General features: G+C 37.9%; 4 protein-coding genes across 5 annotated transcripts; 3 read left to right on the top strand and 1 right to left on the bottom strand.

The window, feature by feature from the left end:
* Positions 1-448: 448 nt before the first annotated feature.
* On the bottom strand, positions 449-2,609 carry LOC126627855 (acyl carrier protein 1, mitochondrial-like). Its single transcript, XM_050297440.1, has 2 exons — positions 2,314-2,609; positions 449-908 (listed from the first exon to the last, which is right to left on the bottom strand). Exons 1-2 carry the CDS (start codon positions 2,512-2,514, stop codon positions 732-734), a joined length of 378 nt encoding a protein of 125 aa, XP_050153397.1. The 5' UTR covers positions 2,515-2,609; the 3' UTR covers positions 449-731.
* Positions 2,610-28,428: 25,819 nt separating this feature from the next.
* LOC126627844 (ras-related protein RABH1b) lies at positions 28,429-37,342 on the top strand. Its single transcript, XM_050297419.1, has 6 exons — positions 28,429-28,690; positions 35,379-35,449; positions 35,909-35,997; positions 36,177-36,288; positions 36,694-36,784; positions 36,908-37,342. Exons 1-6 carry the CDS (start codon positions 28,574-28,576, stop codon positions 37,052-37,054), a joined length of 627 nt encoding a protein of 208 aa, XP_050153376.1. The 5' UTR covers positions 28,429-28,573; the 3' UTR covers positions 37,055-37,342.
* Positions 37,343-37,704: 362 nt separating this feature from the next.
* Positions 37,705-40,835, top strand: LOC126627828 (probable purine permease 11). Of its 2 annotated transcripts, none has more exons than XM_050297393.1 (2): positions 37,705-38,078; positions 39,581-40,835. In XM_050297393.1, the coding sequence occupies exons 1-2, from the start codon at positions 38,042-38,044 to the stop codon at positions 40,654-40,656; spliced, it is 1,113 nt and encodes a 370-aa protein (XP_050153350.1). In that variant the 5' UTR covers positions 37,705-38,041; the 3' UTR covers positions 40,657-40,835. The 2 variants fall into 2 exon arrangements, with proteins under 2 accessions (XP_050153350.1, XP_050153351.1); XM_050297394.1 differs by lacking the exon at positions 37,705-38,078 and adding an exon at positions 38,140-38,407.
* Positions 40,836-50,058: 9,223 nt separating this feature from the next.
* On the top strand, positions 50,059-51,169 carry LOC126630068 (uncharacterized). The gene is made up of 2 exons (XM_050300233.1): positions 50,059-50,773; positions 51,063-51,169. The coding sequence occupies exons 1-2, from the start codon at positions 50,059-50,061 to the stop codon at positions 51,167-51,169; spliced, it is 822 nt and encodes a 273-aa protein (XP_050156190.1).
* The last annotated feature ends 20,920 nt before the right edge of the window (positions 51,170-72,089 follow it).

The following is a 72,089-nucleotide window of genomic DNA, read 5'->3' as shown; positions in this document are numbered from 1 at the left end:
TCACAATCCCGAAAGTCTCGTATGAATCTTACATTAGTCTTTCATACGAACAAAGAATTTCCACTCGAGCAAGGTATCAAAATTAATGTTTGAGAATTCTTTCTACGGTGACATGTGTGTTGTTTCCAGATTATTCAAAACGCTTCTGAAATATTCGGATGAAATCAAGAAAAATAAGTTTGGATTTGGAAAGGGTTTCTTAGAGACAGACCAAATGACAAAAAGTGTTCCTAAGAGAACAGGTGCATTTATGGGGAACAAAAGTGCACGTCTTAGACACGGACAATAATACTTCAGTAGAAGCGTGCCCTCCACTGTTACAATGTCTGCCCAACAGAACCATGATGCTTGAACAATGATTCACGAATCTAAAGTAATCGGAAAACCATGTAATGAATGATACACAGTATACAAGTAATACAGTTTCAACTCAGAGACACGTTATCCATACAAATCAGAACGTGAAACCATGTAATAAAAAATGAATTTAAAGTTATTGAGAAGGAACACAACCAATCAGACTGATTGGATAGAAGTTGACGGTGTTTACAGTTGAAGCATTGCAAAGACATTGATAGGTTTTAGTTCCAGGAGAACAACTCTTTTTTTGAGAAAGATGCAAATTATTTTCAACCAACATGGTGATCAAATTTCTTCGAGCGTCATTTAGGCAGAAACAAAATTACGTTCAAACAGTTCATGCAAAGAGAAAACGCTGCTGCTAAAGAGAGTTACGCAGCCATTGGATGGTTATAGACGTACTCAATTGCCAGATTAGTGGAGTCGATCCTAACAGCTTCCAAATCTGGAATCTCTAGCTTGAACTCTTCTTCTAGAGCAATCACAATCTCCACATTATCCAAGCTATCCAAGCCCAAATCCTTCTGAAAATGTACATCAGGACTCACCTGCCAATAATTGACGGAAAATCGGTACTCCCAGTAAATTTCAGCTAAAAAAAATTGATACTTGATAATGGAAAAAGAAAAACATTCTGAAAGGGAGAAACAAAGTTATACTTATTGAATGAGGAAAACATCAAAACAAAAGGAAGATGAGCAATCATGCCACTGCACTTGGTTTCTAAACATATAATATAAGCACTAAAACATACCCCACAGGCACGGTTTTACATTCTTAACCGCTACAACCTACATTTTGTTCATGATTATAACATAAAAATATCAAAGCAGTCACTCTGCACATGCTCAATCTAGATTATGTAAAGCGTCTCATTCATAACCAACTTTTCCCTGTAAAACCCAAAACGTTTCAGATCTTGGCTAATAGTTACAAAGGACCAAAGCATATCATCATCTTAAGCCTAATCATGCCTTATCTCTTTAATTAATCAAGAGAATTTGCCTCACCAACCGTCCTATGCGGTTCAAATAGTCCAATCAGCGCCAGAACTGTGAGCTGACAACATGTCAAAAGGTCATAGTTACAAGTTACAACCATGCGACCTTTACTCGGAAGATTTGCAAAAACATCTCACCAACCCGTGCAAGCCCAAGGAAGAAATAGTACAACATCAGCATTTGATACCAAGAAAATGTGCATTACCTCCCCAAAAAAAAAAATCAGTATAAAAAGTTGTTTTCTTTCTCTTGCTTTCTCATATCAGCTAAATATAGGACTAGCAGTGGGTATAGCCTATGGGAACTCTTTCCGCAGCCTGACCCTGCAGGCCTATTCTGCAGGGTCAAGTTCTACCCATGATGTCTCATCAAAGTTCCAAATTACCATCAAACACACACCAAAAAACCAAAAAACAAAAAACGATACGGCACGGCTAGAGGTACGTAATACTAAGCCTATTGCCATTTAAAGATTGATGAAAACAAAGAAAACAATGAATTCAAGAGAAAAATTACACCAACATTTCTACATTGTATTGATGCCTGGACACTGAGATCCACAAAAATCAAGATAATTTAAATGCCCAAAAAGGGCGAAAGCTTAAGCGAACCAACAAACAAAAAATGGATCCAAAATCTCTTTTTTTTTCTTTTCTTCTGGTATTATTCTGTAAATTGGAACCCCAAATCGACCCTGAATTATTTCGAAAATTCATGGGGGAAATTGAGCTGAAATAATAAACTGACTGATAAAACACTAACTACAATTTAAAAACGAATAAATTGAAATCGAAGCAATCTAGCAATCAATAGCTCTAATTACGCTTTTGGTTTCCGAGAAAACCGAAGGAAAATAAAAACAAAAATTGGGATTTCGGATTTCGGATTTGTGATATAATGTTTACATTTTCCAGGGAAACAAACAGAAAGTAGAGATGGAAAGAAGGCTGACCGTGGAAGGATCGACTTTCGGGAAGCTCTTGACAACGGAGAGGACTCTGTCGGTGACCTCGCTTTTCGTCAGATGATCGTCGCCGTGCGATGACATCCATCGGAGAGAGGGTGGGGCCCATTTGCCTCCAGTTAGGGTTAGGACCGGGTTTAGGGTTACCGGAACTCGCAAGTGCCGCAGTACGGCTGCTCTCAGCGCCATCTCTCTCTCCTCCCTCTGGTCCAGCGGTAAACTCTTTATCAGTCTATTTGGTTGCTGTAGGGAAATGGCGTATCGAACAAAAGCTTAGTAGTTCACGTGTTTGTGGCGTGATTTATCATTTTCTTGACCTTTTTCTTTCCCTTTTTCTTTCTTTTGTGTTTTTTTTAATTGTTTTTTTTTTTTTAAATATAGGAGTTTTCACATCCTATGTTGATGATAGACTAATTCTCCTCCTATCAACACCGCAATGACATGAGACGACAATACTCTTCTGATCCACCCAATCAAATGGTGCGTCAAAACAAAAACGGTGGCCCAAACAATACATTTATGGGAGGTCGAACTAGGGTTGGCGGTTCCAAACATCTTTTGTTTTGTGTTTTTAAGAAAATGTGGATTGAAGTATGAAGCGACTTGCCTTTACATTATGACGCGTCTAATAACCCATCGTGTCACTCGTTTAGCTCTCCACTCAAGAGATGATTGTACTTAGTTCGACGAACCTCCTACCATAATATTTAAAGATTTGGTATCTCCATATCTTATACTAAGTAGCTTTTTTCTAATTTTTGAATGAATTATGACGTTATTCTTCAAAACAAAGAAATTTAAAAATAGAGAAATTGAATTGAGGAGTTGGAATTAGACAAAATCAAAATTGGATTCATATTGAAGTTGTTTATTAATTTTTTTATTTTATTTTAAATCAAAGTAAAAATTATATCAATTCTATGTAAGATGCCTAGTAATACATATAAGATCCAAATTATATATTTTATTTGTAGCTCAACTAAACGAACCAAAAAACATATAATATCAATGAATTGTAACCTATGAAAGCATCAACATCCTTTTTTGTTAATGTGTACTTTCGTCTATAAATTGTCTAATACTAAGTTTACTAAAACTTTTTTGTTTGTGTGTGATGTATATCATTGACAATATTGTAATTATTGCTCAGTAACAATTATAACTCAGTTACAAACTTAATCATTAATAAAGTGCTTATAATTATTATTTTCATATACATGTGTTACTTCGTATATGTCTATTTGGCAAAAGTGTTTACATATATATAAGTGATGATAAAACAAAAATGAAGGCATACAACGCTTTATCGCAGTGTTATAAAGAAATCAGGTTTATGCACACTGATGCAGGTTTGATTCTTATCCATTTCTTTCTACCCTAACAACTAACTATTAAACTCATTAATGCTAACGCTTTACTAAAAAGGAGGTAAAATACAAATAAAGGAATGTGGAAACATAAAATAGCTCCACATGACAACACTTTTTATGCTTAATTTATCTGGTTAATGGGTTTTGATTTTTGTATTTGCAATTGAGATAAAATACTAATCATGGTAGCCACTTAGTACTACGATTTAGTAGTATTACTTTTCACTTAAAAGTGAGAAGTTTAGGTTTAAATTGTAACATCCCACATCGTCCAGGGGTGTGGATCATGTAATCCTTATATGTATATTCTCATCTCTACCTAGCACGAGGCATTTTAGGAGCTCACTGGCTTCGGGTTCCATCGGAACTTCGAAGTTAAGCGAGTTCACGCGAGAGCAATCTTAGGATGGGTGATCCACTAGGAAGTTCTCATGTGAGTTCTTAGAAACAAAACCGTGAGGGCGTGGTCGGAACCCAAAACGGACAATATCGTATTACGGTGGAGTTGAGCCTGAGATGTGGTGGGGGCCCGAGCCGGGATGTGATAATTTGGTATCAGAGTCAATCCTTGGCCGGGAGTGTGCCGACGAGGACATCGGGCCCCTAAGAGGGGTAGATTGTAACATCCCACATCGTCCAGGGATGTGGATTATGTAAGCCTTATATGTATATTCTCATCTCTACCTAACATGAGGCCTTTTGGGAGCTCATTGACTTCAGGTTCCATCGGAACTCCGAAGTTAAGTGAGTTCGCGTGAGAGCAATCCTAGGATTGGTGACCCACTAGGAAGTTCTCGTGTGAGTTCCCAGAAACAAAACCGTGAGGGCGTGATCGGGATCCAAAGCGGACAATATCGTGTTATGATGAAGTCGAGCCCGGAATATGATGGGGTCCGGGCTGGGATGTGATATAAATCGTTTGAATGAAGATTTTGATCCTAATTTTTTCTGCACCCCTTAATGTAAATATATCATTGTATAAAACATTACACTAGCAATGGCATGCTCTTCTCTTTTTTTTCTTCTCCTTTTTTTAAATTAATCAAATGAAATTCTATTTAAATACTTTTTTGGTTTAGTCAAAGCTATTTCTGCTCTGCATTAAATACTTTCACTTAATTGTCAAATGTAAACCTGACATTCGTGTTGTGTTTCTCGTGTTTGTGTTGTTTTCGTGTCATAGCCGATAGCTTAACATGTCGTGTCGTTTAATACCTGTTAAAGTAAACGGGTAATATAACCTGACCCGAAATCAACTCGTTAATATTATCAGGTAATATGGCTCGACCTGTTACCTATTAAGAAAAATATATTTTAAATCAATAAAAATGGAAATGAAAAACATAATTTGACCCCAATAAATGTAAAACATAATACTAAATTAGTATATACATACTAAATTTCGGAGTTGAACCCTTCATAAAAGTTGTAAAGATTTTCATTACGAGTTATTACATTATTCACACTTCTACAATAATGATTATTAATTTTATTAATTTTGCACTCAAATAAAAAACAATGTTCATGAGATTTGAAGGGTTTTAAAAATCTAAACGACCATGTAATCATCGTTTAAGTGTTGATGATGCAATTATGAACATTTATTATGCTTTCACATCTTTCAGACTTATACATTAATGATTATGAATTTTGTTTATTTTGAACCCCCTTAAAAATACTATTCATGAGAGTTTGTATGGTTTTAAAAATTCAAACGATCATATACCCATCCTCAAAGCGTAGATGATGCAATTACGAGTGTTTGCATATTTTTCGCACATGTAAATTAATTATTATAATTTTTTAATATGTTTGGTATTTTAAAATTACTAGATATTTTTATTTTTAATGTGTTTTATGATTTTTAATCTCAATCTTTGCCTATAATATACTATAAAAAAATAAATAAAACTTAAATTTTAAAATTTATATAGAATAATAATTAATAAACAATATATACATATTCATTATATCTATTGTATTTTATAATAAGTTTTTTTAGTAGTTTAAAAATTTTAAATCATCAAAATAACTTTTTTCTTATCGTGTCGAAACAGGTTACCCGCGTGTCACTCTCATGTAAAACTAATAAGGACCCGTTATTAACGGGTTATTATCATGTGACCCGATAATGACCCAATTAGTTATCGTGTTGACCTAAAACCTGTTATTTTCGTGTCGTTTATGTGTCATGTTAACAGATGGTGTAAGAAATTACCAGATCTAGTTAAATGCACTACTATACCAAGTTTTCAGTATAGAATATTCCAAGGTATTTAACCTTTACTGTGCAATGTATATCGGACCCAATTAATACATAGATAAAATATGTCAAAAAATAAAATATAATAATAATACCTAGATAAAATGCTAGACAAAATCAAACTCGTGGCCGCTACAGGGGAGGGGGAATAACAAATCTTTGTTCTCCTTTTTTCCCCTTCCTATTTATTTTTTGGAGTTTTAACGAAAAGTCCGCAGTACTGTTCATTTTAACGAAAAACCACATTTTACACTAAAAAATCAATCATGGTACTATTCATTTTACCCTTTATTTTGTCCTTATCGTTAAAACTCAAAGTTTTCAAGCCATTTTCATTAGTTTTCCTTTTATTTTTTATTTTTTTTATCTTTGTCCTAACAGATATCAAGTCCCTTGCGGCGACTTGATTTGAAGTTATGCTCAAATTTCAATATCCTTCGTTCAAATTCTTCCATCAAAGCTCGATTTGAAGGACATCGATGCTATTTGTTCATAGGCATCTCGTCAAATGAGAACTCATAGCAGCTATCTATTATGTGCAGTTGAATTGCCGGAGGAGATTAATACTCATCAGGTTCACCAATTGGTCCACATGTTCTTCTTGGTTAGATGCGGTGGCTTCACTGGCGGCACGGTTACGATTCATTTTGGTAGTCATGATTTAGGTTTATTATTTAATTTAGGTTTTTTGTTGTTTTGGAGTGCATGAGCTTGACTACGATTATATTAGGTGTTGCGTGTTTTTTATTGTGGTATCAGTGTTATCCGTTTTTGTTTAGCCTATTTGAACTATTGCTTTTGCAATAATATTGAAATTCGTTTCTTGTACATAATGTTAATTTATGTAACAAATACATCTATTTTATAAATTAAAAAAAATTAAACCTTTGCCATTAAAAAGTTGCACTTGAGGTACATTTGTAGATATCGAAATTTCGGTGAAATAAATGTTGACCAATAGTTACAATTTCAACGCTCACGTGTCACATAAATTTTACACGTAGCGTGTGACTAAACGAAAAATCAAAATAAATCGGAAAAGTCATCAAATAGGACACATGTCAACACCTGACAGAAACGATTTATTTCATCTGTATATTATATTCAAAATTAGGCCTTGGAAAATTCTATAAATAGAAGCCATTTCATTCATTTTGGAGAAAATTGAGAACAAATTCATAACCAATTCACATTACACCAAAACCCTGAAGTTCTGAAACTCTAAAGCTCCCAAGCAAATCCCAAAGGATCAAGAAAGCTCTCTTCGTTATTCGTCAACTCAACCTTCAAGATCAAGCCCCAACGGCCATTCGAAGGAACTTACACCAATTCAAGATCAAGCCCCGACAACCTTTGAAGAAAGCGTTAATCGTTTATCATCCGTTCATCCTAAGATCAAGCCCCAACGGCCCTTTGGATCAACAACATCAACAAATCCACACATCCAACCGTTCTTCAAGATAAAGCCCAAAAGCCCTTGAAGATCCATTCATCAATTGTTCATCAAGATCAAGCCCCAAATGCCCCTTGAAGATCCGTTCATCAATAGTTCTTCAAGATCAAGCCCAAAAGCCCCTTGAAAGATCCGTTCATCCATCAAACCTTCAAGATCAAGCCCAAAAGGCCCATTTGATGAAACTTCCAACCATTCATCCGAGATCAAGCCTTGACGGCCCTTGGATCAGCATCACAATCCACAAATCAACACTTTACGGAGATCGAATCAGATGATCAAATTTGAGAGAGATTGTAACCCAAAATCATCAAATACAAATATTATTTTGTACACGTTGTTCTTGTCTCGTTTGTTTCAGGAAAATTTCGTGTTTACAGCATTATTAGACAACTGAATTAAAATTGCTATCATACGAGAAAAAGAATAGGTCAATGGTTGGATCCCCTTATGTTATAAGAAAGAACAATACAATAAGTTCAACTTTTTTTTGCCCTCCCCCATCAAATTTCATTGACAAAATAAATCAACATGAAGTATAGCATTTCCATTCGATTAGAGCAAAAACCATTACTAAAATATCTAACACAACCCCTAAAACAAAGAAACATAGATTTGAAAAAAAAGAACACACTTTTGTTTTGGTGTACAAAACACTCTTGTTTTTGGTGAACAAAACATTCTTATTTTTCAACTCCTTCAAAATCCTAACATGATTGGCATCCTCTCTGTGAGCCGAGAGTTAACCTAAACTCAGACTGCATCCTTTCTTGGCGCCGTCTGCTCTGCTCAGCAGCTTGAACAGGAACTTTCCGGGCATTAATCCGTTACTTCTATCCCAAGCTAACCCAATTTCATCACCAACCTTGATACGCCTGTTACTGATCACATTCACACACGCAAGAACATAGTACTCATCCATATGCCCCTTCTGGAAATATATTCCATGATCCTTTCCATACACCATAGGAGGGCGGAGATTATAATCAGTAACATCCCAAACTGTAACAGGGAACTTGTTGCAACCATTCACTACAATGTTTGCCTCTTCCATCGACCAGTAACGGAACACATGCTCGAATGCTTCTTTGAAAGGCAAGAAAAGCACGCCCATCTTGACTTCACTTGCAGATATAGCCCTTACTATGTGCCGCGGATCGCTGATTATGAGCGGAGGTGGTGGCTGATAATGAATGTCAGCGATTTCTACCAAAACTCGGGGTACATCTCCGCTGCTACCGCCTTTTACAGCTTCCTCCAGTTCTTCTTCCTTTGTTGGGTAAAAGTTGTAGTAGAAGGTTTTCTTCATGAGATCAGCCATGAGAAACGAAACCCTTGGTTTCTTTTTTCTTTTGGCCAGAGGTCAAAGAAAACCAAGGTTTGATTGTGAAAAAATTAGGGTTGTGGCTATTGGTTTTATAGTGAGTCATGGAATGCATGTTTTGGAAGGAGGTTTATGGAGATTTTGGCAACCTATTTGTTGGCTGAATATGTTCCATATTTATACCAATTTTCGTATACATATAAGAAATTATTTTGTGTAAGAAATAATGAAACTTCTCTAAATGCAACCCCCCCATAAAACATAAAAGGAAAGAAACCAAATATATATAGGAAATTGTGTACAATAGGAAATATAAAAACCTTTCAATTAACCAAATATATCCATTTTGTACATTTGGTCCTCGTCAACTTACCATGTAGGGTGCAAAATAAAATCTTGCGATGTCAAGGTTATCAAATTGGTTCTCAATTAATGTAGTTAGAAGAAAATAAATGAATTGGGATTATGCAAAAGAAGAAAAGAAAAGAAAAAGGTTGTTTTGTTGAAAACGAGCAAAGGTGTGAAACACCCAACCGGAGATCGAACTCCCATAGTTTTATAGGAAAACTAATAAAAAGGGCTTGAAAACTTTGAGTTTTAATGATAAGAACAAAATAAAGGGTAAAGTGAATAGTACCAAGATTGACTTTTTAGTGTAAAAATGTGGTTTTTCGTTAAAGTGAACAGTACCAGGTGCTTTTCGTTAAAATTCCCTAGTTTTATTTGTTGGGCTATTAGTTCTACCTTGTCGTACCGTTTGACTTGTGGCAAAAAGTACATGTTTCCCTCTTTTAGGCCTGACCATGGGGTCCATAAGCAATTTTGGTCATTCTTTGGTTTAGATGCGCGAGTGTGCCACCACGTGGCCTAGATTAATAGACGCAGAAAATATATGCGAGTGTATTTGCGTTTACCTCTCGAATTTAACTTTTAATCAAACGATTGTGTTGTCAAGAATGGAACCTCTTCTTAGCCTGGGTTCTTTTTTCAAACTCGGACTCAAGGCTTTGAGCGAACAACCAAATGATGAAATGCATGGGTTGAGGTGAAGATGAGAGTATATGAAAGTAAAAGAAATCGTAAATAAAAGAGGGTAAAATTAATTTAATTGTGGGAAAAGTAAATTAAATAAGAACAAATGCATGATATAAAAGAGCTTTGAAAGTAATTAGAATTGATAAGACGATATGAAAAGTAAAATGCGTAAAATAAAGGATTGTAAGCCAAGTGCTTGAATTAAATTGCATTGAGTAAATTAGATTGATAAAAGTAGTGGAAATTAACTAAGACTTGTATTTAATTGTAATTGAAAGGCAAGAACAAAAAAAGGTAAATTAGAATAGTACGATGTATGTAAAATAAATTAAAGCAAAAAGTAAAAACTATTGTAACCTATTTTATTTGAAGGGAAAAGGGACGATGGCAAAGAGAGAGAGTGGAGAGAGATGTGTTTACAAAATTGCGTAGAGGGATGTGTGTGTTATTTCTCCCTACATAGTGCCTTTATTTATAGTGATAAAAAGGAGAAGAAATCATTCATCCCCAAGGAGTACAAGTCCGTGCAGAAAAGAATAACCAGAATCAAATCTAATCTAGAATTTACACAATCACACTTAAACTAGGAAAGTTTATAACACTCCCCCTTAAGTGTGTAAATACTCAAGGTAGATTCGGCATCAAGTAGAAGTTGAGGAAGTCGACTCGTCGGCATTGATTATGGGAAAAACGCTATTCTCAATAAGGTAGGAACTTTCATAAAGAAGTAAGTCTCACTGAAAAACCCTAAGGCTACGGCAAAAATCCGAATAAGGACAAAATCCATAGTCTAAGGAAAAATGCATGAGAAATGCAAAGTCAAATGAAACATCTACAGGACATCATCAGGGATATGATCAACCCAAGGTGGGTGTCTTGTTAAAACCTAGTTAGGTAGCAAAACCCAATAGGAAAAATACTCCTAATCGTAGGAAAAAAAAGTACATTAACAGCCATCTTTGCAGGCGCATTCACAGTTGGAATATGTGATCTTGTCACTCGCGCTAGATCAGTGAAAGCATTTGGTATGCTCTGAAGATCTAATATGCGATGTACTTCAATTTTAGACTGAGCGGTGTAGGGATCTAAATAAGACAAAGTGGGAATCATCCACGATAATTTTCATCGTTCTTCAGGAACGTTGACGTTCTTATCTCTCCCTAACGACGGGAAGACTGTCTCATAAAAGTGACAATCCGCGAAACGAGTAGTAGACAGATCACCTGTCAAAGGTTCTAAGTAACGAATGATTGAAAGAGAATCATATCCGACATAGATTCCCATCATTCATTGAGGCTCCATTTTTGTATGTAGGGTGGCGAAATCGGCACATAGATCGCACAACCAAAAACTCATAAATGCGATATGTCAGGTTCATATCTGGTAACCAACTGAAGGGCGCTATATGGTTGGGTCACAACAGGCCTCAAGCTGACCAATATAGCTGCGTGCAATATTGCATGACCCTAAGTAATGATTGGGATCTTGGTACGTATGACCAGTGGCGAAGCTACATGAAGGTAAGAAGTGGCGGCCGCCACTCCCCTCGCCGGAAAACACGCCTATGAGAGCTGGTTCAGCCCCTCCGCTATCTTGGTCGAATTTGCAGCGGAAGGGCAATAATTTAGTTGGATTTGTAGAGGAATGACGAAGACAGAGGAGAGAGGTTAGGGCGGGGGCGGGGGAGAAAATGGAGGAAAGAAGATAAGTTGAAGAAGAAACCATAGCCATGGCATGAAGATTAGCAGACATTGGAAAACAAGAGTCTTGTTTGGTATTGGGTTTAAAGGGGTTGATTTGTGTTTAGTTACGAAGATAGCAAAAGTTGAAATTGTTTTAAATTTGGTATTGGGTTTAAAGGGGTTGGTTTGCATATGGCTTTACCTTTTTTTTTCTTTTTTTTTCTTTTGTGGGTTATTAACCCATTTCTTTCATTTATTATTATTATTATTATTATTATTATTATTATTTATTCTTGTATGTATTTTTATTTTCTCTTTTAAGACTCCCATCGTATTTATCTTACACTTACTTCTTAAAAACAATGTAACTATTGTTTAATGCTTATTTTACGATAATTTAAATCCATCAAAGCTCCTGCCTAAATCTCGCCTAGGCACCTAGCTACTAGGTTCCAGTCCGTTGTTTGACTAGCGCCTAATATTTTAAGAAGATCAAGTCCTAGCCAATTTAAGCTTCTTACATTGGCTTTGATATTATTACTTACAACCGCTTTGATGGAGAGACTATTTTCTACTATGAATATTGACTTAAAATTTTGCACTCTCCAATGCGAAAGCAACCGCTTTGATTAAACTTTTGCACTCTTTTAAATTTCACCCCTCCCCTCGGCAAATCCTGGCTTGGCCACTACGTATGACCAATAATCGGCAATCATTTGTAAGCGCTTAATGAATGCCTCTGCCAGGCCGTTCTAGGTGTGAACATGGGGTACAAGATGTTCAACTTCAACCCCAACCGACATGCAATAGTCATCAAAGGTTTAGATATGAATTCTCTAGCATTATCCAATCAAGTAGATTTGATCGAATAATCATGGTGGTGAGCCCTGAGCTTGATAACCTGAGCCAACAGTTTGGAGATTGCAGCGTTCTATATGGACAACAAGCACACGTGTGACCAACATGTGGAGGCGTTAACCAAAACCATAAAATAGCTAAATGGTCTGCATTGAGGGTGAAACGGTCCACAAATGTCCCCCTGAATCATTTGTAGAAAAATAGGAGGATTCGAATGAATCTTATCATAAGAAGGCTTAGTAATAAGTTTTCCCATAGAACATGTTTGACATGTGATTCCTCGAATCGAACCTAAACTTCGGGTTAGTGGATGCCCGTTGATGATTTGAGGACACGACCCATTGCTATTTGTCCAGGGTGTCCCAAATGATCATGCCAAAGTGTAATTTCATGCGCAATCCTAGAGGTAGGGTCGGCCACATAGTGGTTATCTATGGGGTGTATGGTCGTAGTATACATACCACTCGAGATATGCTCCATCTTCTCTAGAATAGGCTTTTTGCCATATTCGTAAGAAGTTATGCACAAAAATTCAACTCCATTTTTAACATAGGTTTTAGTGTGGTAATTATTTTCTCTAATGTCCTTAAAACTCAACAATGTTCTCCCAGAACGCGGAGAATAAAATGCCTCATCAATGGTCAAAATTGTACCATTAGACAACATTATACATGCCTACTTCCCCATTAGTCATACCTAGAATGAAAAATTAATTTGAATGGATCACATGCATAAAAGTTCTTAAAAACAAATATCCATTCAATTACAACCCTTTGGGGAGCTCGACAAACATGGGACCAATGATCATTTGAACCACAGCGATAACACATATCTACATCCATGGTTTTAGGTGCTTTGCTCTTATTCTTGAAGTTTGGGGTCTTGGGAGTAAGTGATGCGATAAAAGTTAAACACTCAAATTAAACCCTCTTGTTGTCAAACTGTAGTATAAATGCAAGTAGGGATCGTTCTAAACCGGGGATTATAAGGGCTTGCTAAAACCTCTAAACTTACTCAAAAACATAAAAACAAAGTTAAAAACGTTTGAATAGACTCAAGGGATTCAAAACAGATTCTAAAGACTCAAAACTGCCTAAAAAAACACAAACTGGGCAGATTTGACTCTAATACAATTTTGGACGAATTTAGTGTTTTGGTTTGAATCAAAACACTCAAAAACACAAACAAAACCGAAATTTAATACTGTGAAACAAGAAAGTAAAATGGGGATTTTGGTTTTGCTGAATTTGAAACAAACAAACAAGTTATAAAACTAGGCAGATTGTAAGACAAATTTGAGGAATACAATGATGGATGGATTAGTTAGAGGTCCATTCTTCACACATGACACACTTGTACATGAATCGATTTCCAATTGCTTTTCAATAAACTATTATGCTCAACACCCCAGATTAACCGTGATGCACAAATTAACCCTCAGATTTTCCTTTACTCATTGAATTGGATGAATGCATGCGACAACCCAAATCATTCTCTAAAAGTCCCCTATATGAATGCATAATAGAGATACAATCAGAGATCATTACATTCAATGAAAATCATAAGTGTTGACGAGGCAATTATAACTATGAATGCATGATACAATTGCCAAGAATTCAATTAACGCGATTGTGATAAACAACATTCACTACTCATGAATATAAACTTGTAACGATTAGGTGAAACTCATTTATATTCTAGCATCTAATTTATGCATGAAAATTAAGTATGCATCCTTAATAAACATACAAGAATCAATTATGAATAAAATAGATAATTGAATTGCAATCACAACTTATCAAATCACAATTGAAAGAAATCAATTCATATCTCAAGCATGTTCATGGCTTCAAACTTCCCCCTAACTAAATGGGGGGTTTAGCCACTCATAATTGCAACAAAATCAGAAAATGAATAACATGCTTTGAATATGTATTATGCAAATCAATAGCATGCTTTGAATGAAATAGGCATGAGTTATAGCATTTGGAACTAAATGATGAAACGCCTTCTAAGTAGCAACCAAGCAAAGAATAATGAGATCATGCAACGACTTTAGAAAACAATGATGCACAAATTATTAACTCTCCAAATAAACGTTTAGGCTCAAGTCTCACAAGGTTGTAGTGTACATTTGAGTTCCTTCTTTCAAGCATGTTACAAAATTACTTTTTTTCCTTTATGATTGCATGTGAATTCATAAATTATAACCACAACCAAGCATACACCAAAGAGTAAATCAAATTTTCATCCATGTTTATAACTCTCTTTAACAGTCATGTAATTAAAAACCAAATCCTCATCATTGTGTTGGAAGGTACCCTAAGACACAAATAAACATACAAAACAACTCTTTTTGGGTTTTTCAAAACAATTTTTTCAAATTTTTATGAGATTTTCGGATTTTTATGTCAAAACACACTGAAACACTCCAAAACAGCTTAAAAACACTTAAAACAGCAAGGAACAACACCAGAAGTAATGGGTGATAAACTCCTACGAATTTCATGCAAAACAATGGTTACACCCCCCCTCACACTTAAATCAAACATTGTCCTCAATGTTTCAAGCATAAACTCACACAAAAACAAGCAAATAAACAAACAATAAATAAACATGACAAGTATAGCAAAGTAAAAAAAAAAAACAAACAGAGTAGAGTTTAAGAACGCAAATATGGTTTTGGAGATAGATGATCTTGTTAATTTTCTACAGCTTTGATCTTGAACTGGTTTGGAATCCTAAGCGAGGAATATCAGAGTTCCTTGGTTTCAAATCAGACTCATTCTGCTGGGTTGATTTGATTGTGCACTCTGCATTCTTCTCTGCTTGTTTCTTCTGCACGGCAGGCAGACACGAGGTAGAGGTGTTGGTCTGTTTCTTTCTTCAATCTTTCCAAGTGCCCACCTCATGCTTTCTTTCTCCTTGTCCCTAGCTGAGGATGAATTGGCAATTTGTCTCCATATGCTTCGAGGTATCATTTTCACTTCCCTTATCTGTTCCCCAGGCAGATGTGGTAGACGAAGAGGAAGCATAAAATGATGAAGATGAGTACTCGAGAGCAAGGCTAGGTAAGCAATCAGGAAGGGGTTCCAGGCAGTCGGTTCCAGATCGAAAGATTGATACCAAGTGCTGGTTGATTGCTCTCTTTCTCCTTGTCCCAAAACAACGACAAGGAGAAGGACAAGGAGAAAGCATGATATGAAATACTCTTGCTTTCAACCTTCATGATATGAAATACTTTTGCTTTGGATGAGTTGTTTGCAGAGGTACCCCAATGAATAAGGAACATTGAGTGACTTGAGAGGGTTTGTTGGAAAGGCATTCTCAAGGAAGAAGAAGGGTTATGTATGTCTGCCTTGCAATAGAGGGTGAAGGGTGACATTTATAGGAATTAATAACCGGTACTATTCTTTCACTATTGTCAGCAACCGTTGGATGATTTAATAGTGAACTTCACGTGCTTTCTACTTCACAAGAGATCTTCGACAGATTGGCCGTAATTTCTGCAAGGCTGAGTGTGCATGTGACAGGCGCTGACACGTCTGGAAAAGCAAGTGCCTCTTCGATATCTGGAATCGGCGCTTCGACAAATTGCCCATGATTTTCGTAAGGCTGAGTGTGCATGTGACAGGCGCTGACACGTTTGGAAAAACAAGTGCCTCTTCGATATCTAGAATCGGCACTTCGACAAACTGCCCGTGATTTCCGCAAAGCTGACTTTGCATGTGACAGATGCTGACACGTCTGGAAAAGCAGATGCCTCTTCAATTTCTGAACTTGCCTCTTCGATCTCTGAAATCCCGTTGAGTGCAGAGGTTGCATGTGACAAGTGCAAACAAATCTGGAAAAGAAGATTGGTCGTGGTTTCTGAGCAAGCCCAGCTTTTGAGAAAGTTAGCGCCTCTTTGATTTTTGAGTTGGCCTCTTCGATTTCTGAGCTCGCCTCTTCGATCTCTAAAATCCCATCGAGTGCTGATTTTTATAGAGGTACGCAAGACGTTCAAAGCACACTTGAATTTCTGCCTGTAGAAACTCCCTTCTTGCACTTCTACGATCTTGACTTATCCGACCTCTTCTTTCTTTAACACCTCTGAAAATGTCTGGCCTCTCCGACCGTCGTTTTAACTTGAACCTTGGTGAAGAGGCAGTTCCGCCTTCTCCAGACAACATATGGCGCCCATCCTTCATATCCCCTACTGGTCCACTTACCGTTGGGGATTTGGTGATGAAAAATGATATGACCGCTGCGGTGGTGGCCCGGAACCTTGTCACTTCCAAAGATAACAGACTTCTTTCCAAACGATATGATGAGTTGGCTGTTAAGGATTCTCTGGCTCTCAGTGCAGTGTGCAGGTTCTGTGTCCAATATGGCCCAACGTCTATTTGCTCGAACCCGTCAAGTTGAATTATTGGCGGTTGAAGTGATAAGTCTCAAAAAAGAGATTAGAGGGCTTAAGCATGAGAATAAACAATTGCACAGGCTTGTACATAACGATGCTACAAACATGAAGAAGATTGACCAGATGCAGGAATTTGATAGTCAGATTTTACTTGATCATCAGAGGTTTGTGGGTTTGTTCCAACAGCATTTGCCTTCATCTTCTGGGGCTGTACCGCGTAATGAAGCTCCAAATGATCAACCTCCGATGCCTCTTCCTTCTGGGGCTCCGCCGACTATTGAGACTTCTCCTAAGCAGCCTTTGTGAAGGTTCCCTCTTGTATTTATCTGCTTAATGTTCCTTTCTTTTTTTTTATGAATGTAAAAATACCTTGCATAACTGTCAGTGTTTCAAAAATAAACCCACACAAAAAAAAATTAAACAAGCAACAAATAAAAATGACAATCATGGCAAAATAAAATGCAGAAAATGAAAGGCTTTTAGGAACGCAAAACATGGGTTGCCTCCCAAGAAGCGCTTACTTTAACGTCTTCCAGCTAGACGATACCTCCAGTTAAGCTTGAATAGGACCCACGACATGGAATTGATCCTTGAATGGAAGGTGATACTTGACGTGATCCGGCAATGGTTTAAATTCTAATGTAGGTGTCTGAATCATCAAAATCAGCAAGTTAGTAGAAAATAAAATCGAAGTTGGAGAAGATGGCTTACTTGCTTGCTCCGACACAAACTCAATTACGAACACCACATTTTTGAAGGTTGCAAGGATATTGGACTTGGCCAGATTTGGTGTTTTGAGAGTTATGACTTGTCCCATGTCATAAAATCCAACTTCTTTGGGATTTTTCGTCTCAAGTGTATCTTCTTTGATGAATTCTAGACATTCCCCATCCACTTCTTGCTCTTGATTATTTGGAAAGGTTTCGAAGATGCCTTTCTCACCCTCTTCTTCCTTGGATTGCTTGATCCTACAAGGAATAAGGACATTTGGTGAAACGGGGTCAAGACGAATTGAATTTAGGCTTACCTTGGTTGTAGTGGACGGCATAGAGGGCATATGGAGCTGCGGCAAGGGTGGTTCTTCCCTTACCGTGGCCTTGTTATTCTCCTCTTCTTCGAGCATCAGCTGTTCATCCATGTTTTGGCTTGGTTTGGATGTCTTGGGTTCACCTCCAACCTCCATAGCACTTCCCAAAGTGATAGCATCATGGATTTCAAAATCTTCCTTCAAATTTTCAATAGTTGAGTTGGAGAGTTCACTTTGCTCTTGAATTTGTGTCGTGAACTCCATAATCTCTCCAAGTTGATTTTTCAATTCGCTCATCTCCTTAGCTTGATTGAGCATAGTTTCATTTTGATTTTGCTGCCCCTGCACCAAAGAGGTTAGTAATTTAAAATTTTGATCACTATCCGTGGACATACTTGAATTTGATTGGAATTGTTGTAGGGGAAGCTGTGGTGGCTGCATAAGTGTTAAATAAAACTCATCAAATTGCTGCCAATATCCATCTTGTTGAGCCTCCTTGGTTTGATTTTGTGAGCCCTGCACCAAAGAATTTATTTCATCAAAAATTTGATCATAATCTATTGACGAACCTGAGTTTGATTGAGCATATTGTATATGAGGTTGTGATGGCTACGTAGGTCTTGAATGGAACTCATTTTCTTGTTGCCAATATCCATCTTGTTGGAATTGTTGAGGTTCTATGTAATCTGAATAATCTCTCCAATCCGAATTGTAAGCGTTGGAAAACATGTTGTCCCATGATTGGCTATGGCCTTGATAACCCCAAGTATCTTCATTCGCAGCGAATTGAGAATATTGTTGAATTGGATATCCTTGCCCATAGGACACACCACATGTAGGGACACTTTGCATTGTGGTCCTTTTGGCATATTGTGACAATTGAGAAGTAAGTTCCGTCAATTGAGCTTGAATGGTAGCAAAATCCATGTCTTACTTCTCTAGTATCTGAAATCAAGGAAACAAAACTAAATCAAATATCAAAAGTAAAACAAACAAAAAATTAAATAAATAAAAACACAAAAAGAAACAAAGTCAGTAACTAAAAAACAAAAGACACGAAAATAAATGAAAAGAAATAACAAGGGATTAGCAAAGTTGTTAATCCCCGGCAACGGCGCCAAAATTTGATGGGATGAAAGTTAAGCACTCAAATTAAACCCTCTTGTTATCAAATTGTAGTATAAATGCAAGTATGGATCGTTTTAAACCGGAGATTAGGAGGGCTTGCTAAAACCTCTAAACTTACTCAAAAACATAAAAACAAAGTTAAAAACGTTTGAATAGACTCAAGGGATTCAAAACAGATTCTAAAGACTCAAAATTGCCTAAAAAAACACAAACTGGGCAAATTTGACTCTAACACAATTATGGACGAATTTAGTGTTTTGGTTTGAATCAAAACACTCAAAAACACAAACAAAACAGAAATTTAACACTTTGAAACAAGAAAGTAAAATGGGGATTTTGGTTTTGATGAATTTGAAACAAACAAACAAGTTATAAAACTAGGCAGATTGTAAGACAAATTTGAGGAATACGATGATGGATGGATTAGTTAGAGGTCCATTCTTCACACATGACACACTTGTACATGAATCGATTTCCAATTGCTTTTCAATAAACTATTATACTTAACACTCTAGATTAACCGTGATGCACAAATTAACCCTCAGATTTTCCTTTACTCATTGAATTGGATGAATGCATGCGACAACCCAAATCATTCTCTAAAAGTCCCCTATATGAATGCATAATAGAGATACAATCAGAGATCATTACGTTCAATGAAAATCATAAGTGTTGACGAGGCAATTATAACTATGAATGCATGATACAATTGCCAAGAATTCAATTAACGCAATTGTGATAAACAACCTTCACTACTCATGAATATAAACTTGTAACAATTAGGTGAAACTCATTTATATTCTAGCATCTAATTCATGCATGAAAATTAAGTATGCATCCTTAATAAACATACAAGAATCAGTTATGAATAAAATAGATAATTGGATTGCAATAACAACTTATCAAATCACAACTGGAGGAAATCAATTCATATCTCAAGCATGTTCATGGCTTCAAACTTCCCCCTAACTAAATGGGGGGTTTAGCCACTCATAATTGCAACAAAATCAGAAAATGAATTTAACATTGGAAACAAAAGAAAGAAAACACCTAAACGCTCCAACGATCCAAGTTGACAGCACACACGTCCAAGCACTTTCCTTTCCTTCCTTGGTTACGGCACAACGTGTTGGTGAGTGTTTGAAGATTTGTTTGTATGGAGGAATGGATGTGAAGATGAATGGATGTGTTTGAATGAAGGTTGTATTGAAATGGGAGTGAATGATCTAAAAAAATATATGAACTCCATTTATGTTACACACACTTCCTTTTATAGAGGAAGTGCAAGGCAAAGCATGGGTAAAATGGAGTGGTGTTGAAATGATTCAAAGGTGAAAGTAGAGTAATGATGCAAAGCATGGGTAAAATGGGTAAAATGGAGTGGTGTTGAAATGATTCAAAGGTGAAAGTGAAGTAATGATGCAAAGCATGGGTAAAATGGTAAAATGGAGTGGTGTTGAAATGATTCAAAGGTGAAAGTGAAGTAATGATGCAAAGCATGGGTAAAATGGGTAAAATGGAGTGGTGTTGAAATGATTCAAAGGTGAAAGTGAAGTAATGATGCAAAGCATGGGTAAAATGGTAAAATGGAGTGGTGTTGAAATGATTCAAAGGTGAAAGTGAAGTAATGATGCAAAACATGGGTAAAATGGAGTGGTGATGAAATGATTCGAATGTGAAAGTGAAGTAATGATGCAAAGCATGGGTAAAATAGAGTGGTGTTGAAATGATTCAAAGTAATGATGCATGAAATCTGAAATGATGGAGGGAACAAGGAATGGTGTAGCAATTAAGTGCAAGGAGGGAACATGGATGATGATAAGGTAATCTTGACTCATGTTTCTTCTTTGGTTGCTGAGCTCTTTGTCATTTTTACATTAATTCTTCTTTCTTTTTAACACATTACAAGCCTCTTTAGTCTTCAATTTCGTCCATCCACCTTTCTCCATGCATGTGCTATCCATTCCAAGCCCAAAATTGCTCCAAAATGCACCTTATTGCTTTATAAGGCCTATGGACCTACAAACACACGAAAATAGCTTAAAATACATAATTAAGTAAGAAATAACAACATAAATGCATGAAAACAAGCTAACTCAATCGCATAAATATGCTCCTATCAGTAAGGTTAGGACACTTTTGGGCTTTGTTTCCTCCCTTAGATGGGCATTGGCTCTATTGACCTTGACGCGGGGAGGGGGGCTTCTGGCCACCCCTACCACGCCTTTTTTGGAGTTTTGGGCGTTGGTTCGTGCTATAGTGTGTTTCAGGCACAACAGTCATCCTAGTAGGTCTAGCTTGATGATTCTTCATCAACAACTGATTCTGCTTTTCAGCGAGAAATAAAACAAAGATCAAATCTGAAAACTTAGTAAACTTCTGAGCTTTATATTGTTGTTGCATGACAATATTAGTAGCATAGAAGGTTTAATAGGTCTTCTCCAAAAAATGCACTTCGGTCAAAGTCTCATTACAAAACTTGAGAAGTGATCGGATTCGACAAATTTCATAATTATATTCATTCACAAACTTAAAGTCTTGGAAGCGCAAATGCTGCCAGTCAAAGCGATCGGCCAAAGAGACCCATAGTTCTTGTGGATCCTCCTCAGCAAGGTACTCGATTTGCAGGGTGTCATGAATATGTCTTCAAATGAAGATCATAGCAATGGCTTTCTTAGCTTCGCCAACCAAGTTGTTCGTCTTATCTTCAATGGCAGGATGCAAATTCTTTGCAGTGAGGTGGAGCTTCACATCTTGGACCCACTTGAGGTAGTTCCTTCCAGAGACTTCCAAAGCGGTGAAGTCGAGTTTGTTCAAATTTGACATGTTCCTATCACAAAATAAAAGGTAAGATGTGATTAGTGTATTGGAGAAAAATATCAATCTATTCACATAGGAGTAGAACATTCAGGTTCTAATAGACATGTATTGGTTAAAATTCCCATGAACAAACTTCGGGTTCTCATGGGTGATGTTTTTTAAGGAAAACTTCAGGTTTTCAAATATGGCATGTTTTTAGAAACTTCAGGTTTCAAAAATAATTATGAACTTCAGGTTCATATGTTCCTGTAGACAAACGTAAATATGTATACAGAAATATGCAACAAGGAAAATATGCAAATAGAACTTTAGGTCTATAATTATAATTGAATTAATTATTTGGACTTCGGGCCGAATTTAAAGTGTGGGTGAAAAAAATATAAAATCCAAATTGTCTAAAAAAATAAACAATTTAAGCTCGGGGTCCAAAAACATGGGTCAAAGGTCATGGGTGGGCTGAGCAAATTTGAGCCGTGAGATCCAAACCCAAAGTTGGGCTGGAATGGTTTTGGCTGGGCTACAAGCCCACGATAAACAAGAAATGGGCCAGATCCAAGGGAAGGCCCATGAAAGGGCACATATCCGGTGCTTCCGGGACACCAAGAACCTGGGTTGGTGTCAATGTTTGGGCCGGGCCGCTTTAGGCAAGCCCAGTTTTTTTAAAAAATCCTTTTTTTTTCATACGGGCCGAACTAATAGTTTGGACAGCTGTAGGCGAGCCCAAAGAAGGAAAAAATGCAGGCCTAGAAATCAAAGCCCAAATTGGGCTCAGGTTGGGACAAAGACACCCCTGCCATAGCTAGGTGCGCTCGTCGGGAAGAAGACCGACGCCGCTGCTTCAGGTGGCAGTGTCGTGGTGCAAAAAGTCATTGCAAAGGCCGTGGATTCAACGGCAACCCATAATTTGAATGGAGAGTGAAAGACTCTCAATGTAGGAAAAACCCTAGAATTTTCTATTTTAATTTCAAAAGAAAAAAAATCGAATTACAGGCAAGAATTCGTTGGGGACAACTTTAGGTTGTTGGGAGAGTAGCTAGATGTGGCTGGGCATGGCTGCAAGCCATACTACTCGACAGTGTCAAGGTGGGCGACGCCTTTTAGGCGTTGGGTTTGGGTTTTAGGCTTGGAGCCGTAGCTCCATGGTGGATTCTCGACTTGAGGGTGGATTCTCGACTTGGGGGTGGCCCATCGGCATGGGTGGGTTTCAAAAAAACCCTAAACGAAATCTTTTATAATTTTTTTCAATTTCATATTTTAATTCAATGCATATTTATATAATTTAATGCATAAGCAGTTATTTGATGCAATTCATGGCAATATCAAATTCACATAATTCAACAATTATGGATATAATGCATACACAATTTATGTAGAATCTAAAATTCGAAAAGCGTAAAGTTGGATCATGCATTATGGTTAATGTTCATGCTATCAGGGTTACAAAAATCGTTGTTTTGGAAGAACCTGATTGCTTGATGATATGGATGAAATAGTTGGATGCATGAAGCTTCAACGTCAGATTCCTAAGCACAACGGTATTAGCGTGTTGATAATGTGTTATATTCTATTTTATCTGACAAGGGGAAGGGGACCGGCGACAAAGAAAGAGAGTGGAGAGAGATGTGTTTGTAAAATTGCTTAGAGGGATTATGTGTTATTCCTCCTTATGTAGTAACTATATTTATAGTAATAAGAGGGAGAAGAAATCCTTCATCCCGAAGGAATACAAGTCCATATAGGAAAGAATAACTAAAATAAAATATAATCTAGGATTTACACAATCACACTTAAATCAGGAAAATTTATAACAAAAACTAGACTATGAATTATATTACACGATATGTATTGAAGAGAATGGTAAGGGTCATGGGCTTTTATGCCACTAAAGGACCATGAGTCATGGGCCTTTATGCCACTAAAGGACAATGGGCTTTGCGCACCGTTCATGGTACTGGTCATGGGCTATCTGGGTTGCTCATGATATATATTATAAGCTCTATAAACTGCCCATAATATTTTCTGTCATCAAGCCATACTAGGTTCAATGTGACAAAGCATAGAGATTATAGATTCTCTCATTGGGTGTTCAGCGCATATGCACTCTTAACAACAGGGACCTTCATAACTACTTGCTGGAAAGATTTGGGAGATTGACATGCATCACCAAGAATTATCTAGTATGCTCTGCAGCTTCTTTTCCTAACTGTCTGTTAAGGTTTTTCCCTATAAATAGTCAGGTCAAATAGAGGAAACGGTAATTGCCACTTACTACTTAGAACTACCTCAAGTTCTCTTTTCTCTCTTTACTATTATGGCTTAGGCATTGGAGGCCCTTGGCGAACATCATCCTTCCTTTTTCAGGATGTTCGTCAACTAGGCTGACAGTGTTCATTCTTTTGCATGTGAAATTTCGTCAAATTAGTCGTGTACAAAATTTGCATCTTCATATAGAGCAATATTAGCCTTGGGTCGACCATTTGTCTGGCTCGTGAGTTTTAACCATTCGAAAAACATTCCTTCCGTAACCGCTCTAATCTTGGGATATGATGTTTGCAAAATCAACTCATTTTAGAACGTTCATCCCTTTTTGGATTAACTAACTTCGATCCTTATCTTTGTGAATTTCTCCACGCACTAATCTTCTCTAGATCTCTTTAGAATGTCTGCGGACCTTCTTCTTTGGTGAAGCATGGACCTTGATTACATCATGTTGGACGTCAATTACTCTTCCGACCTTGATCCTTGCTAATTAGAGATTTTACATGCAAGGATCTTCTCAAGGTCTCTTCGTTTCTGGACCACGGACTTTGACAAACATTTAATTTAAAGTCTTAAGCATGACTTGATTTCTGAGACTAATCATGTACCACACCAAAGTAGTGACTTTGGGATTTGAATAAGTTATTTCTACACTTGAATAGATTGGTGCGACTACACTATTGTAATGACATCGACTCATTTTGGTCAGTGTTCTAAAAATCGTCCTAGGTGCTCGATAGTGGGGTTTTGTGGCAATTTTAGGCAAAACGGTAACTAGAATCGGGGAGGGACTGGTGGTTCCAAGTTTTTATTTATTATTATTATAATTAACTATTTAAGTTAATATGGGTAACGCATAACCAACCTAAAGGAATTTGTTAAATTAATTCAATTGTGAAAACCTTTTTTATTTTTATTTATTTTTTTGTAATTTGTTAATTTGCTTACTGAGCTAATTGACTTTTATTGCATTTTATCTTATTTTATTCATAGAAGTATATTTTTTTTAAGGTTAAATAGATACTTATTTATACGATATAATAATAAATTTACTTAAATCTATCTAAGCGCTAGGCCTCAACCTGCCGTCCGCTTAGCACTTAACATCTTTTAGAACTTTGATCCAAACCATATTTCAATGTAGATTAGGGCTCGTTCAAGGATCTCGGCGTAAACGCTATGTAAGATGTACATGGGAGTATTAGGCCAATTGGACCACTAATTGACGCCAATAACTAGTTAGATTGAATGGTGTGAATCTGGGAACAAACGGTACACTACCACCTCATGTAGTACTCGAATCCATAAAGAAGGGTATAAGTCTGTCATCAATGTTTGGTGGATGCTTCCTATATATAAGTAGGAACATACATTTTGAAGAAAAAAAAATAGTTTTACATATTTTTGAACATTTAGATTTTATATGGGGAAGTTTCATATAAGTCCAATTTTTTTAACCAATATTAGGAATAGTCATGTTTCTTAAAATAATTCCATCCCTTAAATTTAAGATTATTTTATTATCAATAAGTATTATTTATTGATAAGATTTATTATAAAAATTAATTTCTTTTTAATTATCTCTTTAATTATTAATTTTTATTATTTTTTGTTCTTCTGTTCCAAACCCCATTTATAAATTTTCTTTTATAATCAACCTATATCACAGGTTGATTGCATTTATCTACCTGTATAAAATATTTGTATTTATAATTAACATGTATCACTACTCAATGCATCTTACTTGCAGATATTATGTTTTTGTATTTTGTAATTAGGTTTCACTTTCATACCTCGTTTATAAGTAGAATATTCATTTAATTGTCTATCTACCTATGCCAAAGCTTTTTGGTCATAGTCTACCTATAACCCAGATTAATCGTATTACACTTGTATATATATATATATATATATATATATATATATCTTTATCACAAAAGTTAATGAATTTAAAAAAAATTCATCTAAAAAAATGAATAATTGATACAACAATATGTAATTAGATAACTGGTTCTAGTCCCAAAAACAACCTACACTTTTGGACCTAGATCTAAAAGCCCCATTTTATAGTAACGCAGTGTCCTAAATAAAAGTGATGTGGAAGCATTTTAATTAATAAATGGCGTGGAAGATGAGGTGGATTTTAACTTATAAAATACAATGTCTAAGGGAGCATTTTTGCTCACCACCATAAAATATGATGTATGCTCACCATACACCTAATCAATTAACACTTGTCATTTCACTTAATCTTGGTTAATTTTTTTTCAAAATTGAAAATGTAACATTTAATGTGAAAGTTAACTAAAGTTAGGTGAAATGACACGTATCAATTGATTAGGTTTATGGTGAGCATACACCATAATTATTATGGTGAGCAAAAATGCTCCCTCTGTCTAATGAAGATAAAGTTGGTAACCCGTAACCTACCTAAAGGAATTTGTTAAATTAATTCAATTGTGAAAACCATTTTTATATTTGTAATTTGTTAATTTGCTTACTGATATTATTGGCTTTTGGCTTTTAAATTGTATATTTGCTTACTCAGCTTATTGACTTTTATTGCATTTTACCCTTATTTTGTTCACAATACAAGTATAGTTTTTTTTTTTTTTTTTTTTTAAGGTTAAATAAACATTTATTTATATGATATAATAATAAATTTACTTAAATCTGTATAGGCGCTAGGCCCCAGATTGCCGCTTGATTAGCACTTACCATCTTTTAGAACTTTGACCCAAATCATATTTCAATGTAGACTAGGGTTCAGTCTAGAATCTCGGCGTAAACCCTATGTAAGCCATACATTCCCGTATTAGGCTAATTGGACCACTAATTTAAAGCCCATAACTAGTTAGATTGGATGGTGTAAATTTGGGGAAAAAAATGCGCTACCATCTCATCTGGTACTGGGGTCCATGAAGAAGGGGATAAGTTTGTCATCAATGTTTGGTGGATACTTCCTATTTTAAATAGGAACATACATTTTGGAAAATATTTAGATTTTATAATGACCAAGTGTCTGAAATAAGAGTGATGTGGAAGCATTTTAATTACTAAAGTGGAAGCATTTTAATTACTAAATGACGTGGAAGATGAGGTGAATTTTAACATACAAAATAAAATAAGCCTAATGAAGATAATGACAAAAAGATCGTGAAAGTCATGACTCAGGAGGGAGGAATTGTTGAAGAACTTGAGAGGGAGGCAAAGACTTTATTTATTTATTTATTTTATTTAACTATTATTAAGGGGGAGGGTTCGACACTATTACAATAATTTTAAGGAAGGGGGAAGTTCTAACCCGGGACGTATGGGTAGCAATCTCATTACCCTATCCACTAAGATATTAAATCACATGCAAGGGCAAAAAGACTTGATGCTTTGAATATCTTGCGTCTTCACTACATGTCGCTTTGATTCGATTAGTACTATAATTCTGATGAACATAAAAACAAAGCAATTAATCTAATCATACACTCAGTCTCTTGAATTTTTGTTAGGTTAAGTATATTAAACCTAACCCTAATTCTTCATTCTTCTTATCTTGGTGTGATAAATTAGGTTGTACAAATATCTACCTCATAGTGACATTCTAGGGTTAGGGTTTAATAGTTCGCAACTAACAAAAAATTGAAGAGGCTGATAGTGTAGAGAATGAACCGTGTAAAATGGCAATGGAACCGATACATATCAGAAAACAAAAAACCGATGAGAATTGTATTGCATGTGATTTGAAAGACATTTTTTTTGAACTAATGATTGCCACCAATCTTCGTGGATGAAGGCTCCTATGCGTGTAGGAGTTGTGCTTGTTCACGAGAATGCATTCCTCGTCAGGTTAGTTTGGAGGGTACGGACACACTCGTAATTTGGGTAAAGACTACAAGGGAGAAATCAAATGTAAACTGTATCCGGAGATGGAAGGACGTTAACCCAAATTCAAATTTACATCTCGCTACTAATGCATAAATTATAATTATAACATTTATAAAACAAATATAAATACTAGGTAAATAGGGTCCCGGTAGATAAAACCTTTATATAAATTTGTTAGATTTTTATATGTAAGAACTAATCGCTAATTATCCAAACCACTTAGGAGTTAAGTAAGATTTAAATATATGTTTTACATCTCAACTTACATGAGATAAAATAATTTTTTTTGTTTTACTTTTGGCAAAAAGAAGAACTTTAATTTTTTTTTTTTCATAAAAAGATTGAGGGGAGGAAGGAGTTTGGTTAAGTCACACTATGAACAATTTAATTTGGTATCGAATTCTTCATTTATAAGATTTAAACCTATAATAAAAATATCAAAAGACTGTAATACTATTAGCGAAAAGAAGAATATTTTAACATAAATAATTTTTCCATTTCTTGGAAAAACCTCCCCTCAAGCCAATTTCACGCGCAAAATGCACTCTCTCCGTCTCTGTTTCCCCTCTCTCTCTCTCTCTGCCAATCACCGATATATAAATACGCACCCAACCGAAATCAAAGGAAAAATAAAATACAAAAAAATAGAGAATTTCGAACGAGGCTCCGAGATCTCGATTTGTCCGTTAAATCTCTGGCGAGATCTCGACCTTGAACCCGATCCGATCCCCATAGATCCGAAATCACCATGGCTCCCGTTTCGGCTCTCGCCAAGTACAAGCTCGTCTTCCTGGGGGACCAGTCCGTCGGTAAAACCAGCATCATCACTCGCTTCATGTACGACAAGTTCGACAACACCTATCAGGTAATTGGATTACACCCCTTTCCTATTCTTCTGCAATTTCTGTGTGATCTTCCGATTCTTCAATCCTTTTCTGTTTCATTTCTGTCAACATTTGCTACGAACTGCAGCAATGTCTTGTAATTGATTGATGGTAGGTTTCTAGGTGGCGATTGCTTTCGGTTACGGTATTAGTGTTGAAACGAACTAGTGTGGGCTGTGATTGCCGTCGAATTTCAAGTTCTTTCGGGTGTTGAAAATTGCGTTATGTATGTGTCAAATTTGTGAATAATGCTGGTTTGGTTTGTGGGGATCCAAAGACTGGTTGCTGTACTGTAGTGGCGGAAATCTGACTTGTAGTTTTCGAAAATTCGTTCTGGGACTGATGTGGCGGCTTATGTGATTGGGGCGGTACTGTGTCTGCCAACTGGTTCAGTACATTAGGGCATTCTTCTCTCTTTTTCTTGAAATGTGCTAATTGGATTACTACATGTGAAAATAAATAAGTAAAAGAGAAGGGTTGATTGGGAGATGGACGCTAATCAACTGGATTTGTAGCGGTTGTAATGGGTAGCACTAGTGTAAAATTGTAGATGGTTATGATCATTTAGTTCACTTTGGAGTGGGGAAGAAGAATTAAACAAAGATCTTACTACTTTGTTCGCATATTGCAACAGTAAATTCTAAACATCTATTGACCGGTATGGGTGGGGCTGAGATTCGAAAAAAGCTTGAGGCAGGCATTGACAGGGATGTGGGGAAATGGGTGTCACCCTTCCCGCAATTGGATCCTTAAATAAGGAACTATTTCTTAAATGTTAATGTATAAAGCCTGAAAATAGATCCTTTGAAAATACTTCTTTGTTTCGTTACCTAGGATCTATCTTGCAAAAGAACGGAGAATTAGATGGAGATCTCAACCATAGAATACAAGCTGGATAGATGAAGTGGAAGAGTGCATCCGGCGTGTTATGTGACCGCCGTATGCCACTGAAGCTCAAGGGAAAATTTTATAGGACGGCAATAAGGCCGGCGATGCTGTATGGCACAGAATGTTGGGCGGTGAAACATCAACACGTACACAAAATGGGTGTAGCGGAGATGAGGATGCTTCGTTGGATGTGTGGGCACACAAGAAAGGATAAGATTAGGAATGAGGATATCCGGGGTAAAGTAGGAGTAGCCGAAATTGAAGGAAAGATGAGAGAAAATCGGTTACGGTGGTTTGGACATGTGCAAAGAAGGCCTACTGACGCTCCGATTAGAAGATGCGACGATGGGACAGAGGTTCAGGGCCGAAGGGGTAGAGGAAGACCTAGGAAAACTTTGGAAGAGACTCTAAGAAAAGACTTAGAGTACTTGGATCTAACGAAGGACATGACACAGGATCGAGCACAATGGCGTTCTAAGATTCATATAGCCGATCCCACTCAGTGACTTGGATTTTCCAAGTCTCCAACCGAGAAGTTTTCCTCACTCGGAAAATTAAGGGAACACTACCCCAACCTACATGCTCCACTCAGAAAGCTTCAACATACAAGCTTCAACAAAAGAAAATTCAAAGAACTTAGCGAAGAAGGCTTTGGTGTATTTAACACAATACGTTGAAATGAAGGAAAGCTTATTTATTGATATCCCCGATAAGCTACAAATATGTACATATACATGAGTCAAAATAAACACACAAGAGGGAGCCTTCACAAAGGTTGCTTAGAAGAAGTCTCAGCAGTCGGTAGAGCCCCAGAAAGAGAAGGCACCGAAGGGGGATCATTTGGAGCCTCAGTACTGGACAGAACCCTAGAAGGAGGAGGCATCAGAGGTTGATCATTTGGAGCTTCATTACGCGGTACAGCCCTAGAAGACGAAGGCAATAAATGCCTTTGGAACAAACCTACAAATCTCTGATGATCAAGTAAAACCTGACCATCAGTTTCCTTCATCTGGTCAAGCTTCCTCTTCATGTTTGTAGCATAGTCATGTGCGAGCCGGTGCAACTGTTTATTCTCATGCTTGAGCCCTCTAATCTCCTGTTTGAGACTCATCACTTCAGCCGCCAATGATTCAACTTGGCGGGTTCGAGCAAATAGGCGTTGGGCCATATTAGACACAGAACCTGCACACTGAACACTGAGAGCCAGCGAATCCTTAACAGCTAACTCATCAGACCGTTTGGAAAGTAGTCTGTTATCTTTGGGAGTGAGAAGGTTCCTGGCCACCACCGCAGCGGTCATATCATTCTTCATCACGGAATCCCCAACGGTAAGAGGACCAGTAGGGGAGACGAAGGATGGGCGCCATATGTTGTCTGGAGAAGGCGGGGCTGCCTCTTCAACAAGGTTCAAGTCAAAACGACGGTCGGAGGGGCCAGACATTTTCAAAGGTGTTGAAGAGAGAAGAGGTCGGACAAATCAAGATCTTAGAAGTGCAAGAATGAAGCTTCTACTGGTGGAGATTCAAGTGTGCTTTGGAACTTAATGCCAGCCCTTATAAAAATCTGCACTCGACGGAGCTTCAGAAATCGAAGAGGCGCCTGCTCAGAAATCGAAGAGGCGTTTGCTTTCTCAAAAGCTGGGCTGCTTAGAGATCACGAGGGTTGATCTCAGAAATCTAAGAGGCGTTTGCTTTCTCAAAAGTTGGGCTGCTCAAAGACCACGAAGGCTGGTCTCAGAAATTGAAGAGGCGCTCGCTTTCTCAAAAGCTGGGCTCCCCAGAGACCACGAGGGCCGATCTCAGAAATCGAAGAGGCACCTACTTTTCCAGCCTTGTCAGCACCTGTCACACGCACACTCAGCTTTGCGGAAATTATGGGCATTCTGTCGAAGACTTCTGGGGAAGTAGAAAACACATGAATCTTACTGTTCAATCACCCACTTCCCACACGCAACAATAGCTCATGGGTACCACAGAAAACTTTGCCAAAGTTCCCTGCCAAAGTTGAGCACGTGAAGCTTGCAGCTCCCACTACATCGCTCTGACCAAGAAGGGTAAAAGAATAGCAAAGAAACAGCACTAACAAAGTTTAGACCCATAAATTTTGAAGGTCTAGCTACCATATTATTACCCACAAGGGTAAAGGAACAGTACCACTGCTGGATAATTGGACAGTCCCTGTGTGTCAACCTCTGTGCTTCGTGGCAAGGTAGACTAGCAAACATGCCCAACCTTTACTCACATTCGAGAAAACACTCCCAATAAGATTGCTTGCTCCAAAATCGAAGAGGCACCGTCCTCCGAATCTCGAGAGCCAGACTCCCAACATGACTACTTTCTTAAAAATCGAAGAGAGGGTAAAGGAACAGTACCATTGCTGGATAATTGGAAAGTCCCTGTGTGTCAACCTCTGTGCTTCGTGGCAAGGTAGACTAGCAAACATGCCCAACCTTTACTCACATTCGAGAAAACACTCCCAACAAGATTGCTTGCTCCAAAATCGAAGAGGCACCGCCCTCCGAATCTCGAGAGCCAGACTCCCAACATGATTACTTTCTAAAAAATCGAAGAGACACTGCTCCCCGAATCTTCGAGAGCCAGACCCCCAGCGTGACTGCTTTCTCAAAAATCGATGAGGCATCGTTCTTCGAATCAATCGAAGAGGCGCTCGCTTTCTCAAAAGCTGGGCTGCTCAGAGACCACGAGGGCCGATCTCAGAAATCGAAGAGGCACCTACTTTTCTAGCCTTGTCAGCACCTGTCACACGCACACTCAGCTTTGCAGAAATTATGGGCATTCTGTCGAAGACTTCTGGTGAAGTAGAAAGCACATGAATCTTACTGTTCAATCACCCACTTCCCACACGCAACAATAGCTCATGGGTACCACAGATAACTTTGCCAAAGTTCTCTGCCAAAGTTGAGCACGTGAAGCTTGCAGCTCCCACTACATCGCTCTGACCAAGAAAGGTAAAAGAATAGCAAAGAAACAACACTAACAAAGTTTAGACACATAAATTTTGAAGGTCTAGCTACCATATTATTACCCACAAGGGTAAAGGAACAGTACCACTGCTGGATAATTGGAAACTCCCTGTGTGTTAACCTCTGTGCTTCGTGGCAAGGTAGACTAGCAAACATGCCCAACCTTTACTCACATTCGAGAAAACACTCCCAACAAGATTGCTTGCTCCAAAATCGAAGAGGCACCGTCCTCCGAATCTCGAGAGCCAGACTCCCAACATGACTACTTTCTCAAAATCGAAGAGAGGGTAAAGGAACAGTACCATTGCTGGATAATTGGAAAGTCCCTGTGTATCAACCTTTGTGCTTCGTGGCAAGGTAGACTAGCAAACATGCCCAACCTTTACTCACATTCGAGACAACACTCCCAACAAGATTGCTTGCTCCAAAATCGAAGAGGCACCGCCCTCCGAATCTCGAGAGCCAGACTCCCAACATGATTACTTCCTCAAAAATCGAAGAGACACTGCTCTCCGAATCTCGAGAGCCAGACCCCCAGCATGATTGCTTTCTCAAAAATCGAAGAGGCATCGTTCTCCGAATCTCGAGAGCCAGATACCACAGACCACTTTTTCAAAGTGCTCTGACAGAGTTAAAACATGTGAAACTGACAGCTCCCACTACCGTGCTATGACCAAGCAGGGTAAAGGAATAGCATTACTACTTGTTAGGGAGACTCCTATATATGTCAATCTCCATCCCCAACGGACAGGCAGACCTGCAAAAATGCTCAACCCTTCATCATATCTGAGAGGGCACTCCCAACGAAGCCTTTCGAAATATTCAGCTTTCTTTCCCCCCGATAATACCTTTGCAAACAAGCTATACTAGAGCAAGAATATCTCATATCATCAGGGTTAAAAGCAAGAGTATCCCATATCATGCTTTTTCCCTGTCTTTTCCTTTGGCCTTGTTTTTACCTGCAAGACAAGGAGAAAGAGAGCAATCAGTCAGCACTTGGAATCAAGCTTCCAGCCAAGAACTGACTGCCTGGAACCCCTTACCTGATTACTTACCTGGCATTGCTCTCGAGTACTCATCTTCAACATCTTATGTTTCCAGGGAAGATTCTGCATCTGCTTGAGGAACAGATAGGGCAAGTGCGAAGGATACAAGGAAGCATGTGGAGACAAGCGTAACAGCACACGTGCCGATACATCCATTACTCTGTCAAAAGCAAAAGTATCCCATATCAGCAGGGTGGAACGTACTCTAGATTTGATGGACTTGTTTTGACCCTCAAATTCTTCAGTCGGCCTTATACTCTGGAGGAAACCAGAAAACCCTCCAGCTCAGTTCAAGAATAAGCCTGTGGAAAGTTACTTCTTCAAAAGCAAAAGTATCTCATATCATCTCTTCTCATTTTTCTTCTCTTTATCCTTCATGCTGCTGCAAGATGGGGAGAAGGTGAACAATCAGTCGGAGCTCTGATTGCTTACCTTGTCTGTCACCTCTTTCAGCAGACCCCCTAGCTCGGCGACTTGGGGGACTCCTACTACATGGTTTGTATCGCGCTTGACCAAGCCTGAAACTACAAGTAAGCTTCAAGTGAAATTGATACATTACCTTGTGCATCTCCACCAGTTAAAGATACCACCCCTGGATGGAGGAAGAGTACTTCCAGAGAAGATGCCACATCTACCTATGAGACAGATAAGGCAAGTCAAGACGACTCCACACTCCGATACTTAGAAGTTTCGTGATTACGAGATCATTCTCCCACAATATTTCTTAATGTCATTTGTACTAAATCATTCACTTGTACTCACTAAAGGAGAGCTTGAACCTATGTACTTGTGTAAACCCTTCACAATTAATGAGAACTCTTCTATTCCGTGGACGTAGCCAATATGGGTGAACCACGTACATCTTGTGTTTGCTTTCCTATCTCTATCCATTTATATACTTATCCACACTAATGACCGGAGCAATCTAGCGAAGATCACAAAAAGCGACCGTTTTCGCTACCTAGGATCTATCTTGCAAGAGAACGGAGAATTAGATGGAGATCTCAACCATAGAATACGAGCTGGATGGATGAAGTGTTAGAATGCATCCGGCGTGTTGTGTGACCGTCGTAGGCCACTGAAGCTCAAGGGAAAATTTTATAGGACGGCAATAAGGCCAGCGATGTTGTATGGCACAGAATGTTGGGCGGTGAAGCATCAACACGTACACAAAATGGGTGTAGCGGAGATGAGGATGCTTCGTGGGATGTGTGGGCACACGAGAAAGGATAAGATTGGGAATGAGGATATCCGAGGTAAAGTAGGAGTAGCCGAAATTGTAGGAAAGATGAGAGAAAATCGGCTCCGGTGATTTGGACATGTGCAAAGAAGGCCGAATGACGCTCCGGTTCGAAGATGTGACTACGGGACAGAGGTTCAGGGCCGAAGGGGTAGAGGAAGACCTAGGAAAACTTTGGAAGAGACTCTAAGAAAAGACTTAGAGTACTTGGATCTAACGGAGGACATGACACAAAACCGAGCGCAATGGCGTTCTAGGATTCATATAGCCGACCCCACTTAGTGGGAAAAGGCTTTGTTGTTGTTGTTGCTTATCTCTTTTAGTAACTGGTCAGATATATTTATTACCTTTTTTTTTTGTTGGGATTGTGTAAATTTTTTTGTTTGTAAAATGTCATTCATTTTTCTTACATTTCTGTACTGATATCTATTCTCAATACTCAACCTACATGTTGTTAATTATTTGTTCAAGTTTTCTCTTTCTTAGCTTGTATGTTTATTTGTTACAACCAGGCTACCATCGGCATTGATTTTCTGTCAAAGACAATGTATCTTGAAGATCGAACTGTTCGGTTGCAGCTCTGGTTAGTCTTTATCCCTTTATTTAGTTTTTGGTCCTGTAGATGTTATCTTTTTCTTCCTAATTTTTGTGACCAATTGATGGAGTATAACTCCCGTTTTCATGTATAAGGTTAAGTTTTCATTTTGACATGATCTTGCTCGGCATTCTCATTCCATGATGTTATGTTTTTTTTTTTTGAAAAGAATTCCATGATGTTATGTTAGTTTACTGTTGACTTAAATGAATGGTTATTAGGCTTCTTTTATACAAGATATTGACCCTTGGCACTCAGTAGTACTCATTCTAAGCACTCGAGCCACATTTCACATTTCATTTTTAAACATTTGCTCTGAAGTTGTGGGGTTGTTTTATAGTTCTCTCAGTGATTAGCAGGGTTTACTTAAGTCATCCTAGAACAAGATTGGCATTGTGGGAATATTTTTTATCCCGTGATACATAAACTCTTAGAAATTTTGAACAGGGATACTGCTGGGCAGGAAAGGTTCAGGAGTCTCATTCCTAGCTACATCAGGGATTCCTCTGTGGCTGTCATTGTATATGATGTTGCAAGTATGATCTCTCTTTCTTTCTCTCTCTCTCTCTCTCTCTCTCAAAAGTAACTTTATTGGAGTTGAAGTTTGTATCTTTCTGATTTATTGGACTTGAAGTTTGTATCTTTCTGATTAAATGACTGGGATTTCATGTTTGATGAATTTCACTAACCATTTTTGGCTCATTCTTATGTGTAGGCAGACAATCATTCTTAAACACTTCCAAGTGGATTGAAGAGGTTCGCACTGAGCGGGGAAGTGATGTTATCATTGTACTTGTTGGAAACAAAACAGATCTTGTAGACAAAAGGTAGTGATTTGTTTTCTTCTTTGCAGTAAGTTATAAAGAATGTTGATTCTCGTGTTTCCTACTTCAATTTCACTTTTTAGTTTGATAGTCTTGTACATGTGGACGTGGTCTGCATGGCAACGATGACATGTTCATTTAGTGCAACTTTTTTCCTATTATTTCATTTGCATACTTGACCAATCTGAGCACTTTAAGATGTTTTTTTATCAAGCTGTGTGGATGTTCATTCGTAAAACATGTATGGTGAATACGTGTTTGGTACTGTAGATGGGAACGAGGAGGGTGGTACAAGTTTTCCCCTCAGGTCGTATCTCATTGTCAGTTAGGCTAGCTAGCTTCTTGCATTTGATTTTTCTTGCCACTTCTGGTGCTCATATTTGGGGTGTATTGTGGATTGATGGACAGGCAAGTTTCCATAGAGGAAGGAGAAGCCAAAGCTCGTGACCTCAATGTTATGTTTATCGAGACCAGTGCCAAGGCTGGCTTCAATATCAAGGTAAGCTGCATTTCTGCTCAGCGAGTTGTATCATACTCTACTCCCTTAATGCTGGTGATTGTGCTACTGTTCAGTACTTGCTATATACGTAGATTTAAATTAAATCTGTTATTCTCACAACAGGCACTGTTTCGGAAGATTGCCGCAGCTTTACCAGGAATGGAAACACTTTCTTCAACGAAGCAAGAGGACATGGTTGATGTGAACCTGAAGTCTTCGAACGCAAATTCATCACAGTCGCAGGCACAGTCAGGCGGATGCGCTTGTTAATTTTTACATGGGTATTAAACTGAATTTTTATTTTTATTTTTATTTTTTATTTTTTGCCCCGTTCCTTGTATGCCGCTTTGATCCTACTATCTGTAAAGTTAGTTGCTGTCTGAGTTCCACCATTTTGTAGCATTTGGGGTTTTGTGTTTGGTTAATTGTTAGCAAGTGTACACTGTTTGGGTAAGTTTAGAATATCAGACTTTCAGACTCGGTTAAAAGTAATTAAAAGAAACATTTACATTTCTTTTCTGCAAACTAATTTTAATAAATTCGGATGGTTGTATTGTATGGGTATGTTCGGAAAGTTTCGCACTATTTTAGTTATTGGCATGCGCTCGAGCTGATTACTGTCGAATCAGAAAAATAAATTGGTATTGAACTTATTATTCATAGAATCGAACCAGGCTTTTGGTTTATAAGTGAAGAGGAACATCTTTAAAACCGACTTCTATTTGGATTTCCTTCCGCTTTCAATTACTGAAATCCAAATGCTGATCATTTTTACACATGTATGGTTTGTTTGGAATTGCATTTAAAATGGTTCAAAGCGTTTTTGGATCAAGCCTTAGTAAAAATGCAAATGAATTTTGAAAAAGCGTTTTGAAGTGATTCTTACAAGAAACTTTTTTGCAGGAAGTACTTCAAGTGCTTTGAGAAATAAAAAATATTGTACTTTAATAATTCAAAAACATTTTTTTTATAAGCGTTTTCAGTCATTTTAAATGCACTTCCAAACTATTCTTTAATTGGGATAACACAAAGCCAGCAAGAAGCATCCAAACCAAAACAAATCCAGAACGTGACCAAATCTCTGCTCTCAAATCATTAGTCACAGTTGGTAATGTGGTGGCCACATATCAAATACCAATAATACCCCCGCGGCCCAATCAGAGGTTGGTGTTGGATTCACAGGTCTCTTCTTTCCCTCTGGCTCCTCGGTTCTCAAAAGAGTCTCTTCTGCTTTTCTCTGTGCCGCGCAGATATCTGATGGGTTCACACGCGGCAGAATCGGATTGGTGGAGAGGTATGTAAAGTACAGTATTTGTTTGGCTTTTTAAGTTGTATATTCCTACGACTCTGTTTTTCTCTGAAAACTCGCCACTGTTTTCGAAACAAAGTCTAAAATTCTGATTCTGGAAGAACACCAAAACAGTAAATAAAAAGTATAAAATAAAATTGCGAAAATTTTGTGTGATTAAGATTAAGTTAATAACCTCTTAATTCCAATCTTAACTATGATAATAACACTGCCCGCCGATTACTGCCGCTCTACCTCCACCACTTCAAAAAGCCTTTCATTCAGTCACGCCAACGCCAACCCTAACCCTAACTAAGCAAACATGGCCATGCCAGGTCTCTCTCTCTCGTTTTTTTATTTATTATTTTATGTATAATTTTATGTTTTTGTGTTGAGTTGTGAAGATTACTGGAGAAATTAGATATGGGTTTTGTTTATTTTGATTAACATGTTATTGGGTTTCATTAGAATAATCAGAATCTGAGGCTTCATTTGGTTCGCTGGCCGACTGTACGTATGCGAACAAGAACAGAATAGGATGCAAAGCTTAAATTTTGGTCACTTAAATAAAAGTTTTTTTTTTTTAATTTTTTTTTTCCAGTTACAATCAATCACTCACATGAAACTTCCAATTGGGTTTCCGATTTTCGGCTTCTTTTTTGTTTCCACAAACTGGTTCTTTTAATTCATTTATTAACTTTTCTATGCTTCTGGTGATTACTGTATGCTTTTAGCTGGCTAGTTTTGGATTTGAATCTGTTATGCTTTTAGCTGGTTATTGTTAAGTATGTATTTGTTACGCAATTGACTTCTTGAATGTTTAATTGATTGAAAGATATCCTATACGAAGGTCTGGATCTTTTCAATGTTTCATTTGATTACTGTTTGGCCTGCGCCTCGTTTACATTTGCACTTGCAGGCAATGTTGTTGAAATTGCAGAATGCTAAATGAATTTTACAAACACATTTATGTTAGTGCTTATGAATGAATCCCTTCATCAAAATGTTCCCGGGCATTTGATGAATGGAAAGAAGTGATGACCATAAAAAGGCCTTTATTTTATGTTTGAATCTTAGAGTCACCGTCATTTGAAAAGGAACGTGTTCAATGTTGCGGCTTGTGATTTGTTTGCCAACCTGATAGAAGCTAACTTGCATATGCTTTTGTATTTGCAAGAAACATGATGCAACAAAAGTTTAAATCATCAGTTGTGTAAGTCATATTAATTTCAAAGATTATGGAAGGACTATATTGACTACACATATGAGGAAATAAGAGCGTTGTTACTTGCATCTTGACCAATAATTTCTATATAAATTCTAGCTCTGATATTTACCAGATCTGTACCAAACCTTGAAATGTAGATAAAAATCTCTGTATAGATGCCATGTTTTCTGATTACATGTTTCATGATTCTCCTCTTTTTAATGCTTTAGTTTCTGGTTGTAACCATTCGATGAACTGTAACCTTAATAATTTGTTTACATGTGTGTGTATGTAAATACAGATAGCCAGGAATCGATTTTACCCAGAGATGGAACTGTGATTGAGCAAACACTATTTGTTAAACTTGGTCGTTGGCAGTGGTGGTTTTTGGTGGTACTCAACGTCGTCTTCCTCCTTGTGGGGCAGTCTGCTGCAGTTTTACTGGGAAGATTCTATTATGACCAGGGTGGCAATAGTAAGTGGTTGGCTACTCTTGTCCAAACTGCAGCCTTCCCAGTCCTTTTCATCCCGCTTTATTTTCTTCCTTCATCCAAAGATCAAGCAACTTCTTCAAACCCGCCTTCCATTAAAGTTCTTGCCTTGGTTTACTTCTCTATTGGAGTGCTCTTAGCTGGTGACAACATGTTGTATTCTGTCGGACTCTTGTACCTATCTGCCTCCACTTATTCCCTCATATGCGCAACTCAATTAGCTTTTAATGCAGTTTTCTCGTACTTCCTCAACTCTCAGAAGTTCACAATGCTAATTCTTAATTCAGTGATTATCGTGTCATTCTCAGCAGCTCTTATTGCCGTCGATGATGATTCTGGAGGACCAACAGGAGTCTCAAAGGGGAAATATATCCTTGGCTTCATCTGTACCATTGGAGCCTCTGCACTGTACTCTCTTTTGCTTTCCCTCATGCAGCTTTCTTTCCAAAAGGTTTTAAAAAAGGAAACGTTTTCTGTGGTTCTGGAGATGCAAATCTATACGGCCCTGGTCGCTACTTGTGCTGCAATTGTAGGTCTTTTTGCAAGTGGGGAATGGAGGAGTTTGAATGGGGAGATGGAAAACTATGGCAAGGGACGAGTTTCTTACGTGATGACCCTAGTTTGGACAGCTGTGGCTTGGCAAATTTGTTCTGTTGGTGTCGTGGGCTTAATTTTCGTGGTTTCTTCTCTCTTCTCCAATGTAATCAGTACTCTCTCTTTGGCTGTTACTCCTATAGCCGCTGTGATAATCTTCCATGACAAGATGAACGGTGCCAAGGTAATTGCTATGCTTCTGGCTCTTTGGGGTTTCGCCTCTTATATTTATCAGAACTATCTCGATGACTCTAAGGCAAGAAGAAGACTAACTGATGCTAGGGAACCATAAAATGATTCCTCGATTTAATGGAAATGATAAAACTACACAGGAATTGAATTGTTTATATCTCACTAAATTCTATAGAAATGTATTCATTTAGTATTCGATCAATGGCTCACATTTAAGCATATTGTTTATCGTTACTTTGGTTGGAGAATTATTTTATGTCATTACGATAACATTAGTTCTTTCGTTGTTCAGTAAGATTGATGATTCACGGTTGTCTAACATGATACAAGTTATCAAAATAGATAAAACTATGACAGAAACTATCACGGGATGCAGTTATTCTTGTGTCGTAGGTAATGTTGATTTCGATCCCTAAACCATACTGTCTAAATGTCTTATAGGGAGCCTTACATGATCTGGTTATGAATAATCTGCGGTAGTACTAACAACGATGATTTGTGTGAATGACCTGCATTAGAATCCCACACAAGTTTATGAGTATTATGATATGCAGCCTATTCTCGTACGGATTAGGCGAAATTGTCTTATTCATTTGAGCTGCATTAGGATTTGTCAAAGAAAATACCAAGATAGAAGCAAGCACAGCCAGCAATATACAGCCAAGCATAAGAAGAGCTCAAATGGAACTCCTCTTGTCTTTCTTGCTCTTTAGAAAGCTTGGCTGGATGTTGCTGGCTGTGCTTTTGGCAATGCAGAATTAAAGATTACAGGAATGTGGAAGAGAAGTAGGTAGGATAAGAGTGGATTCAAAGGGGTGCTCTCGCAGGGTTGCACCTCACCATCCTCCATCCGCTCTTCTTATGTCTCCTTTCTCCTATGTATTACCACTCTAACTCTTCAACGATAAAAGTGAAATTTAAGAACAAAATAATTATCGAATAAGCCGTAGTTAATTTGTTCTGACAATAATAAACTCGTTAGAGTGCTTAGGCAAAATTTACAGATGAGATTGATTTTCACACACATTTTTTAACTTTCACACACTGGCCGGTCCTGAGATTTTTGAGGTTCGGGGCAACACCAAAAAATGTGCCCTAACTTCATATAAAAAATTATTTGTTTTTACACGTAAGACTTCGATAAAATTATACTTAGAAAAGTACTTCAAACACAATAATATAGAAACACGGAAAAACTAATTTATTTTGTATCAAGAGAATGGAACCAAAAAAATCCTGGGCTTACAAGTAGATAGATGATGAGTTTTGTTTTCTTTCTATCTGAACTTCAAAAGTATTTTTATATAAATCACGATGTATTTTTTATATATGCTAACCTTTTCAATAAAGGCTAAAAATTAATGATGTTTTCTAGTCTTTAATTGATATGTATAAGCAATGAATGAGTACTAAATTATACCTATTGGTGACACGTCATATGATTTGTAAATTTGGTCTAAAATTTTGTCCACTTTGTTGAAGGTTAGACTTGATTTGGAACGAATGTTCAAAAACTGCAACCCACATAGCTACTAGCTTGTAACTAAACAGAAATTAACAACTAAACAGAAATTCGTAAAAATGAAAAGAATAAACATGCACATAGTATTTCGAACTCAGAATCTCTCGTTAATTTTGAACAACAAAAACCATTACTTCTTATTAAACCTCTTGATTGTTTAGACAAATTTTATAAATTTAAACTCTTATGAAAATAAATTCATAAAAGTTGGAAAGTAACAAAAGACGCATAGTGTTTCAAACCCAAGACCTCATTGATAATTTTAAACAACGTAAACCACCACTTACTGTCAAGTCAAACATTTTGATCATTTGGCCAATTTTTATAAATTTATATTCTTATTAAAAGAAATTAGTAGAATTGAAAAGTAAATAAACAGACATGGTGTTTTGAATCCAAAACATCCTCATTAATTTAAAACAACAAAAGCGACCAGCTCTGCTTAAATTTCTTTTGTTATTCAACCAACTTTTAAAAATTTATACTCTTATAAAAATATATATGAATATACCTTCCTAATAATTTGGTGCCCTCAATTTTTTTGGGCCCCGAATGATCGCCCAGCCCGCACTGGGCTTGGGCCGGCTTTGCACACTCCTTTTTATTGTGTGTGTTTATTAATTTCCTTCGCAAATTTATAAACTAAAATACTTAAATTGATACAGTGATCCCTATGCCTATGTGTAAACATCTGGAACAAAAAAAAAAAGTTCTTGTGTACTAGCTTGCTAACCTGGAATTCTTCATTTTGTTTTGAATTTCTTTTTATAGTTAGTAAGTTTGCGTACGGTACATTTATTATACACATACGTACATATTTTTTGAAATACTTCTGTTTTACATACATGTCTTAATGATTTGTTAAAGTGCACGTTTTTTAAAACTTCAATATATGATACACATAACATATATGTACTTACTTTCTTTTAACATTTAATACATGTTATTTAGATATATTTTTTAACGGTACTTTGGATGCGGTCCTTAATCCTTAACATTCTTTAACTAAAACTTTAATGGTATTCAAAGTTTGATCAAAGTCCCTTGACTTTGTACACTTCATTATATCACAATTAATATTTATATTTTTATAGTTTTGACATTAATTGTTTGATATTTTATGAGATTTATAATCCTATAAATTTAAAATCTCTCATTATAATACTATTAGAAACGGTTACAATAAAAAAATTCAAACATTTTGATTGAATAAATGGATAAAAACTATGTAAAAATAAGAAATATTAAATGGCAAAAGAATGTATCCATAGTGTTAAAAAATTGGTACATTTCGCATACAACAAAGTGGTACATTTATAAAGAAGAATGTGTACATTATAAATAAATTAGGGTACAGATAAAAGATTAAAAAATTATGAGTACAAATGAATTTTAAAAAAATATAGGCGCTAAAAGAAATTAATATGTTGGTACAAAATAAAATTAAAAAGAAAATACTACAAATTTAAAAAAATGTTGCAAATTAAAAGTGGGTACAAACTAAAAATATAAATATATGATACAAAGTTTAGGCATAAAACATAAATATACCATATGAAAATTTTCTATCATTGATTAAATATACCATGTCACGTGACGGTATACACATGGGTACAAAGACAAATAAAATTTTAAAAAATATGGGCATAAAAAGAAACTAATATATGGGTACAAATTAAAAATGAAAAAAAAAATTGGTACAAATTAAAAATAGGTACAAACTAAAAATAAAAATATATGATAAAAATTTAGCCATAAATATAAATATACTAATTGTAACATTTTTGACACTAAAGGGACATATTTAAAAATAAAAATATTTTATTATTCAAATAATTAATGATGTTATTAATACCTAAGGACCTTGATCAAAAATTGAAAATGAATAGAATTTTAATCAATGGAGTAGCAAAAAGAGAGATGTGAACCTAATTTCTCCATTTTTTAATTATACATATAAAATTCATGTATTCAATATGTATATTTAACTTACAATTGAAAACAAAAATAAATAACTATTTTAAATAAATCAATCTAAATTTAAAAAAAAAAGGACGGAATTTTCAAAGTAATTTTTTTAGCAAAGTTGCTGAATAATCACATACTATACGTATTCCGTATTTTACTAACTATATTTTATTTGTATCTTTTTTCTATAAGATTTGAAAGTCTACTTATTTCACGGTCAACTCATCCTCCTTCCTAGGTGTTACTATTCAATGCAAGAACTTTGGGTGGTGAATATAATGTCAAGCACTAGGTGTCAATTTCTAGGGCAAGAATGTTTTATATCCAACGTCAAAACAAAAATATTTTATTTTAATGAAAAGAAATTTAAAAAAATACATAAACAATTATGTGAAGATTAATTTAAGCCTAATATACATTAGTTTGATCCCTCCTTGTTTATACAGGTCCAAGAAAAGTGGACCGAGATCAATCCACAGAAACCAAGGCCGCCGGCAATAAAGAACATAAAAATTAACAAATATAAACCCAATTATTTGGAATCGGGCTTCTTTTTTTTTTTTTTTTAAATAATAATAATTATTGTTTAGATTCGGTATTGGCTTTAAAAATTACAATGTTTATTTGGCGCACAAGTCAAACAAGTATCTAATTACATCTTTCTTGTAAATGCGGGCATACTAACTCGTAACCGAGCTCGATCAGGCGAGTAGAATAAATGTGTATGGTGGGTCGAATGCGTTGTTGACTTCTGCCCTTGAGCAATTACGGCCGAGGAAGAAACACGTATCAGTCATGGGTTCTAGAATCTGAAGACAAGGTTACTAAATCACTATGAAGTTAATTAATTGGTTCGACTTTCAATTTACCTAACACACGATGTAACCTAGTAACAACTCATTGTGAAGTTATTTTTTTCTTAACCCACAATAAATGTTCCTAACCTAGGACATGTATACAATATCAAATAATACTTGCATCCTCCCATGAAAGGAATCACATTTTACAAATAACATTTTAATTGTATAAATTTTCTAATCAGAACAGTAATTTGTTAATTTTCATTTGAGTTTATAATTGTTTGTATCGGTGCAAAAAAAATAAGTCGATCGAAGATATATATGCATTTAAATGTATAGAATAAACCGACAATGTGAATACCAAGTAATATATTCTCATATTCAATTGACTTTTTGCTAAGATGATTTTTAAATAATTATTAACAAATTAACAAACTAAACATAAGCATTAGAAAATAAGCATTTTCGTTGAGACGGAAATAAAGCGATGTAAGGGAAAACTGGTCATATCTGTCTTCCCTTTTGAAAACAAAGCCCACCTAACACATGTCCCCTATTTTAATTTAATTTGCTTGCAAAGTACCATGCAAGAGTAACATGCATGGAAGAATACAAGAGTAACATACAAATCTCGTGTATATATAAATATAATATAACTGAGTACAAACAACCACCATATTCCATATATATAGATACATGAAATATGATAAATGATTTTATAACGATTTTACCTCAAGAAAATTCTTTTTCCTACGTTCTCTTCGGTCCCAATTCGAATCTACCAATTCATGGTTTTGTTTTTGGGTTGCTGACCAATTTATGGATGGTGAGCTTATTCTATTTCTGCTCGATACTTAGGAGTTTACGGTTGTTTATTCTTTTGTGGCCGTTCTTGCACTCCATTTACAGTGATGTGAAAATTTAGTTTCAACATTGCTTGGCTCTTTATACCTTAATGTTCATTTCTATGTAACTGTAAATCACAATCTAGCACATACAAAATTAACTCATTAAAAGTATGAAAATAACATTTTATGCACTTTTAAATTGTTGTTTGTTTGTAAGAAGAAATGGGTACTTTACCCCTGCATAATACAATACAAGATTCCCACATCTAAATATTGATAAAATTCAAATATATTAAGTGGTTCTACTTTTAATTCACCGAAACATTTCATGATAAAATTCTCACACATTCCTTGTTGTAAGTTTGATGAAATGCAAGCATGGTTAGTGTTGGACTGATAACTCTTCTATCTGAAATGAATCTTTCGACATTTAAGATCTAAAAACGTATAATCACCAAATTTTATAAATTGGGGGTGGTACAAGATTGACCTAAGACTAAAAGAGGACAATAAAGGCAAACACGTCTATCTGAAATTAATCTTTCAACATTTAAGATCTAAAAACGTATAATCACCAAATTTTATAAATTGGGGGTGCTCCAAGATTGAACTAAGACTGAAAAAGGACGATAGAGTCAACACGTCTATTTGAAATTAATCTTTCGACATTTAAGATCTAAAAATATATAATCACCAAATTTTATAAATTGGAGGTGCTCCAAGATTGACCTAAGACTAAAAGAGGACAATAGAGTCAACACGAATAAATTGGCGGGAATTTACAAAGAAATGAATGTCTTGGATGCTAAACATGCACGCAATATACAGTGATCAATGTGGCTCACATTTATCGATCCCGTTCGCACTAAGTAATGTCAGCCTCATCAATATTCTTCATTTTCTTTATTAGAAATGGGTAATGATATGAAGATTAAATTTGCAGACGTAATTTGCATATTAAATTATGTGTCAACCACTGACGGATCCATATAGGAACCCGGGAGGTCCCTGGATCCTTCAGAAGCCCGAAGAAACACTTGTGATCAACCTTCGGGACCCCCAATAATTTGGGCAGGTGCAGTGAAGAGGCTTGTTGCCTTCATGGATGTGCAAACAGTAGTGCTTATAACAAAGAAGAAGAAGAGGTTTTTAATTTTTGTTTAAAAGACCTAGCCAAAACGACAACAATTTTTAGCCAGGTCATTATAAAAAATTTAAAAATTAAAATATTTTTGTCTTCTCTACAGAGCCCGAGAATCCCGGTCTTTCCAGTATCCCCAAATTATAATTAAGAACTCCAAGCCCCAATTGTCGCAACCTTCCAACTTTAAACCCAAGTTACCTTATCCCCCACCACCATTTGCCGTTCCACCGCCTTTAGCTACCTAATTTTATTTCTTCCAAATTCATACAAGTTTGTTAATCCTAGACTCTGTCACAGCCCGTCCCGAGATTTATATATCGGGAGCGTGAAATGACGATACTACCCTTGACGTTACTAAGGTATGTGTGTGATATGTTTTGAATTTTTCATGGTTCCTAAGCTTTTGGAGAAAATAATTTAAGTTGGATTTATTTGGAATGTATTTTTGTGTGGTTAGGGATTAAAATTAGTGTGTATGTTTGGTTGGACCACACACAGTCAACGCTCCCTGCTCTCTTTCTTCCCCGTACCTTCCCTCTCTCTCCTCCCTCACGACCCTCTCTCACTCTCTCTCCCCCATAAACGTACGGCAACAACTAAAACCCTCCAAAACTTCGTGGATCGAAGCAAATAAGGTATGCATCTTCACCCTCTTGATGTTCTGAGTTGATTGGTACTAGTTTTAGGAAGTGAAACCCTCAGGATCGTCGGGAAACCCTAACCCCGAAATTGTGCACTGTTCATGCACACGTAAAATCTTACGTTTCAGGGAATTTCAAGCTCACAGTGAGCTTAAGGACATCTTCACGAGCCTCGGAGTACTTCGTTGGTGATAATTGGACGTCGGAGGACCGAGAACGAAGTCCTTAAAGTTTCCCGAACTATCGTGCTTCCCCAGGTAAAATATAGTTAATTTTAGACCCTAAAACTAGTCCATCGTGTTTCTACATGGTTGGGGCTTCATTTTGATATAAAATTCGAAGAAAATGGTTGAGAAATGAAGGAGAACAAGAAGTTACAAGTTTGGCCGGAAACCGGCCGCTGGAAAAACCAGTCCGGCGACTGGCTGAGGAAGATGGTGCGGGTGGGGGCGCATGTCCCCGTGCCTGTCCCGGCGCGTGGGGGCGCGTGGGCCTCCAAAAAATATCCCGACGTCCGTGACGTCGAGTAGGTCGATGTGGTATATTCATATACCCTAATTGAGCATCGTATGAGAAGTTATTTCGAATTGTTGGTTATGTGTTTAAATTAACGTTTTTATAGTTGTTTCGCATATAGGTGACACCTATCCCGAGGACGAGCGCATCCAGGGACGTCACGGGGGTTACGACCCATCGACTTACCAGTGAGTGGGCAGTTTTGTTTTCGTATTACCTATATACTACTGTTTTTCCCAGAAAATGCGTTTATATGAAAATATGAATTTAAATTGCCATGCATGAAATTGTTGAGATATTTGAATTGATAATTGATGCATATATATGTGGATTGATGTGGTGGATGCACAGGTGAGTTTTTACATTATTCATACGATTTATTTTATGAGAATTACATTGAAGCTCATAACCTGCACCCTAGGTGTTAGTGTTTATATTGTTATTCACCACACCGCACGCTCGTCTTGGATCCAAGTAGGTGGATGTCGTACAGACCATGTGAGGGTTCCGACATGCTAGTCGTATAGATCACTAGATGTGATTCCGACTAGTGGGTGACCTTAGTTATGCGCGCCGATGATTGATGAGAGAAGCACTAGAGCGTATTTATACACCTTTCATCGTACATACTACCATATGTAGTTCCGAGTGACGTGCAAAGTTGGGCCGTATAGGTCACCGTGGTGACTCCGGCTGAGTGAGATGTTGAGCTATAGAATCAGCCGAACAGGACCATTGTAGGGTCTTCGATTGATTTATTATTTCACCTGATTTATATTGATGCATTCTTATTATATTTTGGCATGACATGGCATATTCTTGCTGAGATGTTATATTGATAGATGACGGGCTGAGTTTTGATGATACGAGTATATATATATATATATATATATATATATATATATATGTTTATATACTATTTTCTGGGAAAGTATACAGGTTTTACGGTGAGGGGTTAGAAGTGTTTTAAATGAAATGTTTTTGGAAAATCTTTGGTTTTACTGACCCACTCACCTTTGTTTTGCGCCCCTCCAGGTTCTAGTTAGCGGTTGGTGGCTCACGAGGTCTTTTTCGGCATTCTGACAGACGCTCTACATGTAGGACTCACCTGCGGGTGTTGTACCTTATTTATGGTCCTACTTGACTGCACTTAGACCTACGCTCTGAACTTGTGTGTTTTACTTTATAACTCTCATCCTTTTATATTAGTAGGTTATTTCTGCTAGTGGTTGGTTTAATTTCCTTCATACTTAGGTTATATCTTGCTTCCGTGTCACACTTTTGGCTACGTCACGCTCACGTGACGGCCAGCACGCCTTGATTCTAGGATCGGGGTGTGTCAGTTTGGTATCAAAGCCTAGGTTGCAGTCCTGTATAATTGTTAATGCTCTAATGATCTTTTGATGTTTTCTGTCAGAATTATGCCGCCTCGTAGGGAACGTAGGGAATCCCGCAGTACTTCTGAACCTAACTTCCCTGATATTACTCAGTTAGGAGAAGCAATGGCCCAGGCTTTACAGAATGTTATTCGTCCTCCTCCCCCTCTTCAGAGGACACCCCTGGAGACTATGTACAATTTGAAATTGAATCGTTTTATGGGTAACGAGGGTCACGAGGGGGCAGAGAAATGGCTAGACCATATTGAAAAGACATTTCAGGTGATGCAAAGTCAGGGGAACTTTCCTGCTAATAGGTGGGTGGAGACCACCACTTGGTTTTTGGGCCGAGAGCCGGCAGCATGGTGGGAAAATCAAACTAGATTTATGTCGCCTGAGACTGCAGTGGATTGGAAAATGTTTAAAGAGAATTTTATGAAGAGGTTTATCCCTCCAGAGTACATCGATCGCAAGAAGCAGGAGTTTACTCGATTGAAACAGAGGAATATGTCAGCACAGGAGTACTATAGAAAGTTTATTGATTTGTCTCGTTATGACCCTGATACAGCTGGTAATTCGGTAGAGATGCTTTGACGTTTCAAGTTGGGAACTAAGAGAAAGTGGCGGACTTTTGCCAGTGCACTTCCCTGCGCCGATTATCATGAGTTTTTCGAGATTTTGGTTAGGATGGAGGACTCCGACAACCTTCCTAGTGACAGTGAGGATGATGAGGACAAGAATGATGGTCAGAAGAAAGATGATAAGGGTAAGGGTGTCTCTATTCCGAGACCTTGCAAGACTCAGAATTTTAAGAAGAGTGGGGCGAGTTCGAGTTCTTCTAGTGGTGGATATAGTATTACTGGCCCCAGGAGAAGTGGTGGAAGATTTTCTGGTGGGCCCAGATTTCAAAGGCAGAGGGATTCTGGTGGTGCTGGTGGTTCTGGCGCTCCGTGGTGCCGTCGTTGTAATTTTCGTCATCATAGTGAGTGCAGGAGAGGTGGTGGTGCTTGTTATACGTGTGGGCAAATGGGACATCAGGCTTCTCAGTGTTCCCAGGGTCAGCAGAGACCTCAGCAGACCGCTATGCCACCTCCAGCATCGATTCAGCAGAGCTTTGGACCAGGTAGTTATGGCCAGTCGGGTCGTGGTGGTGCCTACCACTACCAGGGGGATGCTGCTCCGTATGCTTCCGGACCTTATCAGTATCCCAGGAGCCTTATCTTCAGACAGGGTATTCTCAGGACTTTGGGGGTTATTCTTCTTATTCATTCATCCATGCCAACTGGTGGATCTCAGTGGCATCAGGGAGGTCAGCCCCGTCAGGGGGAAGTTGCTACTGGTGGTGCAGGATCATCTAGGCAGCCTAGTCAGTCAGGCCAGGGACGTACTTCTCAGGGGCGAGGTAATCAAGGCAGCAGAGGTCGTGGTGGACGACAGCAAGCTCAGGGGGCGCGTTAATCATATCTCGCTACAAGATGCTCAGAACCATCCAGACTTGATCATGGGTACGTTAAATGTTCTTGGTCATTTTGCTAGAGTTTTGATTGATTGTGGTGCTACGCATTATGTGATTTCTCATACGTTTGCTCAAATGACTCAACCTCACCCTTCACCTCTAGGATTTGATTTAGAGTTTGCCATGCCTAAAGGAGATAAGTGTTATGTTGATAGTGTATATCTTGGGTGTCCAGTGTTAGTAGAGGGCGTAGTCATGTCAGCTGATCTTATTCCATTAGATATTGTGGATTTTGATGTGATTCTCGGAGCAGATTGGTTTGTGAACACGGAAAATTCCTGAAACGAAAGGGACAAGAACAACGTGCACAAACAAATATTTGTATTTGATGATTTTGGGTTACAATCTCTCTCTATTTTGATCCTCTGATTCGATCTCCGTAAGGTGTTGATTTGCGGATGTTTCGTTGATCCAAGGGCCGTCGAGGCTTGATCTTGGATGAACTATTGGAAGTTTCTTCAAGGGGCCGTGGGCTTGATCTTTGAAGGTGGATTTGAGCGGATCTTTAAGGAGCCGTTGGGGCTTAATCTTGAGGATGAGTGTTTCTTCAAGGGCCGTTAAGGCTTAATCTTGAATAACGGTGATGAACGGATCTTCAAGGGGTTTTGGGCTTGATCTTGAAGAACGGTTGGATGTGTGGATTTGTCGACGTTGTTGATCCAAGGGCCATCGGGGCTTGATCTTGGAAGAACGATGAACGAAGAACGAAGAACGCTTTCTTCAAGGGCCGTCGGGGCTTGATCTTGAAGGTGGATGATTGTCGATCCAAGGGCCGTCGGGGCTTGATCTTGAAGGTGGATGATTGTTGATCCAAGGGCCGTCGGGGCTTAATCTTGGAAGAACGATGAGCGAAGAACGAAGAACACTTTCTTCAAGGGCCGTCGGGGCTTGATCTTGAAGGTGGATGATTGTTGATCCAAGGGCCGTCGGGGCTTAATCTTGGAAGAACGATGAGCGAAGAACGAAGAACACTTTCTTCAAGGGCCGTCGGGGCTTGATCTTGAAGGTGGATGATTGTTGATCCAAGGGCCGTCGAGGCTTGATCTTGGAAGAACGATGAACGAAGAACGAAGAACGCTTTCTTGATTCTTCGGGAACTTAGATGCTTGAGAGCTTCGGAGTTTCAGAGCTTCAAAGCTTCAGAATTTTGCCTAATGATTTTGGTTCTTTCCCCAAATGAATGAATTAGCCTTCTATTTATAGAAATTTCCAAGGCCTAATTTTGAATATAATATTCTAGATGAAATAAGTCGTTTCTGCCAGGTGTTGACACTTGTCCTGTTTGATGACTTTTCCAACTTATTTCGATTTTTCGTTTAGACATACGCTACGTGTAAAATTTATGTAATACATGAGCGTTGAAACTTTGAGTTATCGGTCAACATTTATTTACCGAAATTTTGATGTCTACAAATGCCCCCACTTCAAGTCGCGTCGTGTACATGTGCTTGTCGCGTGTAGGAGATGCGTTTTGAAGTCCCTTACTGTAGATGTCGATCCAAGGGCCGTCGAGGCTTGATCTTGAATTGGGCTGGAGATTTCTTCAAGGGCCGTTAAGGCTTGATCTTGAATTGGGCTTGAGATTTCTTCAAGAGCCGTTGAGGCTTGTTCTTGAATTTTTTGTTTGAAATTTCTTTAAGGGCCATCGAGGCTTGATCTTGAAGGTTGAAATTGGACCACAAGGAGCTTCATGTGGTAGATGATCCTTGGCTTTGGTAGTGGATGAATCAGCACGTATTTGTTTTTGCGCTTTGTTGACTTTCCACAGCTTTGATCTTGAACTGGGTTGGAGGATTTTCTGGATTCCTCCAATTGTTGATTTTCCACAGCTTATTCTTGAACTAGGTTTTGATTCAAGAGTGGTAGACAATTGATCTTGAATCGGACTTGTGATTTCTTCCAGGGCCGTCGATGCTTGATTTTGAATTTGGCTGGAAGCTTCTTCAAGGGCCGTTGAGGCTTGATTCTTGAAGGTTGACTCGAACATATTGCAAGCAGGCACGAGGTGAAGGTGACAACTTGTTGCTTTGTTCAATCTTTCTAATTCACACCTGAGCAGTTTGGTCAGCGGTATGATCTTCAAGATTGATGGGCTATTCTTCCAGTTGTTGACTTGATCTTTAAGGATTTGATTCAAGGGTGGTGAAACGGCACATGCAGCCCACAACGCCTAGCAAGCCGACCCAAGAATTTGAGGGTCAAAACGAATTCACCGTCCAGAATGATTGCAACCCTGATGATATGAGATACTTTTGATTTTGAAGAAGTAGCGGATGACTCAGCACGTGCTTTGTTGCACTTGTCTCCACATGCTTCAAGGTATCATTTTCATTTCCTTTATCTGTTCTTCTGGCAGAATGTAGCATCTTCTCGAGTTCTTCAGCTCAGACTCCTTCTGCTGAGTTGACTGTGCAGGCTGCATTCTTCTCTGCTTGTTTCTTCAGGCAGATGTGGTAGCTTCTTGAGTTCCTCAGCTCGGACTCCTTCTGCTGAGCTGACTGTGAAGACTGCATTCTTCTCTGCTTGTTTCTTCTGCACGTTGTCTCCACATGTTGCAAGGTATCATTTTCACTTGCCTTATCTGTTGGAAATGTGCCCTAAAACCAATCATATGATGATACTTTACGGACATTTCAAATGTTAAACTAATCTAGTTTAACATATAAAGGGCAAAGATTATTGTTTGAGTCGTCTCATATAAATGTTATATGCTTAAACGATAAAGTCCAAGGAATATGTGATTGGGAGAATGCAATCTAATGAAGTTAGATTAATGAGACCATTCTTTCGTAGACACTTCCTAAATGTTCCTGATCATAGGATTACCAATTGGGCATTGACAGTCCGTTAAGATCAGTACGTACTGTGTCTTCTCTCAGGGAGAGTGACTAGTCTCGAGTCATTGGTGTGTGTGACATCAAGACAAGTACGTAGGTGCTCAATAAGAGAATGAGTTCACTGAACGTGATCAACGAAGAGTTCTTATATTCCATGTCACATGAGAACTCATGGTTGGGATAATGCAAAGTAGTCCTTTTACCTGAGGCATCACAGTTGTCTTGTGGTTAAGTCCTTAATCTTTGATTATGTCTAATTCACCCCCTCGGGGTGTCACGGCATCGTTGGGGTTAAGCCACTTAGCTATGGAGACAAGTGAATGCGCAACAAGGGATCTCTAACCTTCAAACAGTTGAGGGAGAATACTCTATGATATGATTTGGAATCTCTGGCCAGAGTATGAATGAGATTGGGGAATGCGTTCCAAATCACATTCAAGGAAATCATATAAGCAAACGATTCACATTGGATAGTAGACATGAGTAAATAAACTATCATACCAAACAATGTGGTCAAGAGTATTAGATTAGAGAAGGACCGTATTGCATTTGTAATCCCGAACTGAATAGGTTCTCCACCTCTTCTGATTAGCTTGGGTAACCATGATATGCTGCTAGGTGTCACTCATGGTTTGTGGAAGCCCTAAACGTGTGTAATCACTAAAGGGAGAATTGAAAATAGTTTCAATTCACAATCGATGTAAAATGGTTTTAATCGCCCACTACCTCGCTAAAAGGAACCTAATGGATCGCACACCGTAAAAGGTAGAGATTGGAGATTAAACGGAAATGAGTAAGAATGATTAAATGGTTTAATCATTTAATTATGGCAAGGATTAATTAATATGTTAATTAATCAAACGAATAAGTTCGTTAAAGACTTCGGGATAGTTTTGGACCTTAAGGCCCAATGGGCTTCGAACGTCAAGCCCATTAACTTAAATTGTATGACAATTTAATGAATAAAGATTCATTAAAGCCCAAAAGCCCAAACATCCCTAAATGGCCGGCCATATTAGATGAATTAGGGTTTTGGTTGTTTAGGTTACTTAAAGAAGTGACTATATAAATGACTTTATAGCCAAAATTCATTAAGGAAAAATTAAGGGTTTATTTTGGGGGAAAATTGGTGAGAATTGTCTCTCCATTTTCTCTCTAAAGAGGCCAACACCTTGGAGGGTACATCTAGCAATCCTACTACTCCAAGGTCACTCATTTCTTCTACAATCTAACCTTGGTGAAGAGACTTAGAGGTTCTCAATTTTGGGAACTTGGAGAACCTATTCTTCCATCCAAATCCATGGATCTAAGAAGCAAGGAATGAAGGCCCTATCTCTTTGGGTGATTAGCCTTTGCTTATGCAAAGAGGAATCTACAAAGGTAATAATTTCAACTCACTTTGTTTTGAGTTGATTATTGGTTCACCAATCTACTAGGCTTTGAATTTCATGGTAATGTTTTGTTTTTGAGTGCATGCAAGCATGATTCCGCCTTTAATTGTTAATTGCATGCTATATGATGTTGCTCAAATGAACATGTTTTCCAAAATAATTCCTTCAAGTGGTATCAGAGCCTAGGTCTAGTAGTTGGTGAATCCTTTTGGGTTTTGTAGTTCATAAGTTTATGATTTAAAAGTTGTAATTGTTACAAGCTTTATTCTTGCTTCTTTGAATGTAAATTTTGTTTGAAAATTTGCCATCTCAAATGTTGTAGATGTAGTTCATATGAGCATGAATATTGGAGCTAAAATTTGGTGCCATGATTTTGGGGATTTTCGGCCAAATCCAAAGGGTGATTTTTTGGGTTCATGTTTGTCTTGTTAAAATGGTTTTAAGGTGACTTTTGGAACCCCTAAGTACCCTAGGATGTTAGCCTCATTTTGAATGATAAAAATTTGAGTTTTATTGCATGAAAACATTCATGGAGCTCTTATGGGTTTTCATGGATGTTCTTCATATGTTCTTGATGTTCTTGCCAAGAACACAAAGGTTTGTGTTTTGATTCAAAGTTTTGATTTATTTCATAAAGTTTATGATATATGTTTTTCAAATGATTTATCATGTATTTAAAGTGTTAAATATTTGTATAAATGATGATGGAAACATCAATCATCAAAACATATATTATTTTTATGAAAGTATTTAAAGTGTTAAATATTTGTATAAATGATGAAAGAAATATCAATCATCAAAACATATATTATTTTTATGAAAGGTGAAAGCACTACTTGATTGTTTTTGACAAAACTAATAAATCAAAACACCCACCACTCCTTTTTATCCCTAAAAACCGGCCACCCTAATAAAATAGGGTATTTTTGGGGCTTTTATGCAATTACATAAAGTTTTGATACTTTTGTGTATTTGTACTTTGACCCGAAAGTTTACGTTTTGACGTTAAGGCCTAAAAACGCTAAAGGACAAATTGTTTTGCTCCTTTAATGAAGTTTTGAATTTATTTAAATTTTGGGTTCTAGTTGTATTTACATGAAGTAGTGACTTTTGTGTTTTTACAAAGTGACCCCAAAAGTTTAATGTTTTCGCAATATGGCCCAAAAAGTTGTGGTTATTGCATGATGGCCCAAATAGGATGAGAACAAAATTGTTTTGTCTCTTTAAATGAGAATTGGATTTTCATTTTGTTTAGCTCCACTTAAATCAATTTTATGGATACAAAAACCAAATGAAAATGTTGCATTCAATTAATTAGTTAAAGCGTTAATTAATTAAAGGATGATTATGAACCTAAGCCTAATATAATTGAGCTATGTGAAAGGCGTTTCAAATTTGTTTGAACCATGAGAATGTGTAGATTAGATTTTGGTTGTAATTTGATTTAATCAAATGTTGTAAAAGGGCATAAGTCCTTCTTTACTTTAAGGTAATTTGTTTTATGCAAATGTTGTAATGAGCATAAGCTCATCCTTTACTTTGAAGTATTTCTTTCTTGCTTTATATGATATGCATGAAAATGAAGTAATTGGGTCCAACGCCCCTAAGACAACACGCCTTAATGTGATTAAACGCGTAACTAAAATCAATCTCCATCCCTAGACCGAGATTCAACACAAGGCTCGTGTTGAATCTAAACAAAGGTTCATAGTCATCCTAAGGCCCTAAGGCAACTATATAGTCCATCAAATGAATGCAAACCTTATGTTAGTAGTAACATATACTCTTGCTTTAAAAACCGTTTTAAAAGCATAGTGGGAGTATTATGTACAACTAAAACAATCATATGGACCAATAGTTGTAATAGGACCAAAATTGTTTTAATAGAGATTGTGTACAACTTAATATTGATATGTGATGAGACCTAAAACCCTCAACCAAACCAATATTAAGTTGATAAGCGGAGAGTGCTTAGAACACTCTTTCGTGGCCTTCTACCGTGGTAGGCTCCGATCGTTTGTGACTCGTACACCGGCTTCACCCTATAATGGGGGAGTACAAAGTGCGTGCTTACACTCAGGAGGAGTTCTATATACATACATGATGAAGTGAGGTAGGCAACGAGTTTAGCCAACATGATATAATTCTGAGGCTATGCTTGAACACCTACACGAACTAGGCATGGTGGGAATGACTTAACTAAGTACAATGACGCCAACATGATATAATTCTGAGGCATCATTTTCTAGAGGCCAAACTAGATGGGTACTTGCAAGAGGTTGTTGCAAATGAGTAAGCGTACTCTCTCATTATTATTAACGCTAGCCAACATGATATAATTCTGAGGTGGGCTTGGTAATAGTGAGCCTCCCATAACCTACTAAGAGTTTCATCCAAAACTCTCGAATTCCAATGAGGGATATGGAATTTGCCAAAAATAGTGGGTGATGCTATTTGATTTAAAGACCCGAATCAAATGGCTTAAAATCAATCAATTTATATTCGTTATGTATTTGTTTACCAATATATTTGCATACGCTATCCAACACTTGACAAATAAAACCGAATGTTTTAGTTTCCGGACTTGGTACCACAATCCCAAAGAATGTCTTAAAAAGGATTGCATATGTACCTAAGTAGTCTCATCCTCACAATCTTCCTATTGATAATGTATCATTAGAAGAATATGTTAGAAAAGGTCTATCATAAAGAGGACAACACTTTTAATGTCATAATTCTTCAATTACAAATTGTTGTATGAAGAAATAGGAGTTGCTTTGAACAACTCTTAGTCAATGCAAACACTTAGTGCTTGTTTCTTTGTTAAATGAACAAAGAACTTGAGAAGAAAGCACAAAGGCATGAATACATTATGTGCCATGATTCTTCACTTACAAATTGTTGTATGAAGAAATGAGAGTTGCCTTGTACAACTCTTAAAGGTTTGTAATTATGTTTAGAACATAATGGTTGGTTGACAAAAATAGTCCATTAACATGGACTTATGATGATTTTGAATCATAAAATGTTGAAGTGATAAACCACTTAACGAGACGGAAACTAGGCAAGGACTTCACCTTTGTTTCCCTATTCTAATGGTTCACTAAGTTTATGGTAAACTATGTAGTGAACAATAACCACATACTCTCCAAATTGTTTGATGTGTATAACACAATTGAAAAAGGTTTCAAGAGAGATAGTGGGAGTTTAGGGACCATGACTAATGTAGTCAAAGGTGAAAGTCAAATAAAGAAGATAAATAACTCCAAGGGAACAAACTTTCTTTATGAAAGGATGGACATTGGAAGGGGTATTTGCAAGAAATGTCTTGCAAGTGTCAAGAACACACCTTTCGAAGGTGTTGTAAATTGTTCTTGAATAGTTCAAAACAGTTGGTTCTTCTACTTGAATGTATGATTCCGTATTAGTAACTATGTTTTACAAATCGTTGTAAAAGTGTGACTAATAAGAAGTAGAAGATATATGAGAGAAGAAAATGTGCTTCACATACGGAACGTGAATAAGATATAGATCTCTGCGAAAGCAGATAGTACTTACTTCCTCATATGAACTACCAAAGAAATTGGATTATAGTAATCTAATTGATTGTCTCTATAGTAGAGATGATATGGTAGTGTTAACTGTTTAGAATATAATGATGCTTAAAACCCAAAAGGTTGCAAGGTAGTGACTAATCCCAACTAAATTGTGATACCTCTAAAACATAAGTTACGAGTTGGTGAAACAAGGATGCTTTGGATCGTTAGATCCGGATCCAATACCTTCTTGTTAAAATTGTATAGAGGCGAAATGTTCGAATCTTTATTCTTTTGGAAAGAAGAAAGAATCACAAAGTTGTTGAGGTTAATTCACTTAGATGTTAGTGGCACTTGTCCACAACATAATACTACTCATGTTATATGACATTCACCGAAGATCACTCTCGGTTGGACTATAGTTTATTTTGAATAAACACAAGTCCGAATACTTTGCAAAAGGTTTCAAAGAATTCAAGAAATGTAAATAGATGAGTAAGATATCTAAAGTATTTACCTCCTTAGATTTGATCCAAGGAAAGGTAACACTTTAGATGAGTTTCCTTGAAAGATATCAAGGAAAATAGCATCATAAGATAATGTATTTCTCCATTAGGAGAAGAACGAACTTGAATAAGATTTAGTTCGTTAAATGTTATCTATTACCCATATATAGGATATATACTTCTAAAACAATATGATTGTCAATGAGAAGATCTTCCAATATTTTCATGACTCCATAAGATGTAGTTGGAAAAGAAAGACAAATCTTAAGCATGTTAAAGATTTGGGGTTGTGTGCTAATAAGCAATATTTGTTTGATAACAATCTTGTAGGATATCCTTAAAATAACTTTTGGATATCGCTTCTATAAACCAACTAACAAATGTTGTTTTGTTGGGTAATTCATTGTAATTCTACAATGTGATTTGCCTAAAAGCAAATGAACGAGAGATAGAACTCAAAGAATGGGTTCTTTGAGAGACAAGATAGTAATCAACAAATATAACAACCTAGTTCCTATACCACAAGCTCCAAGGTAGTCGATAAGAATGAAAATCCTTATGACTACATTGAGTGCATATACGATATATACTCAAGGAAATGGTAAAGTACCATTTGACTCGAAATAATGAAACCTTGATAGCTAATTGGTAGCTTAAGGTAACTACAATCAAAGAGAATGGTTGACTTTGAAGAAACCATCTTTGAGATAGGCTTGGTTTCAATTAATTCGAAGATTGCTAGCTACAACTAAAATGGTGATTCAATGTTTTGACATAATATGGGTTTCCGAAACCATTATTAAGATAGTCTTGATAATATATGTCCAAAACTATAAATCACAAGACATGTAAGTTGTAGAGATCCATCCATCATGGATCTTAGCAAGTTAGTGGGAGCTATTTGCATTTTATGAGGAAAAAGGATCAAATCGTTTGATTTCTCATCAAGATGTAAATGAATCTTTTGTTTACGAGTTTTACAAAAGATTAGTGGGAGTTAATCATGTTCCTAAAATTTAAGTATATATGATATATTAATTTTGGAAATGAAAAGAATACTTCTTCGTTAAAGTTATGACTTTAAGCATTCTATAAACGATAGAATGTATATGGGAGATATAGTCTATATACATGGGAATGAAATCTATATTGATAGATTTTAGGATATAATTGGATTGTATCAATCCCTAATAATAGACAAGAGATGCTGGGAAGTTTCTCATATGATGATAAACTTCAATCAAATGGACAATTCTAGTAAGACTAAGAAGTTGTTGACTCCCAAAGAAATAATGCGTAAATAGAATCCTTTATGCGTAAGCAGAAAGGTGATTTATGTATTTCATATTGTATGAAAAACATTGATATGAGTTGTACCTAGAACGGTACAAGACGATATCAATACAAGCCCAGGATCAGAACTATGACAACTGTCAAGTGAGTCCTTAAGTATTTAAGAAATACTAAAGGATAAATTCCTCAAATATCGAGGAAGAATTAGAGTAACGTAATGGAAGCGTAAATGTATTAGATTATGAATCTAATCCATCATTGGATGTTTCTTCATTACGAATGAAGAAATAAACAGATATCTCTTTATTATGACTAAAGAGATATTTGGATGGAAACATTAAAGTAATGACTTTAGTGTGTTCCATTATGAATGCAAGATATATTGCCATATAGAAGTTTACAACAATGTTGTTTGGATGGGAAAGTTCATTTATGAACTCTCTATACGGTTCCAACCAGAAAGTGTATGACACTAATGGGGCGATAGCTCAAGCCTAGGAATCAAGGGCTCATCAAGATCCGAACACAAATGAGAGACTGAACCACATGATTGAGAATCATGTATAATGGTGACGTCGATATTCTCAACGTTGCTTCTATGGATAACATATAGATATCCATTGTCTAGGCCTACTTTTCAGCCATTTATGAAATGACTACAGAAGAGGTATCATCACTGATGACCAATGCTGATTGGCTCTAGTGCAAGTGGGAGATTGTTGGAAATGTGCCCTAAAACCAATCATATGATGATACTTTACGGACATTTCAAATGTTAAACTAATCTAGTTTAACATATAAAGGGCAAAGATTATTGTTTGAGCCGTCTCATATAAATGTTATATGCTTAAACGATAAAGTCCAAGGAATATGTGATTGGGAGAATGCAATCTAATGAAGTTAGATTAATGAGACCATTCTTTCGTAGACACTTCCTAAATGTTCCTGATCATAGGATTACCAATTGGGCATTGACAGTCCGTTAAGATCAGTACGTACTGTGTCTTCTCTCAGGGAGAGTGATTAGTCTCGAGTCATTGGTGTGTGTGACATCAAGACAAGTACGTAGGTGCTCAATAAGAGAATGAGTTCACTGAACGTGATCAACGAAGAGTTCTTATATTCCATGTCACATGAGAACTCATGGTTGGGATAATGCAAAGTAGTCCTTTTACCTGAGGCATCACAGTTGTCTTGTGGTTAAGTCCTTAATCTTTGATTATGTCTAATTCACCCCCTCGGGGTGTCACGGCATCGTTGGGGTTAAGCCACTTAGCTATGGAGACAAGTGAATGCGCAACAAGGGATCTCTAACCTTCAAACAGTTGAGGGAGAATACTCTATGATATGATTTGGAATCTCTGGCCAGAGTATGAATGAGATTGGGGAATGCGTTCCAAATCACATTCAAGGAAATCATATAAGCAAACGATTCACATTGGATAGTAGACATGAGTAAATAAACTATCATACCAAACAATGTGGTCAAGAGTATTAGATTAGAGAATGACCGTATTGCATTTGTAATCCCGAACTGAATAGGTTCTCCACCTCTTCTGATTAGCTTGGGTAACCATGATATGCTGCTAGGTGTCACTCATGGTTTGTGGAAGCCCTAAACGTGTGTAATCACTAAAGGGAGAATTGAAAATAGTTTCAATTCACAATCGATGTAAAATGGTTTTAATCGCCCACTACCTCGCTAAAAGGAACCTAATGGATCGCACACCGTAAAAGGTAGAGATTGGAGATTAAACGGAAATGAGTAAGAATGATTAAATGGTTTAATCATTTAATTATGGCAAGGATTAATTAATATGTTAATTAATCAAACGAATAAGTTCGTTAAAGACTTCGGGATAGTTTTGGACCTTAAGGCCCAATGGGCTTCGAACGTCAAGCCCATTAACTTAAATTGTATGACAATTTAATGAATAAAGATTCATTAAAGCCCAAAAGCCCAAACATCCCTAAATGGCCGGCCATATTAGATGAATTAGGGTTTTGGTTGTTTAGGTTACTTAAAGAAGTGACTATATAAATGACTTTATAGCCAAAATTCATTAAGGAAAAATTAAGGGTTTATTTTGGGGGAAAATTGGTGAGAATTGTCTCTCCATTTTCTCTCTAAAGAGGCCAACACCTTGGAGGGTACATCTAGCAATCCTACTACTCCAAGGTCACTCATTTCTTCTACAATCTAACCTTGGTGAAGAGACTTAGAGGTTCTCAATTTTGGGAACTTGGAGAACCTATTCTTCCATCCAAATCCATGGATCTAAGAAGCAAGGAATGAAGGCCCTATCTCTTTGGGTGATTAGCCTTTGCTTATGCAAAGAGGAATCTACAAAGGTAATAATTTCAACTCACTTTGTTTTGAGTTGATTATTGGTTCACCAATCTACTAGGCTTTGAATTTCATGGTAATGTTTTGTTTTTGAGTGCATGCAAGCATGATTCCGCCTTTAATTGTTAATTGCATGCTATATGATGTTGCTCAAATGAACATGTTTTCCAAAATAATTCCTTCATTATCTGTTCTCCAGGCAAATGTGGCATCCGAGTTTGAGTGGAGGTTCCGGCATATTGTTTTCTTTATCCTTGTCTTTGTAGGTAAGAACAAGGACAAAGGAAAGGACAGGGAGAACGCATGATATGAAATACTCTTGCTTTCTACCCTGGTGATATGAGATACTTTTGCTTTGGTGTCATTTGTTTGCAGAGGTACCTCAAGGAATAAGAAACACTAAGTGACTCGAGAGGCTTTGTTGGGAAGGCATTCTCGGAGATGAAGAAAGGTTATGTATGTTTGCCTTGCTATGGAGGGTGAAGGTGGACAGTTATAGGAAGTTCTTTGATACCTGTAGAGGTACTATTCTTTCACTCGTGTCGGCAACCAATGCGTGATTAAACAGTAAACTTCACGTGCTTTCTCCTTCACCGAAAATCTTCGACAAATTGCCCATGATTTCCGTAAAGTTGAGTATGCATATGACAGGTGTTGATGAGGCTGAAAAAAGACTGGCGCCTCTTCGATATCTGGGATCGGCGCTTCGATAAATTGCCCGTGATTTCCGCAAAACTGAGTTTGCGTGTGACGGGTGCCGACGCGTCTGAAAAAGCAAGATGCTTCTCCGATTTCTGAGCTTGCCTCTTCGATTTTTGAATGGCCTCTTCGAATTCTGAGCTTGCCTCTTCGATCTTTGAAATCTCGTCGAGTGCTGATTTTTTATAGAGGCATGCAGTTCGTTTCAAAGCACACTTGAATTTTCGCTTTTGAAAACTCCCCTCTTGTACTTCTAAGATCTTGATTTGTCCGATCTCTTCTTCCTTCAACACTTTGAAAATGTCTGGACCCTCTGACCGTCGTTTTGACTTGAATCTTGGTGAAGAGGGAGTCCCGCCTTCTCCAGACAACATATGGCGCCCATCCTTCTTATCCCCCACTGGTCCTCTTACCGTTGGGGATTCGGTGGTGAAGAATGATATGACCGTTGCTGTGGTGGCCTGAAACCTTGTCACTCCCAGAGATAACAGACTACTTTCCAAACGGTCTGATGAGTTGGCTGTTAAGGATTCTCTGGCTCTTAGTGTGCAGTGTGCAGGTTCTGTGTCTAATATGGCCCAACGCCTATTTGCTCGAACCCGTCAAGTTGAATCATTGGCGGCTGAAGTGATGAGTCTCAAACAGGAGATTAGAGGGCTCAAGCAGGAGAATAAACAGTTGCATAAGCTCGCACATAGCTATGCGACAAACATGAAGATGAAGATTGACCAGATGCAGGAATCTGATGGTCAGATTTTACTTGATCATTAGAGGTTTGTGGGTTTGTTCCAGCAGCATTTACCTTCGTCTTCTGGGGCTGTATCAACTGCTGAGGCTTCAAACAGTCAACCTTCGACGCCTTCTTTTCCTGGAGCTCTGCCGAGTTGTGAGGCGCCACCTGATCGTCCTTGAATATCCCCTCTTGTAAATTCGATTTGATTTGATTTTTTTTAAGGTATGTATAATGCGAATTTATGTAAAATTTCCAGAAAAATAAATAAAATGGACTTTTATTTAATGCTTTTTTTTTAATTGGTGCAATCCGCACCATCATTTTTTTTTAAAAATATATATTATTATTTTATTATTATTATTATTATTTTTTTTTTTTTTTGCTTTCTGTGGTGCTTACACCACCACCACTAACTAGATGATGGCCATCATAACCATACCGCACCATAACCCTTTCTTTTTTTCTTTTTTATTTATTTAGTTTTTTTTATTTTTTATTTTTTTTATTTTTTATATACAATGCTTTTGGTGCCACGTACATATATCTAATACATACCCACCATATACACACACCCACCTTTTTTCTTTTTGCTGGCACATGGTGCCAGATGCACCATCCCTTTATATATATATATATTATTATATTATTTATTTATTATTATTTATTATTTTTTTTATTTTTTATTATTATTATTTTTTTTAATCTCATGGTGGCAGCACCACTTTGCTCCACCATCCCATTTTTTTAATATATTTTTTTTTGTATAAATGTTGATGATGGGTAGAGAAATTTGCAGGGAGCGGAGCAAGAAGGACGGAGAAGATGGTGCTTCGAGCTTCACGACCGGCTAGTCGTTTGACGGCTGTCGTTGAAGTCGTTGGCAGCTGCGAGGCAAGAGACGGAGGAGGTCTTTGGGTGTGTATTGATAAACTTTGGGTGCAGAGGAAGATGCTCCACCACTACCGTCACTGAGCATAACCACTGAGCACAGCCATTGCACTGCCTGCCGAGCACAGTCATTACACACCCGTTGCACTGCCACTGAGCACAGGCACAGAGTACAGCCAATAGACTTCGCCTCGTCAATTGCTACTGAGCTCATGCCCACATCATGCACGCCATTCCTCCGACAGCCGCTCCGCGATCACTCTCAGCGTCATTTTCTTGAGCTTGTTCATAACATATGGCAGAGGTGGAGTTGCAGGCATGGTTCTATGTGGTAGATATGCTGGAGCCTGATAGCCATTCCATTCTGTAGTTTCGGAATAAATGTCTTGAGATTTTGACAGACCTTGTAATGATGCAGGCCTACCATTGCCATATGCAGATTGTGGGCGAGATTCTCCAGCAGCTGTAGGATCAGGGTGGTTAAACTTGCAGTTTGTTTCATACTTGCAAGTGCCAGTTCGCATATAGTAGGACAATCTTTCTCCCCCGGACAAATTGGTAGGCCCGAAAAGTTAAGTTCCAGAGCTGAAGCTACAGAAGGTACCCCTACACGTCGTCCTGGGCTGATGTAGTACTTTCTTTCGGCCTGGTCTTACTGCTGATTTTGCAAATGCTTCTGGGACGAAGAAGAACCACTTGAAATAGTAGTGTTTAGGTGACCTTGTTGACTTTGCTGTGATTGAGATGACAGTGGTGGTTGTTGTTGGACGGAGAGACGACACCGGATAAGCCTCTCCTGGGCAGAGAAAGTCGGACGACGCAGCTGTGCTCAACCGGGTCGCAGGTGACTCCATCCCAAAGGCAGCAGTCAGTGGAAGCAAACCAATTCAACGGTGTGTTGAAGGGCAAGGACAAAAGAGCGTCGCAATCGAGCCGGTCGCAGGCAGCAGAGGCAAAGCAAGGAAGAATGAGAAGAACGAGAATCCATTGACCCAAATAGCAGAGAAGATGAAAGGTTGGTGGTGTTGGTATTGCTGGGACCTTCACCTTCTGCTTGTGGTGTTTCATCCGAACAAGAGAAGAAGACATGAAGACTCTCTCTCTCTCTCTTACTCAATCACATCACCATCAATACTATAACCATAACCTATTGGAATCATAGAAGAAGCAGCAGCAGGAATAGTACCAATCTAGAACGCCCAGCAGGTGTTTGAATAAATGCTTGAGAGAAGACAGAGAGAGCTACATCTACCTGGTGCATAAGGCGGTGCTTCCTTCTTGTTGGGATTCCGGCCGTCGTCTTGGTGAAAGAGTGTCCACAGAGTGTTCCGAACGTCGCAGGATTTCCTCTACGGCTCAAACACACCGGAGAAGCCCTCGTTTTTAAAGGCAGAGAAAGACTTGGTTCGTCGGAGCTCCGGGAAAAATGAGGTGGGTCGATTTTTATTGGAAGAGGAGGTTGTGCTCTTCGACGGTGGGCTCCTCGCCTTCGGGGATGGAGGAGATGACCTTCTCCATGAACTCGACCATCTCCTCATAGCGCTCGGCTTGCTCGGCGAGCTTGGCGACGTAGACGTTTTCTTCGCGTGGGGATGAGGCCGCCATTAGGATGGATTGGAAATCGGTATCAGAGAAATTGGGGATTGACTGAAATTGGGATTTGGGGATTTCAAATGAAAGAGAAAGAGAGAGCTGGGCCTGGGCTGATGCCTTTTGTTGCTGCTGGAGCTTGGTGTTGGGCCGAGACATATATATATATGTTTCCTCTTTTTTTTTTCTAAATACATAATAACATATGTATTCTTTTTTTTTTTTTTTTAAGAAGAAGAAATTGTATCTCTTTTTTTTTCTTTTTTTTTCTTTTTTTTCTTTCTTTTTTTATTCTTTTGATTTTGATGTGACTGAACTCGAAAAATTGAACATTCGAGCTGCCTACGTACCCCTCCAAAGAAGAGATCAAGTCGTAACGTAGTTCAAATACATACATACATAGATATATATATATATATATATATATATATTGTGCCGTTTGCAGTTTCAGCTCATGCAGGCAATGAGCGTTGGTGTTGCCTTTTATGCTCGTGCAGACCAGGAGCTTTGTGCCATGCAATTTAGACTCGTGCGGGCAAGGAGAATTTGTGAATTTTGTCAAGCAATTTTGTTAAGGCGTTCCTCACAATCTTCATAGCAAGGAGCTTTGACCGCGTGATTGAAGAAGTCTTCGGGTAAGAAGTCGCGCATCGTGATGGCAACAGACGATCTTTGTGTCGTAATTTCATCATCTTCAACACGTTCACGTTGCTTTGAAGGTTGACAATAGCTGCTTTGCCCCCTTTCCGATTGGCGGACTTGTGGAGGAGACGTATGCTTCTTGTGCAATTTCTTAGGAGTGACTTGAGTCCATCCTTCAACTTCGCTTGTCTTGGAGGATGCCCCCAGCGGTTGAGGTGAAAACTTTGTGTCGAAAGAGCCATAAGTGATGGTGGTATAGTTTGATTTCACCACATCATCAAGATCTAGCTCGATGATTCCTTTCTGAGCCAGCTTCATGATGAAATCTTTCAGCACGAAGCATTTTTCTGTCGGATGACTGATGAAGCGGTGGAATTTACAGTATCTAGGACTGTCGGTACGATTTATCTCTTCCAGCCGTCTGCACTCAGGCAAATCGATCACCTTCTTGTCCAACAGGTCATCCAGCATGGCAACCATATCAGAGTCGGGGAATGGATAAGTCTTCTCCTCAAGCTCCCTCAAAGTGCGTCTACGCATCTATTGATCACGAAAAGCTTCGGTTTGAATCGCCTTGCCTCGTGTGGAGATTTTAACGGGAGCTGTGTTGACCGTCATCGCTTCCTTGGTGGGTTTCCATGCAGCCTTTTCCACCTTTGTCCCAAGAACTTTGTTGTCCTTGTAGTCGGCGATCGGTTCTTTCTTCCCATGATGGGCGATGCTCAACTCCACGTCATAGGCGCGAGTGGCTAGCTCTTTGAAGGTCCGTGGTTTGATGCCTTGAAGGATGTATTGCAAACACCATTGCATGCCTTGGATGCACATCTCGATTGAAGAGGTTTCCGAGAGCCTGTCTTTACAGTCGAGGCTTAGAGTGCGCCATCTGTTGATGTAGTCAATGACCGGCTCATCTTTCTATTGCTTTGTGCTCGTTAGCTCTAGCATGCTCACACTGCGGCGAGTGTTGTAGAAGCGGTTGAGGAATTCCCGCTCCAATTGCTCTAAGCTGTTGATGGACTCAGGCTCTAGGTCCGTGTACCACTCAAAGGCGTTTCCTTTCAGCGAGCGCACGAACTGCTTGACGAGGTAGTCCCCTTCGGTCCCTGCGTTGTTGCAAGTTTCAACAAAGTGGGCGACGTGTTGTTTCGGGTTTCCCTTTCCATCAAATTGCATGAACTTTAGCGGTTGATAACCCTTCGGCATCCTTAAGGCGTCGATCTTCTTTGAATACGGCTTCGAGTACAACCTGGAGGTATTTGAGCTCCCTTCGTACTGTGCATTGATGGTGTTGGTGATCATCTCTTGCAGCTGCTGGATAGAAAGAGATCCCATGAGTGCCGCCGCTTGGTCTGGCTCCGGCTTCACATCGTTTTTCTCCACCTGAGGCTCCTCTTCTTCGTCATCTCTTCTCTTTAGTGGATCATTCTCTGGGTCGGGGTTCTCGTCGTCCTGTGGCTCCAGTCGGCTGACGAGTGCAGCGATTTGCAAGTCTTTTTCTTCCACAGTTCGGGTTAGCCTTGCGATTGCTTCATTCATTTGAGCCAGCTGCTCATCGATTGAAGTTGCTCCAATGGTCATGACTTGCATGGCTGAACTGTCGCTTAAATCGGCATCGGAGAGCATGGATTCGGAGTATTTCCTTGGGCTTTCCCCCCTTGGTGCCCTTAGTGAGGCTAAGGTGATCAAAGGCTCGTGCCTTGGGTGTTTTTGTTCCCTTGGCAGAGTTGATGCAGAGGTGAAAGAGGCGGCAGAAGTAGCTCTTGCCATGCTTCGAGTCGTGATGCCCAAAGTGACACCAGTTGCGACGAGGACGCTCTTGTTCTTTGCGCCGGTTACGGGAACAGTTTGAACTTTCCTTGATGCCATTAATTTTGGAAGTGCGCTTGAATTTCTTAAACGGAGAAAGAGATGAGAGGCAGAGATGATCCCACCGGGCGTGCCAATTTGTGAACACGGAAAATTCCTGAAACGAAAGAGACAAGAACAACGTGCACAAACAAATATTTGTATTTGATGATTTTGGGTTACAATCTCTCTCTATTTTGATCCTCTGATTCGATCTCCGTAAGGTGTTGATTTGCGGATGTTTCGTTGATCCAAGGGCCGTCGAGGCTTGATCTTGGATGAACTGTTGGAAGTTTCTTCAAGGGGCCGTGGGCTTGATCTTTGAAGGTGGATTTGAGCGGATCTTTAAGGAGTCGTTAGGGCTTAATCTTGAGGATGAGTGTTTCTTCAAGGGCCGTTAAGGCTTGACCTTGAATAACGGTGATAAACGGATCTTCAAGGGGTTTTGGGCTTGATCTTGAAGAACGGTTGGATGTGTGGATTTGTCGACGTTGTTGATCCAAGGGCCATCGGGGCTTGATCTTGGAAGAACGATGAACGAAGAACGAAGAACGCTTTCTTCAAGGACCGTCGGGGCTTGATCTTGAAGGTGGATGATTGTCGATCCAAGGGTCGTCAGGGCTTGATCTTGAAGGTGGATGATTGTTGATCCAAGGGCCGTCGGGGCTTGATCTTGGAAGAACGATGAGCGAAGAACGAAGAACGCTTTCTTCAAGGGCCGTCGGGGCTTGATCTTGAAGGTGGATGATTGTTGATCCAAGGGCCGTCGAGGCTTGATCTTGGAAGAACGATGAACGAAGAACGAAGAACGCTTTCTTGATTCTTCGGGAACCTGGATGCTTGAGAGCTTCGGAGTTTCAGAGCTTCAGAGCTTCAGAATTTTGCCTAATGATTTTGGTTCTTTCCCCAAATGAATGAATTAGCCTTCTATTTATAGAAATTTCCAAGGCCTAATTTTGAATATAATATTCCAGATGAAATAAGTCGTTTCTGCCAGGTGTTGACACTTGTCCTGTTTGATGACTTTTCCAACTTATTTCGATTTTTTGTTTAGACATACGCTACGTGTAAAATTTATGTAATACATAAGTGTTGAAACTTTGAGTTATCAGTCAACATTTATTTACCGAAATTTCGATGTCTACATGGTTGCATTATAATCGTGCCCATATTGATTGTTATGGGAAATCAGTTACTTTTTATCGCCCTGGACTACCTGAGGTTACTTTTGTGGGTGAAAGAAGTGGGGTGAGGCATGGCGTTATTTCTGCCATAAGAGCAAAGAAATTATTATCAAAGGGTTGCCAAGGATATTTAGCACATGTGGTGTTAAATGATGTTGTTCCTAGCAGTATTGAGGAGGTTGGTGTGGTCAGACACTATCCTGATGTATTTCCTGATGATTTGCCGGGATTGCCTCCAGACAGAGATGTGGAATTCTCTATTGATTTGCTTCCAGGTACAGACCTTATATTTTTAACTCCATATAAAATGGCTCCAGTTGAGTTGAGAGAATTGAAAATTCAGTTACAAGAATTACTTGATAAAGGTTTCATTCAGCCTAGTTCGTCACCTTGGGGAGCTCCAGTATTATTTGTGAGAAAGAAAGATGGAACTCTGAGATTATACATTGATTATAGGCAATTGAATCGGGTAACGATTAAAAACCGTTATCCATTGCCTCGCATCGATGATTTGTTTGATCAACTGAAAGGTGCATGTGTATTCTCTAAGATTGATTTGAGATCTGGTTATTACCAGTTGAAGATTAAAGATGAAGATGTACCTAAGACGGCTTTCCGAACCCGTTACGGACATTATGAATTTCTGGTGATGCCATTTGGGTTGACTAATGCGCCTGCAGCTTTCATGAGATTAATGAACGAGGTATTCCAGCAATATCTTGATAAATTTGTCATTGTTTTCATTGATGATATTTTGGTATACTCTAAATCTCAAGCAGATCATATTCGACACCTTAACTTGGTATTAAGGAAATTGAGGGAACATCAGTTGTATGCCAAGTTCAGTAAATGTCAGTTTTGGTTGACTGAAGTGGCATTTTTAGGGCATGTTGTATCAGCTCAAGGAATTCAGGTAGATCCTCAAAAGATAGCAGCAGTGGAGAACTGGGAGCAACCTCGAACCGTCACTGAGGTATGAAGTTTTCTGGGTTTGGCAGGTTATTATCGACGGTTTGTTCAGGATTTTTCTATGATTGCTTTACCGTTAACGAAGTTGACCAGGAAGGACGTTAAATTTGAGTGGGATGAAAATTATGAACGGAGTTTCCAGCAATTGAAATATTGCCTCACTCATGCTCCAGTATTGGTACTTCCTGATGATAACGGTAATTTTGAGATTTACAGTGATGCTTCCTTGAATGGTTTGGGATGTGTTTTGATGCAGCATAATAGAGTGATTGCCTATGCTTCTCGACAGTTGAAGAATCATGAAAGGAATTATCCTACTCACGATCTTGAGTTGGCAGCCATTGTATTTGCTTTGAAGATTTGGAGGCATTATCTATATGGTGAGACGTGTAAAATCTTCACTGATCACAAGAGTCTTCAGTATCTATTTACTCAGCATGACCTTAATCTTCGTCAACGAAGGTGGATGGAATTGCTAAGTGACTATGATTGCACTATTGAGTATCATCCGGGTCGTGCTAATGTGGTAGCTGATGCACTGAGTAGGAAACCTCAAGGTCTACTCAATGCTTTATATGCCTGTCCTGTTCCCCTTCTTGCAGAACTGAGGGCAACTGGAGTAAAGTTGGAATTGGAAGATCGAAACGAAGCTTTTCTTGCTAGCTTTCAAGTCAGGCCAGTTTTGGTTGATCGTATACTCGAAGCTCAGATGGTGGATGAGGAAATTCAAGAAATGGTTCAG

This window comes from Malus sylvestris, chromosome 7, assembly GCF_916048215.2.
Source record: "Malus sylvestris chromosome 7, drMalSylv7.2, whole genome shotgun sequence".
Lineage (NCBI taxonomy): Eukaryota > Viridiplantae > Streptophyta > Magnoliopsida > Rosales > Rosaceae > Malus > Malus sylvestris.
Note: the sequence above shows the minus strand (reverse complement) of the source record. Positions and strands in the feature narration are given on the sequence as shown.

Excerpts from the sequence above, each read along its gene's own strand:
- LOC126630068 (XM_050300233.1), top strand. The coding sequence starts at position 50,059 with ATGGAGGACTCCGACAACCTTCCTAGTGACAGTGAGGATGATGAGGAC. Across the intron at positions 50,774-51,062 it reads ACGTACTTCTCAGGGGCGAG|TGTTAGTAGAGGGCGTAGTC; the intron begins GTAATCAAGGCA and ends TTGGGTGTCCAG.
- LOC126627855 (XM_050297440.1), bottom strand. The coding sequence starts at position 2,514 with ATGGCGCTGAGAGCAGCCGTACTGCGGCACTTGCGAGTTCCGGTAACC. Across the intron at positions 909-2,313 it reads CGAAAGTCGATCCTTCCACG|GTGAGTCCTGATGTACATTT; the intron begins GTCAGCCTTCTT and ends AATTATTGGCAG.
- LOC126627844 (XM_050297419.1), top strand. The coding sequence starts at position 28,574 with ATGGCTCCCGTTTCGGCTCTCGCCAAGTACAAGCTCGTCTTCCTGGGG. Across the intron at positions 35,450-35,908 it reads ACTGTTCGGTTGCAGCTCTG|GGATACTGCTGGGCAGGAAA; the intron begins GTTAGTCTTTAT and ends AATTTTGAACAG. Across the intron at positions 36,289-36,693 it reads ACAGATCTTGTAGACAAAAG|GCAAGTTTCCATAGAGGAAG; the intron begins GTAGTGATTTGT and ends ATTGATGGACAG.
- LOC126627828 (XM_050297393.1), top strand. The coding sequence starts at position 38,042 with ATGGGTTCACACGCGGCAGAATCGGATTGGTGGAGAG. Across the intron at positions 38,079-39,580 it reads AGAATCGGATTGGTGGAGAG|ATAGCCAGGAATCGATTTTA; the intron begins GTATGTAAAGTA and ends ATGTAAATACAG.